General features: G+C 43.8%; 1 protein-coding gene across 4 annotated transcripts; it reads right to left on the bottom strand.

Annotated features, from left to right (window-relative positions):
- Positions 1 to 23,577: 23,577 nt before the first annotated feature.
- LOC308597821 (splicing factor C9orf78-like) lies at positions 23,578 to 59,617 on the bottom strand. 4 transcript variants are annotated; one of them, XR_014013147.1, is made up of 5 exons: positions 59,516 to 59,617; positions 40,330 to 40,424; positions 37,581 to 37,661; positions 31,196 to 31,396; positions 27,161 to 27,258 (listed from the first exon to the last, which is right to left on the bottom strand). XR_014013147.1 is itself a non-coding variant. In XM_081213969.1 (4 exons), exons 1-4 carry the CDS (start codon positions 31,213 to 31,215, stop codon positions 24,248 to 24,250), a joined length of 975 nt encoding a protein of 324 aa, XP_081070095.1. In that variant the 5' UTR covers positions 31,216 to 31,749; the 3' UTR covers positions 23,578 to 24,247. The 4 variants fall into 4 exon arrangements, 1 of the variants encoding a protein (XP_081070095.1); XR_014013148.1 differs by having other exon boundaries at positions 40,275 to 40,424; XM_081213969.1 differs by lacking the exons at positions 37,581 to 37,661; positions 40,330 to 40,424; positions 59,516 to 59,617 and adding exons at positions 23,578 to 24,831; positions 25,048 to 25,137 and having other exon boundaries at positions 26,978 to 27,258; positions 31,196 to 31,749.
- Positions 59,618 to 60,948: the final 1,331 nt, after the last annotated feature.

The following is a 60,948-nucleotide window of genomic DNA, read 5'->3' on the forward strand; positions in this document are numbered from 1 at the left end:
ACAAAGGCCTAGACAATGATAGGTGCAAAATAATTGCACAAGACAACATTCTAGGATTTAAAATTGGTCACAACTTTTATTGATTCCACTGAATGAATGAATGAAACTTTATTTGTGTCAGCTGTTGGCCATAGCAACAAAAAAAAAACCATTGTGATATACACAGAACAAAATAAAAAGTCGATTATCTAAAACACAGTTTAGGGTCCTGAATCAGCAGTCAAATAGTAGACCTTATTCTGATTGCCCCAATCAGATCTATACGCTGATTCATCTCCACCTGTTATTAAACCCATTATGGGGGTGTCATCTGCAAACTTAATAATTACAGTAGACGGGTCTACTACTACAAATCTACTACAAGTCTACTACAAATCTGTTTGCAGGAAAATTCCTCCCTGGCTCTGAATATGGCAACCATTAATGAACCACAGCAAGGTCCATTATATGGTGCAAGGAAGAAGAAAAAAACTTTGCATACAAATAATGGGTGGGTTGTTGTTTGGCTGACTGCAGCCCGAAGTTTGGGTGCAGCCGGTCTTTATAGCTGGTCTTTATAGCCACCTGACTGGCCAATTTGAATCTAGGCGATGGTGGGCTATCCCACTCTCCTATGCAGCTGGCTAGGGGGAATTCCCCAAATGCCAGCCACACTATGGGAAGACCTTTTGCTCTTTGGAGCAGAGGGCCTGCCACATCAGACTTCAATCACCTGGAGACTGGGTACCAATATAGACTTCTCTGTATTAAAACCAATTGTGCAGTCATTAAAAATATAAGCATCTATAATTAAAACACACAATAAAACAAGCACACTAAAAGGGCATTGCAGTTAAAGCAGGAGGTGCAGGTTGGGAGATCAAGGGGATGTGTACATAGTCAAAGCAGGTCCGGATTTACATATAAGCTAAACAAGCTATAGCTTAGGGCCCCACTCTCTTGGGGGCCCTCAAAAAAATTAAAGGAAAAAACCCACAGGATGTACATTTCCAAATTATAAGATAAAAAAAAACAAATGAAATAAAACCTAGATACAACAACAGTGTTTTGTGTTGTGTAGGCTCCTATTTTGTTATGTGCAAATGGCTTGAGATACCTATTAAGTCCATAAATTACCATATAGTATATATTCAACACAAAAAACAGTGACAATTTGTTGTTGACAAAGGACAGATGGACATATAAAGGGCCCCATTACCTTCAGTAGCTGAGGGCCTCATCAAACCTAAATCTGGCCCTGAGTCAAAGCTCGGTTTTCGAATGTCTCAGCTGCCGATCGTTTTGGAAGCCAAACACTGAAAACCCAGAAATGAATTTTCGAACAAGCCTCAGAAGTCAAATGGCTTTTGAGGTGTGGTTTTCTTTTCTTTTTTCCCATTGAACTTGCTGACAGCCCTTTGATCCTTGATTTTCTTCTTTTTTTTAATAATATTTATTGAGTTTCCAAAAATTAAAATTTAAACACTACAAACAGAAAAGCAAAAAAATACAAAAATACAATACAAAAACACTACAAAACTAACACATAAGACAAATAAAACAAAACAAAGACCATTTAAAACATATTAAACAATTTCAATGTCATATCTTTCGTTCGCTTATTTCCACGACTTCCTCACACCTCCCTTTTTGTATTCCACATCAATTACTGTATTTTTTGCACCATAACACTCACTTTTTTCCTCCTAGAAAGTAAGGGGAAATGTCTGTGCGTGTTATGGAGGGAATGCCTACGGGTGGCATGCCTACGGATTTTCCTCCTCTAAAAACTACGTGCGTGTTATGGTCGGGTGCGTGTTATAGAGCGAAAAATACGGTAATTATTTCAGCAATTCCTTTCCATCTTCCCCTGTTTTCTATCCTATAATTATCTTAACACATTCTAACCTTATTTTGTTCCCTTTAATACTATATTGATCTATTTATACTTAATTCCTTATAACATTTCTGCTAAAGCCATATAACTTCATTCCAACTGTGTTCTAACATTCATTAATTTTGCAATATTTCTATAAATAGTCTTTAAACTTCCAGTCTTCTTCCACCAGCTCTTCTCCCTGGTCTCGGATTCTGCCGATTCTCTCAGCCAGCAAAAAGCAGATGATTCACAATAAAACTTAGGGGTCTGGCAGGGCAAGTCCACCTCCTTCTTTAGCATCCGTTAATATCTTAAGTTTTACTCGGGGCTTCCTGCCCTGCCAAACAAATCTAGAGACGTCCCTCTGCCACCTCCTGGAACAATCCCTCCCATCCAAAGCTTGCAATGTTTGAAACAAAAAACAGCATCCCCAACATCACAGCAACCCTCATCCCCACCACAACTCGGCCCAACAATAACCACTTCCAATTTAACCCTGTTTCCAAATCCCCCTTCTCTTCAAGCCAACGTCCTTCACAATTGCCCTTAAGTAAATTCACATTTTCCTCGGGTAGGGCTCTGATCCTCAATTTCATCTGTTTCTCTTTAAGTTCAGTCATAACCAGTGTCAGCTTGAATTCATAAAGTTGTCCTTGAATGGATGGGACTCTCTCCAGTTGAATTACTTTAACTTCAGCAGCAAGGGTTTTCTCCTTAACTTCATCCGCAGTTTGCCGTATCAGGATAGATTCCTGTATCAATTTCTGGGTGGTTTCTATATTAGTATTCACCTTTTGTCCCAGGTTATTTAAACTTTCTGCCATTAAGTCAGTTTTAATATTTGCAGCATCCACTTTCATATTTATCACGTCCATTTTCTTGTGAAGTTGTTCCAGCGAGTCATTTATTTTCACTAATACGACCGCTAAGGCCTCTTCTGGCATCATTCCATCTTTCCCATCTGCCATAACACTCAATAGATTCAAGGTCAATCTCACAGTCTCACGGGTGTTATCTTACCGCTGGAAATTTCCCAGCCCAGATCTTATGTAGCCGCCAGTTTCAAGAACTTCCACTAGAGGGAAACAGTTTCTATTTGTATTGATACATAATATCCTCTTATAGGCACAGTTGAAACGACCCAAAACTAATTTCAAAGTTACTTTCACTGCTGGAGACAGTAGAAACAATGTATCTTCTCTTATGCTAGCTATCAATGAACGATCCAAACGCTGTCAATAAACATCCCACCAAACGTCGGACCTACTAGCAGCCCGTTCCCAGGGTCTGAGCGGCGGTATTTTGCCTCTCTTGGTCTCTTCCGCAGGCAAACTCAGTCCACAACTTCCTCCCCGCTCTTCTCCTGCCTCCAAGGGGGGGATTATATTCTTTACTTATGGAAATTTAGTCTTTACAAAAGGCTTTCCAAGACTCCAGCTTGCAGCCTCAATTGCTTCAGTCTATTTACAAAAGGGGAAGGCGGACTTCCTGTATTGAACCTTCCCTGTTTCGATGCCAAATTAGACGTTTTTAAAAATCCAATTTTCCCGATTAAGCTCTACTCACGGGTAGTTACTTTAGAGTCAAATTGTCCACAGGAAAAAGTCAGCGCTCTCCGACAACAGCTATGCGGCTTCGCTCCGTGGAAGAAGCAGATGATTCGAAGCACCGTGCCGCTCACCCCACGTCGTTCCGGATCCCCGAAATCGGGTTTCCCCGCGAGTGGGGGAGGCGCAAAAGGTGCCCACCGAATCCCATGCTCACAGGCTTCTCCCGCCTGTGATTTTTAACGGGTCTCCGCCTTCGCCGTGGCTGCCAGACCCAGATTTCCACGGGGCTGATTCCTCTCGATCAGAGGAATCCAGCCATTGCCGGAGGCGCCTCCCCGGAAGTCCCTTGAATTTGATCCTTGATTTTCAAAGGTTTCGTAAGTCAAACGGACTTCTGGAATGGATTACATTCGAAAACCGAGGTTCCACTGTATAAACAAGTGTCTCTACAATAGCTGGTGGAATCCCAGTACAGATGGGACCTCTCATTTTTCAGCAGAGAGTTCAATGCCAGTGCCACCAGCAGGAAAAAACCACCTCCATGTTACCACATGTTGATAACCATTAGGCTGTGGCATGACTCATTCATTGATCTTAATGCCCTTGCTTGGCAACGGAGCAAAACGATCTTTCAGGTAACCTGGTCCAGAGTTCCTAATTTCAGTAGGCTTTCTAGATTGCCAGTCTAGAAAGTATTTTCCCTTTAAAACCACCAAAACATGGAGCAGGAATTGAAGTAGTAAGAAGCCACTGTCATCATCGGCAGTGGGGATAAGGAGGCCCACATCCTTACTGAAGGGAAACTCAAAGCAACAGCCAAGATTGCCATCATGCCATGTCAGCATTAATGTTGTGCTCTGCATTTCCTGATCCATGCTTCACTGGTTCCATCAGTGTCTTTTGTACTAGAAGGAAAGGTGAAAGGATTCTCCAAATTGCCAATCTGGCAACCTTGATTTCAACTCTAGTACAACTGTTATAATGCACTCAGATGTTGGGAATTATTTATTACTTTTATCATCCACCTTTCCCTTAAGGAGCTCAGGGTAGGTTTGTGGTTTTCTTCCATCCCATTTTATCCTACCCAGTTAGCTTCGTAGCTTGAGCAGGGTATTGAACCTGTGTTTCCAAGGCCCTAGGCCAGGACTAGCTCAGGATATTTTGGCCCCTGAGATGGGCCACAAAATAGCAGGAGGCCCCACCAGAGAAGATGGGGTGAGTGAAGAGTTACATCAGGCATAACAGAGGGACTAAAGATCTAGATCAGGATCTGTTGCCCCTGTGGCTCCTGCCTCACGGGTGAGCCAGACTGCGCTAGACTAATACTCTACCCATTATACCACACTGGTGTAATCCAGAAACCCAAATACTGTTTCAAATGAGGTTGGGCTTGTACGGTTGTGTTGGCACAAATAAGGCCTGGTTCTTGGAAAGGGGCGGCATCTACTGGCAGTGATCATCCCACCCACATGACCAACTCTTTTCCACATGATTTCAAAGCCTTCTTGGACTCAACCTTTAGGCTTTCCTTCAAATGCCTTGAAAGACCAAATAGTCAGGGATGGTTGAAGCCAGAAACTTATGAAGACTGAGTGATGAGTCGACAATAATATTGTATGCTGCATATGCTGCTTACTGCTTTTTGCCCTTTTGGGTTTTCAAATTAAGAATATAATTAGTTTCACTATATTCTTGCTACAGCGATAGGGAAATCTGCAAAAAAAATCAATAAGTACATGCTTTATTGGAGACTGGGAGGGATTCTCTATTTGCATCAGCTGAAGCTGTTATAGTGCCTAAGATGCTATCACAACCTTCCTTCCTTTAATCGAGGAAGCTTCATGCTTTATCTGTTGATCCCATGCGAATAATCTTTCCAAGAGTTCAACAGGATAAGACCTGCAAGGTCTTTAGGGAGAGATATCAGAAACAAGGGAGTGGCTAATATTTAGGAGAAATTATTTATTGTATTTTATTCAGTTTAAATGAGAATTCCTCTAACAGAAAATTCCTTTGTACTTTCATTCACAAATACCTTTGAAAATGAACGGTGATATTTGGAAAATGAAGGGTGAGACAATGTCATGTTTATTCATGATGTTTGTACACTCTTAATTTTAAGGAGATCAGAACAGCAAATATGGGGTTCTTGAAAGGTATCCATCCAGACAGTGGACAACCTTAGACCTATTTCATTTCAGAGTAGAATTTAGGTAATTCTCTGGTCTCAGCAATGGCAGAACGATGAGAACAGTAAAGGGGAAGGAACCTCAGACTCAGTCCACAAGTAACACTGAGCCAACCCATGACTTAGCATGAACAAATAAATGTCCAGGTTCCCAGAATGAAGTTCAGAGCTACAGAATTTCTTCTCTAGTCCTGCTGCTGCCATACTACTCAGGACTAAGTCATCATTTGACTTAGCATTACATCCCAACTCAGGCGTATGGTTTGTCTTGGTCCAGATAACCAAGAGCTGTAACCAAGGTCTGTTCTTGGCTTACCACTTGAGTTTCTCTCAGGGAGACAAACCACAAGCCTGGATACAGGTGTAATTCTATGTCAAATTATGGCTTAGCTCCATGCACTACAGCAGTAGGATCTGTGGAAGGGTGCGGAGCCCATAGTATCTGCTCTAGGAGCCTGCACGTCTGCTTGGTTGCACCAAACCATGGTTTGACTTAGTGTTTCATATGACCCTGGTCTCTGTTTTCCATCAAGGGATGACTACCTGCCTCGTCCCACTCTAGGAGCCTTAGAACTGTGAAGTGGGTTTATCACAAATTGGTATAAAATTTTCAGGGGAAGGTTTGAAATATATTTTTGCCATCAGCCCTTGAGGGCTACTTCAGGGTGTAAAATGTTGATTTGTCTATTGAGAGACTTTATGCTCATTGTTTAAATGAATGGTTAATAATTTAATTATTAGTGTTATGTTGCAGTGATATTTTAACTATTGTATTATGTTTTATAAATATGTATTATTATTGTAGACTGTTTATTGCTTTGTACAGAAGTGTATTTGTGAAACAAGTGGTATAAATGACAACTGTGGCTTGACTGCATTAAGACAGTATATTTTTAATTACAATGCAAACACTACCACATTGCAACATTCAAAATAATTTGACAAATCTGGACTTCAACCTACATGAAATTTCTAGTTATCGTCACTGGATCTTAATAGCGTCTAACCACATTTTTTAAAGAACTTAAATGTGAAGTCACTAAAATTCTAATAAAAGCATGCAATGTCTCTGAAATTACCAGAGAATTGAAAAGCAACAAACATAATGCAGATATTTCCTCTCTTTTTTCATTTTTAACAGGATATGGAGAATCTAGGAAATAAAAGACTGATCCAAGAAAACCAATGGATACTTTATTAGAACAAAATAGAGTCAGTTTTCCTGCCCCGCCCCAACTTTTTGTAGTTAATTGAGTGTGTGTAGACAGGAGTGACCATGTGGAAATATTATTGGAATTCCAAAAATATCTTCAGTAAATCCCTATCCAAAGGATGCTGAATAAATGTAGCATGGGATAAGAGAACTAGTTCTTTTCCTGTGGACTAGTACAGGGGTCAGCAACCTAAGGCCCATGGGCCAGAAGCGGCCCGTGGAGGTTGTTTGACTGGCCCACGAGCCGCCCCCAAACTGAGCCGCCCGCTCGCGTGCTGTGCTAAAGCAGCGCAGTGCAGCACAGGGACTCAGTTCCACAGCACTGGAAATCACATCTGTGCAGACGCAGATGCCGAAAGTCACAGGTGCGCAAACGCAGAAGCTGTAAATCATGTAAATTATGCACGCGCAACATCCGGCCCACGGGGGGATCTCAGGGGGACCGATTCGGCCGAGACAAGATAAACCTTGCTAACCCCTGTACTAGTAACTGCTTAAGCAGCAGGAAGAAGAGGGGAGTAATATGAGAATTCTCACAAGGAAGGTAAGTAAAACTGGGCCATCCAAGGATTTACATGGTCGCTAGAAGGGGCAGTGGTGCTTTGTGCGTCAGCCCGGCTCCAAATGTCCCCATCTCTGTCAGACCCTCACAGACTGTGCTTGCAGTGTGGAAAAGAAACCTAGAAGTGTCCAGTTGAGTAACCATAAACACTAAGTCTGGGGGTGGAGCCAGCAGAGCCAGGGACGTAAGGGGCGGGGCTTGATGAGAGGCCGTCTACCACTGAATACCAGCTCCTAAGGAGGTGACAGGGGCCCACAGGGACTGGTGGGGCAGAAGCCAGAGAGGCCAACAGTGGGTGGAGCCGGGGCAACGACAGGCAGAGTCAAATAATTCTAGTTTTGCCCCCATCCTCCTCCCCACAAGGGGCAACACAGAAACTAAGGAGGAGGTTGCTGACAGACAATGCCACTCCCTGGACTGGATGTAAGTAAGAAGGCAGGCTGGTGTTAGACTGGCTGAGAGCAAAGTGAGGTTGTTGGGGCAGGTGCCCCATTCACCCCAGTAAGCTAGTCTGGGGTGCCTATCTGTGCCTATCTGCATTTTTCTTTAACATATGCCTGGAAGAGTGTATCCTCCTTTATGTGCTAGTCAGGATGCTATGGCTTACAGGACAGATTCTGTTTACAGTCTCTTTACATCTGGTGCTCACTGGAGATGCCTCTCTTCTCCTTGGCTTGAACTATTAGTGTTCCCCTATGTACTATCCAGACTGTCGATATGCATTGCATTGCATTGCATTGCATTGCATTGCATTGCATTGCATTGCATTGCATTGCATTGCATTGCATTGCATTGCAAAGGGACCCCTGACCGTTAAGTCCAGTCGCAGACAACCCTGGGGTTGCAGCGCTCATCTCGCTTTATTGGCCGAGGGAGCCGGCATACAGTTTCCAGGTCATGTGGCCAGCATAACTAAGCTACTTCTGGCGCAACGAAACCAGAGCAGCGCACAGAAACAACGTTTACCTTCCCGCCAGAGTGGTACCTATTTATCTACTTGCACTTTGACATGCTTTCGAACTGCTAGGTTGGCAGGAGCAGGGATCGAACAACAGAAACTCACCCCATCACGGGGATTCGATCTGCCGACCTTCCAATCGGCAAGCCCAAGGCTTAGTGATTTACACCACAGCGCCACCCACATCCCTTTGTATTGTATTGTACTGTATTTGGGAGTGGGCTTGTTTTATTTGTTTCATTATATTTTGTGGGGGGTAGATGTAACCCTACCCCAAAACATTACAACAGAGGGCAAGTTGTTGATGTTCAGGTGACAATGGAGGGATGACAATTTGAGATCTTTTATCCAAAGTTGTTGCCTGCCTGGAGCAAGATTGCACCTTACCTTGCTTGCCTTAATTTCTCGGGGAATTAGCAGAAACCACTGAGTCCCACCTTCAGCTCGAAGTACAACTGTTTCCTTATTTACAGTGCCAAAATGCTGTTTCAATGTAAAATGGCTTTGTGGCTTAATTACCAAATGCAATGTCTGCAGAACAGGAAAAATGGTTAGTTAGAATATGACTCCAGTCAAAATAGAGGTCTAGGTGCCCCTAGGAAATGCTCAAATGCAAATGTCAGCAGCTTGGGTCTGAGCATGGACAGAAAGATAGCAAGATTTAGGAAATGGGGAGATGGAAATACAAGGAATGAAACACTAATGATTGCCCATTCCAAAGAGGAGAATGAAAGCAGCAGGTTTGCTGGGGTCAGAAGCAGCCCACCCTGTTTTGCCGCCTGAGGCAAAGCAGGAAGATATCACCTGCCCCCAGCACTGAAGCCTCACTTACCAGGGCTCTGCAGTGGCAGCTTCCAGCAAGAGCTTACGAGATTACATGAGATCTTGCCAGAAGCTGCTACTGCAGCCATGCAACCCCAGCAGCGATGGTCGGATGGGGTGCTTGCAGGGTGCTGCCCTGCAGGATTCCACCACCCAATGTGACTCCTTCAGTCCCCTTCATGAGTGGGCTGGTCTTGGTTTGGTTGTGGTTGAGTAGTAGATTCCTCAAAGTGACAGAGCATAGGGTGTTAGTGTTAGGGGTGTGGCTTGTTTGTTTTTTAATATCTCACACTGCAAAGAAAGTTTTATTGGACTTTGTGTAAAGCATAAATGCATGAATGTAAGATTCTTCTGCATTGATGCTATCAAATTTCCAGCTGTGAGGATTTCCTGTCACGCTGTGTGTAGGCTTCTAAATGTCATAGAAGCTCCAGGTGGTGTCAGAGAGTGTCTTCCAAGTTCAACATCCTTGCAGACCCCCCCCCCCAAGTGTCCCTATTTTCCTGGGACAGCTCCAGATTTTCAGGACCCAAAAGGTCTAAAGTGGCTGAGAGGCCCTATGAGTGTCTACTGGGGAAATGTCTCTGCCCAGTTCCTCTTGAATGTCTTTCTTTAATATTCTCACTTATGGCTTATTGCGGGGGCGGGGGGGGGGGTAGCAATAGTAGTTCTTGACACAAAGGATGCAATTTGCTGTGTATGCATCTCTCTAAATAGCCCTTTCCTATACATTTCCTCAGTGGGGCCACATTCTAAGCCAATAGTTAAAATAAACATCATTTAGCTCAGTTGCTTATATTTACTATTCCAGGGGCCACATTGCTGTGCTTTAAATAAGGGTCTGTTTGTAGCAAGTTGCTATTAAGGGCAAGGTAGTGGACATTCAGGACAGCCTCTAACAGTTCACATATGATCAGTATATATAGATCTGTGTCTGATTTTCATGGTTAGCAAAGAAAGGATGTAAATTGATTTTATGAAGCCTTCCTTCCTACATCGAAAATGGATAAGTCTAACAGAAGTGCAAACTAGAAAAGGCTTGTAAGAGCAAATGCACCTCACATGCTCAAATTCTTCATGATTTCTGCAGTAAAGAGCCAAGAGACTGTCCCCTTAGCTTGTTGGAACAGCTCTGATGCCCTCATGTGGGAAGAAACATTTTAACACCTGCCAAGAGAACTGCAAAGTCTGTACATGAGATAAAAGGCAAACAAAACATGGAAGCATCATTTTTAGAGCCTTTTCGTTATTGTAGCAAGACAACCACCAAACCAGGACATCCAAACAATAAAATAAAGCCCTACCAAAATGATTTATTTATTCATTTCATTTTTAAACCATTTCTTCGCCTCAAGGGGTCCCAGGGCAGTTTACGGAACATTCAAATGGAATAGAATAGCCAGCAAAGTGGCTGTAAAATACACTTTGTAAATAATGTGTCAGTGGCTCTGGGGGAAGGATTTCAGTTTGCAACTATTGCAGGGAACCAAGGGCCACGTTTCTTCATGGTAGTCTTTCAAGGGCCATATACTAGGGGTGGATAGAAACAGGCAAAAGGGAGTAGAGCAGTTAATATATATGTTACCTTAGTACAACAGGGACGCAGGTGGTGCTGTGGTGTAAACCACAGAGCCTAGGGCTTGCCAATCAGAAGGTTGGCAGTCCAAATCCCCGTGACGGGGTGAGCTCCCGTTGCTCGGTCCCTGCTCCTGCCAACCTAGCAGTTCGAAAGCATGTCAAAGTGCAAGTAGATAAATAGGTACCGCTCCGGCGGGAAGGTAAACGGTGTTTCCGTGCGCTGCTCTGGTTCACCAGAAGCGGCTTAGTCATGCTGGCCACATGACCCAGAAGCTGTCTGCGGACAAACGCTGGCTCCCTTGGCCTATAGAGCGAGATGAGCACGCAACCCCAGAGTCGTCCGCAACTGGACCTAATGGTCAGGGATACCTTTACCTTTATCTTTACCTTAGTACAACAGGTTAGTTTCTACCCAGAGAAAGTGAGAGAGCACCCCTTTTCTGTCTTCCAGTCAGGGCAGAGAGTTATCAGAGTTCAAGGGCACATTCCAGCCAGACAGATACATCTAAGGAGGGTGTGAAATGGGGGCATCAAGCAACGTGGCCTGGGAAGAGTTTTGAAGGCCAGACAGGGAGATGTAGAGTGCTGCATTCACCTGCTGGCCTAAGGTTCACCACCAATGTTATAAAAGTAACTTGAGTTATGTGTGTTCACGGTCTTCAAAGGGTCTGTTCTGAGAATGAGGAGATGGCCTTCCATGGCTACTAGCTGTGAGAAATGGATGCTGGACCAAATGGGCCATTGGCCTGATGTAGCACATTATTCTTATGTTCTTATCTAATGACTCACACAGGATATCTCTCATGTTCTCTGTTTTACTTCCATTTTGATGTTGCAACTCACATGCTCTAAAACCTCGCTTAAGCTTTGTTTAGAAAGACTCTTCCTTCGCACCTCCAGCTTTTGAATTTGGCACTGTGCTGCTCATGTTGCCCTGTGTATCAGACACTTGCCTTCTTCACTCGGTGAGTTTTTGTTTGAAAAACAGCACAGAATATTATTACACCCCATTGCCAAAGTAAAGGAAGATGGAGAAGTGAGTTTGTAAGATTTATAAAGATGGTCTCAGGTGTTTTTTATATACAGAAAGAAACCTGTAAAATAGTAAGTGGCTGAAATTTGGGGGCATTGTTTACTACTGCACAGGTGACAGGTAATTAGAGAGCATACATTACAGGTGTATTTCTGTGAAAATTTCTTCATTGAAAAGTGTACCCCGAAATTGCTTTCAACCATGCTTTTCAATTGAATGACCACACATATGCAGAAGCCCATTCTACTTTCTGAGACAGAGAAGAACCTTTGCAAGAAATGCCACTCTATTTGTAATACTGCTGAACATTACCTTGTGGACAGATACATTTTAGGAACAGGGAATTATGGACTTCAGCAATCTCACTAGTGACAGGACAAAAAGAGCAGACTGTGAAGAAACCGCACAGCCTCCCACTATTTTGTTGACCTCTCCATTTTATTTGGGGAATAAAGGATTATATATTTCAGCAAAGAGTGTGGAAAATCAGACATGCACACAGTTATTAATGGGAGATATTAGCTACATGGCTGTGCACCACACTATAAATTAACTTCAGGGCTGACAAAATTTAGTGCTTTAGAGACTAGACCAAGGAGTCATTAGAATTGCCTTGTTCAGGCACCCCCAAAAAAGGAATGTCTGGTGAAATCACATCAATAAAACCTTCCTTCAGAAAGTATAGTTGAAGTGGAAAATAATTTTGCTCGTATTCCATTATGTTTAAGGGACTCATATATTTTTTAATTCTAATTTTCCTTTAAAAAAACCACTTTTTGAAAGTCTGTATCTTCTGACTAAGAAGAGCAGTATCAATCCCAAACAAGCATTTAGATCTGCCTTTTCATTTTCCTTACATTGCCCTTCTCTCTTTTCAGTACTGGAACTAAATCAGGCAGGCCATAAATACTGAAGACTGCATAAACTGCCACTAGTTACAAATAAACCAAGCTCTTTGTGTTCTTTTGTGGGGGTGGAGGATGGAGATAGACATTGTAATTTATTTAGAATTATGAGTGTTCTTTTGTCCTCACCGTAAGACGTGCTGCAACAGCAAGGAACTGAGGACAAAGGTGTATCGACCACTGTACATACAGGTGTGCTTATTTACTTATTTACAACTGTGGTTTTAAATTGATGTTCTCAATAGACTATCTATTGGGTGTAGATCCAAATGCAAGTTCCTGTCAGTGGAGGGTCCTGCTGGTGTACACCCCAAAGCTTATAAACTCTGATACATCAGTTCCATTTTTTGTAGGATATTGATTGTTCAGCTGGAACCTGTGTACACTGGGGTGTTGTCACACAAGCCCCTCAGCCAACAGTGTCTTAGCAGCACAGCAAGCTGCCACTGTACACCTGCATCAGCACAACTGGACACTGCCATCTGCCCCAGCTGCAACAAAGCATGTCTCTCCCATATTGGTCTCTACAGCCACAGCAGGCGCTGTAACACCCCAACAGTTTGACTTCAGCTCCGAAAGTGCAGCCTTCCATTGTCTCAGGAGACAGACAAATGCCAACCAATCAGAAAGATTAAATGACTACAGAGGGCTTTAATTCCAGCAATTTGTCATTCTGAATGCACACACAGAGACAAACACAGTTTTCATGGTGGAGTGAATTTCTCTATCCCTTTCTCATGGGCACAGTGAGATGAAATCATCCAGACTGAAATTTTTGATATTATAAGGTTTTGCCATGGACCCTTCAACAGGGTTTTGTAGCTAAAAAAAATAGATCTTAGAAGTTCTGAAGGTGTGGTGTTGTTCTGACATGTGGCAAGCAGTTCTGGGTTTGACGGAACATTATTTGTACAGCTTAGACTTAAAAATACAGAGCCATGAGTGAGCCATTATTTAACTGCACTTCTGTTTTTACCATTTAATTTTTTATTCAGTTTCTTCACATGGCAACATATAGGAAATTATTTAACCCTCCCTGAAACTTCTAACTTGGACTGTGCTATTTGTAGCCAATAAAATATATACCTTCATATAAATAACTTCTGTTCACAGGGTTTGCCATTATATTATTAGATTAAACTATAGTCTTCATACCGTGGCAACAATAATAAGAGTTTAGGCTCCATCTAAGGTCAAATTTGTATTTTCAAATTATCTAGGGCATTAATTATTTCCTACTGTAAAACCTTCCGTTGATCCATTGGGTTCCTTTTGTTGACGATGTTCCCTATTTTCTTTCCCAGTACTTCTATTCATAACCCATAATCTTTTACTAATAGCTCATATGGTTTTTGTTTGAATTAAAACATAATCACACTGCTGTTCAGTTAATTGCTCTGAGATCAGCAAAACTGTTGGGTCCGTGTGATATTCCCAGTAAGTAAAGATTCTGCTCCTAAGCTTGAAATACTTTCATACAACAATGTCAAGCCTTTGAAAACTACATGCACAGACACAAGCATCCAGACTGCGTTGCCCAAGATTATTTTCCCAGACATTTTGGTATTCTATCTACCTACCTACCATCTGAAGAGCTTCTTGGCTGGATGTGCTTGAAGCTCACAAACTCTCCTTAGCTATCCTGCACCAAAGGCTTATGCAATTCTTCATATATAGGGTTGGATCCTCTGAACAGCTGGTAGAAGGGATTTTTCTCCCTCTCACTGCAGCACCCAACATAGGCACACACCCCACCACAAAAAAAAGCTCTTCCTGAAGATTGACAGTGCCTCTAGGAGAAGAGAAGACAGATTCCAGACTTGCGGGATCTGCTTCGCATTTGCACCATTCATGAACTGCACCCAGGAGCAAAAGACATGCTTTTTGTTGTATCACAATTAAGTGTTTTAAATTTGTTGTTAGCCGCCCTAAGCCCGGTTTTCTGAACTGGGAAGGGCAGGGTATAAATAAAAAATTATTATTATTATTATTATTATTATTATTATTATTATTATTATTATTATTATTATTATTTAGAACTAAATAACATGTATCTGAGCAGCTGCTGACCACAGGGCTTTCCTGTATGTACTAGAACTGAGCTCACCGTCTTGCCATACTATTCCACCTATTCTAGCTCCCCAAGCTTTCTACATTTCAGCAATCAAATTGAGGGAGAAGGGGTTCATTTTGTTGTTGCTATTATAAAACAATTGGGAGTCAGAAATCCTTGCTGATCTACTGGCAGATCTATGTGTGATCTTCCAGTAGATCAGCAAGGATTTCTGACTCCCAATTGGAAGATCACCCATAGATCTGTCAGTAGATCCTGATCTATGTTCAGAGTTAAAGCTACATTTTCATTCAGTGTGCCTCCTCCATACTGTTGTCTTATTTCTGCGTGGGGTCCGTGTGTGTTTGTTTGTGTGTGTGTGGTGCCTGTTTTTGCTGTTGTAGTCAAGAGTTTAATATTTCAGGTTGTTGTGATCAAATGCATTTTAACTGAAAATTGTTCTGCCAAGGAATCCAAGGTGAGTTGTAGTTTTTAAAAATTCTAAACCAAATAAATTTAAGTTGTTTCTCTTCTTCTTTCTCACAAGGTACATGGTTTCCATTGGCCTTGTGGGCAGAGGGAACAGTCTGACTGGATGAAGCCCTGACTGCTTCCATCGCCCTCTCTTCCCCTCCCCTCACTCATAATGTAAACTTATAAATTCATTCATAATTTAACCCAAGTAGCCCCATGTTGAAGTTGAAACTTTTTGATTGAGACAGAGGCTGCTTACACCCAATACATTTAAAACACATATTCACTCCTACTCCAAATCCTGGAAATTGTGTTTACCGCTCAGAAAGCTACAACTCCCAGCAAGCTTAAACACCAATTCCAGGCGGGGGGCGGGCACAGAGAATGAGCTTTCAATGTATGCAATCTGTGCAGCCCTCCTTCTGTTCAACGCCCTTCTGGTTCCTTGGCCCTGCGGTGTGTTTGCTACCCTGCCCAATTTCTTTTCCGCCCATCTAATTGGATTGCTACAATGCATACTTGGAAAGGGAATAAAGTCAGCCTCTTAGTCTACTCACTTTTCCTCAAAAGGATCAATTCTAATTGCTTCTAAGGCGACCCTGGTATCCTTGCAGCAGCATCTCTGACCTGCAGACCACTCAAAACATCTCTCGTTCCCACTGAAAAGGCACTTTTCTTAGAGCATACACAGCTGATTCTAATGTCCTTCTGCAGCTTTCATTCCTCTTCCACCTCCCAAATTAAGCCTTTCCCATCACGATTTTAATGAAAAGAAGGTGTCTCTTTCTCCTACACACAGCTGTAAGTGTTGGTGGTGTGGTTTAATTTCCCCCAGACAACATATATTTAAATAATTTAATATTTATTGGGAATTCCTCCCCCTCCTCATTGTATTAGATCAGCTTTCAGACTTCCTTTCTTGTGCTCGGAATAGATATCACAATGTCAGCGCTAGGTCCAGTATCAACCAACCCTGATCCATCAGACATGAACCCTTGTTGGTGGAGCGACCACTGGAACCACAGTTGACTGGGATCTCATGACAGGACTTTTTCATTATTATTTTTTAAATGATATTTATTAAAAATTTTCAGACAATAAAGAGTCACAAAATTAAAAATAGGAAATAAGAAAAACGTAACAATAATAACAAAGAAATACAAAAATACAAAGACAAAATACATAAAGAGTAAAAAAGAAAACAAAGTTAACAAAAAAAATCAATATTTTCATGTCTTATATTTCATTTACTTATTTCCTGGCCTCCTCACCCCCCCCCCTTTTTGTATTCCAGTTCACATAGTTACATGACAGGACTTTTTCAGTGGCAGTTCCCCATTTATGGACTGCCCTCCTGGTGAGGTGTGTCTGTCTCCCTCTTTATTGACTTTCAGGAGGAATTTGGAAACATTTCTGTTGCACCAATCCTGGCAACCCTGAGAGAATGTTTTTAATTATTATTGGAATGTATTTTTCAAATTGTGTTATTATGGATGTGTTTGCCATCTTGGGCTCCTTCAGGAGTAAGGGTAGCATATCAATTGAATTAATAGAGTGGTTTTATTTAATGTGCATATTCTGCGTAAATTTGTGGAACCCCTGATTAAAGGTAAAATTATCAAGCACAGCAAAGAATAATCAAGGTGGCTTAAGCAAAAGATAAATCCTACCCAACTAGCTGTTTAGAGTTCTTAGAGGGTGTCAACAAGCATGTAGCTAGGGGTGGTTCAGTAGACACTGTGTTCTTGGACTTAGAGGAATTTTTGATAAGGTTTTTCACCAAGGACTCCTGAGTAAACTTACCAGCATTGTTCTCAGGGACACTGGGACAATAGCAACATTGCTTCAGTTATTGGCACAGTTGTTGTGACCATGATGTAACAGCCTTCGGGCATTGTATAGAACAGAAGTGGCCAACACACTTGAAGAAGGAGCAAATCTTGTATCTATTTAAAACAGAAAAGAAATAAGGAAACCCTCCACGATTCCCAAATAAGTGCCTAGCTTTGCCCCCCCTCCCTTTCCTCTTATTCCCCTTCCACTTTGTTTCATGTGTTTAGATCAGGCATAGGCAAACTTGGCCCTCCAGATGTTTTGGGACTACAACTCCCGTCATCCCAGACCACTGGTCCTGTTAGCTAGGGATGATGGGAGTTGTAGTCCAACAACATCTGGCGGGCCGAGTTTGCCTATTCCTGGTTTAGATCATAAGCTTGAGGTCAAGGGCTATCTTCTACTTATTGGTCAAATGTCAACTGTTTTGGGAGCCTTTTTCTTTGAAAAAGTGGGGTAAAAACTCTTTGAAATAAAAGAAAATACGTACTTTCATATGTGTGCACATTTGCTTTTCCGACCAGGACAAACAACAGCTTCAAAATAGTGCATGGGTAAAGAGATAAACTCCCTACACACACACACACACACACACACACACACACACACACACACATTCTGATTTGGATTCTCGCCCCACCCCACCCCACCCCGCAGCTGCTAAATGCACAAAACTTCAAAGTGATGGAGAAGCATTCACTCATCTTTGTTGTTGGGTCTAGCTTGGCCCTCGGGGTCTGGATCAGACCATCTAAGTCTCTACAGTATAGAGCTTGCAGTTTTGATATTAGGAAACTATGTAATCAGCAGAGAAATGCTGAGAAGGAGAAAAAGACTTTTTAGTCTCTGTATACAAGGTCATCTATGCTTGATTGCATAGTTAAGGCAGGCTAATTAAAATGGTTTCCTCTCATTATCGCAAGTGAGAGGCCCTCTTAAAACTAGTATCTTGACTATTGAGCAGCCTGGTAATCAATTCCAAAGCATGAGCTCATCAGGATGAATTATTTTTACATTCACAGAATATATTTTGCCTCACAGATCCTTTTGGCTGCACATATTTACATACTATATTACTATATTCAACCAGAGTCACTTAGAAAAGTTATCACTTTAGATTAAATTGTTTCCGCTGGCACTTTAGAAAACTAGTACTTTAGGGGAAGGCAACCCAGAAACGGAACAGCTCAGCAAGAATTTTTATAAAGCACATGACTGGACTAAAGTTAAAAGGTCCCTAACACTTTCCCCCCAACATCCCAAAGAGACTTCCAGAGACTCTTAGTGACCTGGAGAGATGATGGATATATTTGTTTCCTAATCTAGGAAGGTTTAACAGCACTTGCAATTTAGCGACCTGGGGAAAATGCTATTTCAGCCCTGGCAAACATATTATTTCAAAGCCTTTCCAGAAACTGGACTTAAATGTTCTTTTTAAAACAGAAGAATTGTAGTTCACCCAATACTCAATGAAGAATGTTTTTTTTTGGTAACAATATTTTGAAAACTTCATGATTCCTGGCAATCAACCATCAGGGCAGGGCCTATTATAATTAAGACAGTGATGAGTCCAGCACTAGGCCAGCATGCAGACCTTCAACGTTGTTGAACCTGCAATAATGCAAATTAGACTCTGGCAAACATTTTACCTCTAACTACGTTTATTCCTTGAATCGAGATCTATTGGTACTTTATCTTCTTGGAATGGGCCATATGGAATCTCACAGGGATCCATTTTGTCAGTTTCCTTTTCACTGAGCAGAAATGCACAGACAATTAAAGTACCTATACACTGATAATAATCTCTCTCCCCTCTCCTCTCTCTCTCTCTCACACACATTTCCTTTCATCCCAGATCTTCCAGTTTTATGGATCTTGGAACTGGAAATGTCAAGCAGATTAAAGATGAATTATGACAACTTTTAGATAATGGTAGCTGCGAGAAATGCTTAATCAGTGTGGTCTTTCCTCCCATGCAACTTATCAAAGTTGGGTTCATCTAGATCAGGCATTGGGGAGCCCAGGTCCTTCAGGTCTCTCGCTCTGAATTTTTAGCTCCCTTCAGGGCCACATCCTCTTTTCCCAAGCCACACTTGTCAATGGTCCTGCACCACACCCTCTTCAAATGGTTTTTTCCCTGGCTGATATGTGTTGTGGAACAGTGTGAAAGCCCCTTGCTTGCCTGCACAGAGAGGTATGTGTAGAAACCTCTGACTTTTGCATGGTTGGAATGTAGCTGACTGTATGAAGGTTAAAGGTCCATCTTTAACTCCACCTGCTTTAAGCCTCTGGCCCCACCCACTACTGGCATGTAGCCTCCCCCCCCAAAAAAAAAAAATTGCTCAGGAGGAAATATAGACCTTAAGCTGGAAAATGTTCCTGACTCCTGATCTAGGTCTGATCTGATTCTAGTCATCAGTGGCTAGAAGTTATTTTCAGCTACTATATTGGCTTAGAAAGTTTCATATCTTGATCCCAGAAGTGGTCTTTCATACACTCTCACAGACCCTCCAAGTGTCCTGGTTTGTGATTTGATCCTGGAATGTCCCACTTTTCTCTAGAATGTCCCTATTTTCATTGGAGAAATGTTGGAGGGTATGGAGTTATCTGACCCCTGAGCCATCTGAAGGCAATTCTGTATAGGGATTTTTTTTAAAAAAAAATGTTTAATGTATTATTATGTTTTTATATGGGACTTGCTGATAGTAAGGTCGGCGGTTCGAATCCGACCCGTCGTTCGGTCCCAGCTCCTGCCCACCTAGCAGTTCGAAAGCACTCTTAATTGCAAGTAGATAAATAGGTACCGCTTTATAGCGGGAAGGTAAACGGCGTTTCCGTGTGCTGCGATGGTGCTGGCTCGCCAGAGCAGCTTCATCACGCTGGCCACGTGACCCGGAAGTGTCTCCGGACAGCGCTGGCCCCCGGCCTCTTAAGTGAGATGAGCGCACAACCCTAGAGTCGGACACGACTGGCCCGTACGGGCAGGGGTACCTTTACCTTTATGTTTTTATATATGGTGGAAGCTGCCCAGAGTGGATGGGGCAACCCAGTAAGATGTGTGGGGTATAAGTAGTAAAATTATCATTATGGAAGGGGACATCCCTATTTTCATCGGAAAAATGTTAGAGGGTATGCTGTCACCTTGTGCCATGGCATTGTCTAGAGTGAGGAATTAAATATTTATTGTCAAAAGTACACTTACAAGTTAGGAAAAGGCATGTCCATCAATCCTATGTCTCTCAGCTACTCCTAGGTGTGCACCCGAACAGGCCCCTTAGCTTATGTATCTCCCCACCTGAGCTGTGCACAAGCAGGTGAAGATGCCTGCTCCTCCCCCTTCATTCCTTCCCTGGTCCTGGGAGATAGTGGTCCAGGAGAGGTGGGGGCAGGAGGAGGAGGCATGAAAGCCCTTGACTCTACAATCTGACCTTTCTACCATCTCCTGCACCTGTTCTTCACTCACCAATCCTGCAGCTTCTTCTGTCTCTAACTCTTGTCTCCTGGCTCCCCCAGATCACCAATCTCTTCTTCCAAGTCAGTCTCAGACCCTCCAAAGTGTCCTGATTTTCCAGGGACAGTTCTGGATTTACAGAAGCCATCCCAGTTTCTGAGTTGATCCTGGAATGTCCCACTTTTCCTTTGCACACCCCTATTTTCATCAAAGAAATGTTGGAGGGCATGGAGCTTTTTGGCCCCTGAGCTAAGGAAATAAGTAACTATGCAATCTTTAGAAGACATCTGAAGGCAGCCCTGTATAGGGACGTTTTTGACTGTTAAATGTTTTATTGTTTTTATATATGTTGGAAGCCATCCTGAGTGGCTGGGGCAGCCTAGTCAGATGGACAGGGTATAAATAATATAATTATTGTTGTTGTTGTTGTTGTTGTTGTTGTTGTTGTTGTTGTTGTTGTTGTTGTTGTTGAATAGGAGGTCCCTATTTTCACCAGAGAAATGTTGGAGGCTACGCAGTCTCCAACCCTCTTTCTCCTGGTGTTACTCATCAGTATCCAGTCACTGCTCCTCAGTGTCCATCTAGTCCCTGACACCTTGAGACTTACATAATGACTTCTATACCAGTATGTTTCCGAGCACAATTCAAAGTGTTGGTGCTGACCTTTAAAGCCCTAAACGGCCTTGGTCCAGTATATCTGAAGGAGCGTCTCCACCCCCATCGTTCTGTCCAGACACTGAGGTCCAGCTCCGAGGGCCTTCTGGCGGTTCCCTCACTGCGAGAAGCCAAGTTACAGGGAACCAGGCAGAGGGCCTTCTCGGTAGTGGCGCCTTCCCTGTGGAACACCCTCCCATCAGATGTCAAAGCGATAAACAACTACCTGACATTCAGAAGACATCTGAAGGCAGCCCTGTTCAGGGAAGTTTTTAATATGTGACATTTTAGTGTGTTTTTCATCTTTGTTGGAAGCCGCCCAGAGTGGCTGGGGAAACCCAGCCAGATGGGCAGGGTACAAATAAATTATTATTATTATTATTATTATTATTATTATTATTATTATTATTATTATTATTATTATTATACAGTTCTGATGTTGACATGTATTTGGGGTCTCCTGTTGATGGAATGGTTACTATGGAAAATGCTTGCTACCTAAGGAGGCACCAAGCCAGAAAGATTCATATGTATGAAACTGTTTCTTTGGATATTATTTCCTACATGTTATACCCAAACAAGAACAGAGAAGCAACCTTGATATTTTCCATACACCCTGGAATGCTGTTATGACACAGTTAATAGGTTGAGCAGTGAGCCTCAGCATTCTTAATTCACACGTCTGACCCATAACAGGCCATCCTCCCTGAACTCTGTGCTAGCATGCTTGCTACCAAGATGACGGATTGTGCATCGTGCTTCTTGCCTTGTGCAAAAGACACCACCCAGCATCCGCTCAGAGATGAACTGGCATTTGCTCTTCCCTGGCTCCACATCTGAAAGGTGCAGACAGGAGGCCTTGACATTGCCATCAGAACCTGAAGCAGGCCAGTTGGCAGAGTAAACCATGAAAAGTTGTTTTAGGTCATCCTTTTTGCATCACTCTGATGCCTCGGGGTGCAGTCCCCAATGTCCCTAATGTGTCTCCAACCCATATTGAACCTGCCAGTTATAATTCAGCCTAAGGCGAATGAAGCCAATTCTTGAGCCCAGCCAATGTGATAGTGTGGAAGAATCAAAAACAAAACAATCTCTTATTGTGACTAATTTAGGGTGTGAGCCAATCATTCCTGCTCGGCCCTGTCTGGCTAATCCCACCTCTGCAGAGATGGAAACAACAGTTGGAAGGCGGTACCGCCATCCCTCCCCTAATTGGTCAGGCTGCTGAAACAGTCTAGCCTCTCTCTCATATGCCATTCCTTCTAAGGGATGGAAGTAAAATTGCTCCCGCTGCATGAATTGACTGTAAATTGCAGACTTGGAATCTTTTTCTTCTCTCGCTCTCTCCTGCTCTTTCCCTCTCTCTTCTTTTGCTTCATTATCCTAGGTTTCCCCCTCCTTCTGCTCTGCAATGACTGCACCGCATGCGCCCAGGCGCGCGCGCGCACACACACACACACACACACTGACTTGGTCTCTCTGCTTTTAGCAATAATTTGCACATAATGGAACAGCCAGAGGGGGGTTTGATCAATGACCTCTGTCTCAGAGATGCTGTTCCAAGGGAAACACATCTGCCAACATAAAGTATTGGAGCAATCATAGCTCAGTGAGCGTCGTAATAAGCAACTGTTACACTAGAGCCATCAGTCACGTTCAGTTACAGACCTGAAAGGATACAGCACCTCAGGGAGCAATGTCCTTCTATAAATTTGGGCAGCAATGAAGAATGATTTGCAATCAAGTAATAAAAGGCCTAAAAAAGGTCCACCATGCATACTAACATCCAGTACAGCTGACAAAGGAAATAAAAAACCTTGGCATTGTTTGCTCGTTATGTAAACTACACAGCTGTCCAAGCAATTAAGATATGATTTTGGGAATTCTCTAGTAAAAATTTGCTAACAGAGCTTCCACTTGTGAAAGTGACATTCTTCTTTATCAGTAAAGTGCATTTCATTACGGTAATGCAATTTCATCTAGCTTAATAGTAGGAACTGCTTTAACCTTATGGCGAGAGTACATAAACATCATAAAATTAATGTCACCCCCATGCATTGTGGGAATAAATCTGCACCGTTTGACAGCAGTGATCAAGGGATGAAGAATCTGAACTGCACCTCCCACTTTGATATTTCAGAGATTGGGTCAAAATCAGCTATGTGAGCATGTTGGCTTCCTAGTGGACTCACAGTTCAGATGTTAAAGGCAACAACAGCACAATTCAATTTTCCAACGTCATAGCCAATGGAAATATCGCTCCATTTTAAGCTGCGCTGGAAGTTAAGCATCAGACCAAAGAAATCTCCAAGGACGAATGAAGAAAGTGATGCAAACCCTTCCTGGTAGATGCTATTTTTATCTTGTGGATCACACAGAATCGCTGGGCATTTTCAAAACTTTGTTAGCTGAACTGAAGAAAGCCCAAGTTGCTGCTTGCTCCATCATAGTAGTCTATGAATATTCACTAGGATTTAACTAAGTACATAAGAAATGCCTGGTGGATTGGGTCAATGGCCCATCGAGTCCAGCATCCTGTTCTCAGGGGCCACCCAGATGCCTTTGGGAAACCCACAAGCTGACTACAGCCCTCTCACTTCCTGCGGTTGCCAGCAACTGGTACTCAGAAATGTTACTGCCTCCAGCTGTGGAGATAGGACAACTGGAGGGGATTATTCAATTAGGCATTGACACTAGGTGGAACATTGGCAAACTGGCAGGACCAGGGCGAGGAAACTGTGGCACTCCAGAGGCTGCTGGGCTACAAATCCTATCCTCCTTTAGCACTGGCCATGCTGGCTGGGAATTATGGAAGTTGGAGGGCCACAGTTTACGCAGCCCTGTAGTACAATAACCTTACCCACTACAGCCACAATGGGGGCCTACAACCTCAATCATCTTGAATTAAATTATTTATAACGCCCACCTTTTATCAAGAGTTGGTTTCATTTCTTAAAACGTACACACTACTTGAGTGCAAAAACATCAAAGCTGTTTACAAAAAAAGTTCCCAGTTGCAGGGATGATTCTAAGTGAACCGTCACCTTCTCAAAGTCCCCTGTGCATTTGCCCTTAATGTCTGAAGAGGAATTTTTGCCTTCTGGAAAAGTCAGCCTCAGTACCGCCGGTTCATCTTCTTGAACTTCTCATAGTGATAGTCGTCGGTTGCCTTCTCATCTGGGGGGCGTTTGCAATTTGGTGGGAACCTCTCAGGTTCTGGTTTCTCAGTGTCTCGCACCCTGAGGGGATGGGCTTTGGGCTCTTCTTTGTTTCTCCGTACTGGTGCATTCAGCTCTTCGTGATAAAATCTGTTGTGCTGGACGTAGCTGATGGCCATGTTCATTGGGACAAAGGAGGTTCTCCTGTCTTTCTTTTTGTTCTCCTGCTCAGCCAGCAATCGCGCATTGGCCTCCTCGGTAGAAATGAAATTTTTGATCTTAGCTTCAATTCTGAGGTCCACCTCTGTGATGCCGCTCAGCATCTCCTCAGTCTTCTTAGCTGAAGAGACCCGAATGTTCTCAGGCAGCTCATACAGACAGTCCTCTGGGTTCTTCTGCTTCACTTTCTGTTCCTCGTTTTCCACAATTCCCTTCCTTCTCTTCAGCTCGGTTTCAATGTACTTCATCATATCAGCATCTTCATCCCTCCTCTTGGTCTCTGCAGCAAAAGAAGTCCCGAGGTTGAGGTCCTCTTCTTCATCTGGTGAACCAGGTTCGCGTCCCCGCTCCTCCACATGCAGCTGCTGGGTGACCTTGGGCCAGTCACACTTCTCTGAAGTCTCTCAGCCCCACTCACCTCACAGAGTGTTTGTTGTGGGGGAGGAAGGGAAAGGAGATTGTTAGCCGCTTTGAGACTCCTTCGGGTAGTGATAAAGCGGGATATCAAATCCAAACTCTTCTTCTTCTTCTTCTTCACTGATCCTGGCCTTGCCCCGTTCTTTCAGTTTCTTCATGTCCACCTTTCCACCGGTCTTTATTTTAAAGGGATCATCCACCAAAGTCGTTTCTTCTTGTAGTTTCTTTTTTTTAAAAAAAAAAAATTTATTAGGTTTTCTGCTTTTATAGAAACAAAACACACACAAAGAAAAAACACCAGACAAAAACATGTATAAAATCAGCAAATCCCCGTTTCATAACCTTGTTCCCTGACTTCCCCCCACCCCCCCTCGTGCATCCCAGTTCCCAAGATTATATCAGCAAGTTGGTATTTCTCCTCTTAACCATCTTATTCTTCTTATTGCCTCTTTTATAATAAAAAAATGATTTTCCTAAGTTGGACTTAAGTTCTCTTCCATCGATTTTTCATTTTATCTTAATTAATAGTCATATTAACCAAACCTAAAAGTCTTAAGAGTTTTTAAGAATCTCCTCTTCCCTCCCTCCCATCCCCGGTTTTTGTCCCTTCCCAATAGAGATCCAAAGTCAAGATTCTCAGCCTGGGTTCCTCACGTCCAAGGCTTTCAAGTCTCTTTCAGTCCCTCTCCGCCTGTCTTGTTGGTAGTCCTTTATGTCAGTCGTCGAGTCTGGAAAAAGTTCTTTCACCATCAAAGTATATTCTCTTCCCACAAGGAGATTTGAAAGTAACTGCTGAAAAATTTCCACAGAGCCTGTGTCTTCAGAATCAAAGTCCAAACGGAGGCCCCAATCATATTTCTTTATTTTAAGTTCCTGTATTCCATATTGTCCCGGGACCTCCTCCTTCTTCTTCTGTGTCTTTCACAGACTTGTGGTAGATATGTTCCCAGAGTCTCCTTGCTTGTGTTCCACAGATGTCAGCTTTTGGTTGTTGCTTCCCAAGGTTACTTCCTCTTTTTCTTGTTGTTTAGTCTCTTCCACCTCTGTAGATATTGTTTCCCATTCAGCTGTGGATTCTTTCTCATTCAGGTCCTCAATACAGAGAGCAGAGTTGCCTGTTCCCAAGGTCATAGTCACAAGTTGTTTATTCATGGCCAAGCTCTGCTCTTGTAAGATTCCCACCAATTGAAACATCCTTTCGATTTCCACTAGTAACTTTCCTTCCACAGCCATTGTATCCATTGTAGTTTCACAGAATTCCCCCTAGGGGGAATCTGGTTACTTATTAGTCTTTTCTCCAACAGTCCTTTAACTGATTATTATTACTTTGTTTCCAACAATTTTAGCTCAATTATAACTCGTCTTAGTCCAGAGGGATCTTAAATAGCGATTTTTCCACTTTAAACCGCCCGTTTGACAGCTTTGACAGCTGTCAAACTCCGCAGCTCTTACACAGGCACAAAGGCAGGACGTTCCCGAGCCCGGGAGGGGGGGTTGTTTAAAACAAAAAGAAGGTTTCCAAAACTCCACTCTCCAGCCCAAAATTTCCTTTAGCCAAATCTTGAAAGTTAGTGTCCTTTTTAACTCACCCCACCAAGGGTAGGCTCTCCAGCTTAGCTCTTATGTCGTTGCTTAGAACTTCTGCAAGGGGGGGGTGCAGACTTCCTTTTAGCACACACCCCGGTCGTCTCCAATTCAGGGTAAATTTTTTTTAAAATCCCAATCCGTCTTACTCACGGGTGATTCTTTCAGTCCAAATTTTCAAGGAAGGAAGTCAGCGCTCTCTGGTCATGGCTCGCGGCTTCGCTCCACCGAGGTAGCGATCGACTCTCAGTGCCACGCCACCCCTGTATCCTCTCCGCAGCCTTTAAAAAGGCTCTTCGTGGATCAGGGGGGGCGCTTAAGGCACCCGCCGAGTCTTCAGCCCGCAGGCTTCCGCGCCTGCGGTTTTTAAGGGTCCCCGCGTCGCCGGCGCAACAAAGACCCGTCCTCGGTAGAGCCGATTCCCTCCGCAGCTCGGAGGGAATCCGCCATTTCCAGATTGCGTCAACCCGGAAGTCGTTTTTCTTCTTGTAGTTTCTCCCCCATGAGCAGAGCAGCAGCACTCACTCCATTTGGCCTCCTCCTTAGACTCTGCACTTCTTTTGCTTCCTCTCGTTTTAGCCAGACCTCCTCGGTGACCTGCGCATCCTCATCATCATCATCCTCAGAGTCCACCTTCCTCCGACGTAAAGCCTTTACCGCAGGCATGTCCCCGACTGCGTTGGCAGCAGACCCTTTTTTCCCCATTGCTTGCGGGAGGAACAATAGAAGCAGAATCAAATTCCTTCCCCTGTTAGACAAAAGAGCAACGAAAGATTACCACCACTAGTCCACTAATAATATATTGTTTGCCATTCCCCAATTTTCTGGTGATTGCCCAAATGGGAAGATTTAGAAATTTAAGATTGAATCTGAAATTGGCCCAATTAACATTGTTAACCTATAGCAAACTATAGGTGATATTAAGCACATGACTGATACATGCATGCCTGCTTTTTCTTGATTAAATAGCAGCCACTGGCAGCTTCTCTCCCAGGGCAAATCCAGCCACAGAGGCCCTGAGGCACAATGGGACCATGGCAGGAGTTAAGGGTAAACACATCCTTTCTTCAATGCCCTAGTCTTGGTCCAGGTTGAGGTGGTGGCGGCTAGGAAAGGCTGTGCTTTAGTATAGAAAGAACAAGCATGCTAGGGCCAGTTGCTGGAATAACATCACAACCCTTTCCTGGCAGTTTTGTGCATGTTAGCAAGTATTGGGGTGGTTCAATGTGTGCCCAGACTGTGACACAATGAGACCAAAAATATGGGTTCAGCCAGGCAGTGCTGTGCCATGGTCAGTCAAAGTGCATGCATATCCATGCGAAGTGTCAACTCCTGTTGACTTCGTCCAGGTAAAACCAAATGGGATGTGAAATGAGATTCTTACTAAGGAACTGAGAGAGGAGCCCCTGTATTTTCAGTTTCTTCACCGCATGGTGGTCATGATGAGGGCTGTCCGAAAACATTTTGCTAACCGATATACAGAACCCCTTGTGTGTCCCCCAGAAGCCAGCTGGACTGGAAGGTAAGGTTTATTTCAATAGTGTCAATGGGCTTCCCCAACAGCACTGGGGGTCAGCAGGCTAGTCTAGTGGGTAGAGACGGCTGTGTGGCACACAGAGCTCTACCCTCCACCAGAGGGGAACAGCTAAGGGGCTCCGGATAAATGGAAGGGCAATGTCATCATCCCCCCCATACACAACAGCATCTATTTTATGATGTGGCTGCCTCACTCTGTCCAAGTGTCAGTGCTGCCGCCGGTGATTGCTAAATGCAACCAGTTCACATGCAAATATGGCTGCTGTGTGCTGAGATTAATGGTCATCTCAGAGTACGGTGATATCAGGGGGGAAATGGGGGGGGGTAGAGATGTTGCTGCCACACTATGAGATTGAAAGAAGCCATGGTGTCCTTCTGTGATGTCTGAATCTTCCCTGGTCATCTGGTTTTCACACAGCACAGCAGAATTAAAATTGTGGGGCCTTTATTTTGAAGCAAGCCCTTCTGCATTCTGTGACTTATGGCCTCTCGTGACCAAAGAAAGCTGTGCTTTTGAGTTCACCTCTAAGAGAAATTTCTGCCATTTGCTTTCAGTCATAGCACACTGTCAAAGCTATATTTCAGCATCAACCAGTTATACAAGGTATCAGTCTGCCTCTTCTCCAATAAATCTACACAAAACATTTTTCTGTCATTAGAAGAAGAAATGAAGGACCACTTAATGTTTCGGGCTGACAAGATAGTGCCAGGAATTTTCCCAAAGGGTTTGACAATGCTCTATTAAGTGTCATCTTAAAATTCACTGAGGAAATATTGTGCAATTTCCAATTCTCCACAGTAACATTTTCTTTATGCATTTTTCACAACTACTTTCCCAATGCATAAAAAAGATAAGTGTCCAAAATTACTCAATTTAAAGTCTTTACGCAGGTAGAAAACTGTCCTCAATAAATGTCCTATCCTGTTTATTGTTTTATTAAAAATGGAGGAAAGACGACTGTAAGAGTGGGTGGATACGAGAGAGAATTTCCCAAAATGGTTGGGCATTCCAGCTGGGAAGGCAGAGCCTTGGCAGTGGCTACCCCTTTACAGGGGTACCTCTGGTTACGAACTTAATTCATTCCGGAGGTCCGTTCTTAAGCTGAAACCGTTCTTATCCTGAGGCGTACCGTATTTTTCGCCCCATAGGACGCACTTTTTCCCCTCCAAAAATGAAGGGGAAATCAGGGTGCGTCCTATGGGGCGAATGTAGGCTTTCGCTGAAGCCTGGAGAGCGAGAGGGGTCGGTGCACACTGACCCCTCTCGCTCTCCAGGCTTCAGGAAGCTCTGCGCAACCCTCGGGAGACCGGCTCCGAGGGTTGCGCAGAGCTGCCTGCAGTCCCCGGCTCAGCACAGCTCTGCGCCGCCATCCGGAGCAGGGCGCTAAGTCCCGCCCTGCTCCCGATGGCGGCGCAGAGCTGCCTGCCGTCCCGGGATCAGCGCAGCTCTGCGCGGCCACCGGGAGCCGGGGGCAAAGTCCCGCCCTGCTCCCGATGGCGGCGCAGAGCTGCCTGCCGTCCCGGGATCAGCGCAGCTCTGCGCGGCCACCGGGAGCCGGGGGGCAAAGTCCCGCCCTGCTCCCGATGGCGGCGCAGAGCTGCCTGCCGTCCCGGGATCAGCGCAGCTCTGCGTGGCCACCGGGAGCGGGGAGCGAAGTCCCACCCTGCTCTGGATGGCGGCGCAGAGCTGCCTGCAGTCCCGGGATCAGCGCACTTCTCCCCATCGCCAGCCCCACAAGCTCGGGGGACAGCGGGGAGGCAGAGTGTGCCTTCCCACTGTTCCCCGACCTGGTTCTTCCAGCCCTGCACCTGGGGGGGAAATAATTTTTTTTTCTTTATTTCCCCCCAAAAAAACTAGGTGCGTCCTATGGGCCGGAGCGTCATATGGGGCGCAAAATACGGTACTTTCGCTAATGGGGCCTCTCACTGCACGCGCACCTCTGGCACGCGATTTCCATTCAAATCCTGGGGCAAAGTTCACAACCAGGAGCAGCTACTTCCGGGTTAGCGGAGCTCGTAACCTGAAGCATTCGTAACCAGAAGCGTTCGTAACCAGAGGTACCACTGTATAGTGTTTTGAGGGAGTGATACAAGTGTTCCCTTTTCTCCCCCTTTCCCCTTGAGTGGGGTTGGCAGGAGAGCATTCAGCTACAGGTGCCTGGGATACATCTCTCAGAGCATCAACATAGCATTCCAGATCACACCGGGTCTTATTTGCAGGAGGAAAAACTTGCTTTCCCCGAAACAAAACGTTGCTGAGTTCCCTGACAATCCCATTTCTTACAGCATCAGCACAGTCTCTAGGCCAGGGATCAGTAAACCTTTTCAGCAGGGGGCCGGTCTACTGTCCCTCAGACCTTGTTGGGGGCCGGACTATATTTTGGAGGGGGGGAAATCAACGAATTCCTATGCCCACAAATAATCCAGAGAGGCATTTTAAATAAAAGCACACATTCTACTCATGTAAAAACACGCTGATTCCTGGCCCGTCCGTGGGCCGGATCTAGCCCCCAGGCCTTAGGTTGCCTATCCATGCTTTAGGCAAATAGATCTGAACCCTAACCCTTGCAACGACTTACTCATCCCAACTATGCACCAGGTACTACACATTATGAGTAGATGAAACCAGTAGGTTTATTGTACCAGAAAACTTTTGTGCATTCCTGCTTGCATACTGCAAAGGGAGCTGGGCATGTTTAGCCTGGAGAAGAGGAGGTTAAGGGGTGATATGATAGCCATGTTCAAATATATAAAAGGATGTCACATAGAGGAGGGAGAAAGGTTGTTTTCTGCTGCTCCAGAGAAGCGGACACGGAGCAATGGAGCCAAACTACAAGAAAGAAGATTCCACCTAAACATTAGGAAGAACTTCCTGACAGTAAGAGCTGTTTGACAGTGGAATTTGCTGCCAAGGAGTGTGGTGGAGTCTCCTACTTTGGAGGTCTTTAAGCAGAGGCTTGTCAACCATATGTCAGGAGTGCTCTGATGGTGTTTCCTGCTTGGCAGGGGGTTGGACTCGATGGCCCTTGTGGTCTCTTCCAACTCTAGGATTCTATGATTCTATGATAATTACAATTGTTAATACATATTACTGTTTATATTTATGCTGTTTAAAGAAAGCTCAAAGTGACTTGCAAAACAAATCTTACTGCAAAGACATGATGATCATCCAGCACAAACATCAAGCACAAACACCATGGGCTAGATCCAAAGATGGTCTTTGATGATGGGACTGCAGTCCAGTAGAGGCTCCTGCTGGAGGAAAAGAGTGGATCCAACTTTTCCACCATCTTCCTGCAGCTTTCAACCCCACTTCCTGCACTCTTCTAGGTGGTTTACCAGCACAGGAGCTGCAACAGAAAGTAAAATCAGCAAGTGCCATTTCCTCCCACTTCCTCCAGTTGGGATGTCCTATGACAGGCATAGGCAAACTCGGCCCTCCAGATGGTTTGAGACTACAATTCCCATCATCCCTGACCACTGGTCCTCTTAGCTAGGGATGATGGGAATTGTAGTCCCAAAACATCTGGAGGGCCAAATTTGCCTATGCCTGTCTTATGAGCTAACTCCACTCATGGGAACTCTAGATCCAAGCCCATGAAAGGCATTAGTTTAAGGATTTGGGGCGGGGGCAGGTTCCACATAGGATTTGGGGTCATTTAACCTTAGACAATCAGGAGGCAGATGAGTGTGAAGAAATGCAGCAGAAGAAATGTAGCACCTGCCCAAATGGCCAATGTACATAAGCCAAGCCACAGGCCAACTTACCGTATTTTTCGCCCCATAGGACGCTCCGTCCCATAGGGCGCACCTAGTTTTTTTGGGGGGAAATAAAGGGGGAAAAATTCCCTTTATTTCCCCCCCAAAAGCAGGTCGGGGAAACAGAACCAGGTCGAGGAACAGCGGGATGGCGGCGCTGTGCCTCCTTGCTGTCCCCCGAGCTTGTGGGGCTGGCCGATGTCTGCCCCGCGCGAGGGGCGCTCTGCATTAGGGCGCCCCCCCCTGCGGGGCCGGCAGGCTGCTATCCGCAGCGTGGGGAGCCTTGCTGGGAAGTCCGGCAAGGCTCCCCACGCTGCGGATGTCTGCCTGGCGAGGGGGGCGCTCTGCTTCAGGGCACCCCGCCCGCCGGGCGGCAGGCTGCTATCCGCAGCCTAGACATCCCTCCCGGACCTCCCGTAGGGCTGCCTAGGCTGCGGATGTGTTCCTGAAGCCTGGAGAGCGAGAGGGGTCGGTGCGCACCGACCCCTCTCGCTCTCCAAGCTTCAGCAAAAGCCTGCATTCGCCCCATCGGTCGCACCCAGATTTCCCCTTCATTTTTGGAGGGGAAAAAGTGCGTCCTATAGGGCGAAAAATACGGTATTTCCAACTGTCTATAATATAACTAAAGCACGGTATCCCCCTTCTTTATAATAGTGATGCTCAGAAACAGTGTACTATCACCCGAGCACCAGTTTTTTGGGCTACCTATGCCAAATCACATCTTTACATTCTGCATTAAACCAGAATAATACGATCATTTCCAGGACCATTCAATGACTTTTTCTTCTTCTTCCTAGGATGGAAAAGCAAATGGTCACCACACCCCATTTCAGCCTTGGAATGCAAAGTTATTTTGGTACCTGGGGCATAAAAGAAGTACAATAATAATAATAATAATAATAATAATAATAATAATAATAATAATAATAATAATAAATTGCTGCACTTTCCTGACACACAAAGTCAGCTGCCTGAGGTGTCCAACTCACACTGCCTACTGGAAGGACTGATCCTACCAGAACAGTTCATATACAAAATTATGAATAGGTATTGGAATCTCCAATTCACCCAACAGCGGCAAGAGTCTTGATAGCACAAGGATGGAAGAATGAGGAAATCCCAACAAAAGAACAGTGGCAAGAAAAACTGATGAGTTATGCAGAGTTGGCTAAATTGACATATAAATTGCGAGACAAGGACAACTGTGACTTTAAGGAAGAATGGGAGCTTTTTACAAATTATCTAAAAAGACAACAAAATGAACTGGACTCCTTGGCAGGTTTTGAATAAACATACACAAATTTATTGGTTGGTAACATGTTAGATAGATAATGTAAGGATATGCACAATTTTATAACATGCAGAGAATAATATGTGCTGAGAAATCAGAGGGAAGAGGTGAGGGAAGTCCGGGGGGGGGGGAGGATGGAAGAGGGGAATTAATGCAAGTGATTATATGGTTTGATAATTTGTTATGTTGAAACTGCTAATAAAAATATTTTAAATATAAATAAATCTCCAACTCACCTATTTGAACGTATGTGGTTTTTAAATCCACACTTTTATCATTCTACTTGGAAGTACCAGAAGGTTAATAGATAGCCTGGTTAAAACAAAAGCAAAAGCAAAGGCCATGTGCTTTGTTTTAAAAAAGGCTTTGTGGTTGAGTTTCCTCAGACTTCCTCAACTAGTTTCTTTCTGGAAACACTTGTGATGAAAAACCTTAATTGTTTTCCTTGCCATACCTCAGAAGGTCACACACCGGCAAGAAGCAGGGGAATGCCCCGGATTTCTATCAACTCCAGCGTTTGAGTGCTGAGGAGAACCCCAGGTTGTTGCTTTCAACTCTCTAATGGAGCCACAGAAGGGAGGAGGCAGGGGGGGGAAACAATTAATACATCAGAACTCTCTGCCAGGCTTTTATGGCATTACAGGCTTTTTCCGCTATAAAGGAACATATTGAATCTTTAGAGCACAGCCCATTCTTCACTGTTTCAGTTGTCTCCTTTTGTTTACATGTCCCTGCCATCCTTCTTTGTGAATTGAATGCTAAACTATCTCTAGGGAGATGTTAGATTGCTTACAGAATGCCTCAGCAGATGGTGGTTCCTGTTGCAACAGAAGGCTGTGATTACACCTGAACTCTGCAAGAACTCGAAACTTAAACAGAAAAACAAGATAAATGAGGAATCCTTAAAGTTCTCTTTCCTCTCCACGGCATCTGCAGCAGGGGAGAAAAATAATCCACAGGGTTTATAATAATAATTTTGAAAAGGGACAAGATCCCATCCTTCAGAGTTTGTTCATTGCATTACAGGGCTCTCATTATAGAATTGCATTAGTGGCGCATTTCACCATTGGACCTTCTGTTATCAGCAATGTTGGGTAGCTCTTCATCAAGACAGTGAAAGGGACTCCCTCGGGAGGTTGTGGGCTCTCCTTCCTTGGAGATTTTTAAGTAGAGGTTGGATGGCCATCTGTCAGGGATGCTTTAGCTGAGATTCCTGCATTCTAGGGGATTGGTCTAGATTACCCTCAGGATCCCTTCCAATTGTACGATTCTACAATTCTATTATTTATTCAAGATCCATGAGTATTTACTGCACAGAATGATTCTACCACCTCCAAATAAACGTTTTCTGGCTCTGTATGTTCTGGTTTTGTCAAGCACACTTCATCTGACACTACAGACACAAAAACATTCCTAGGGCCTTAAATCTCCCCAAATAGACATTAGAAATCTCACTGGAGTAGTAAAAACACACACAAAAACCTGTTAGTGTAATTTTTTTTGGTTAAGATTGAATGGAGGTTAAAGTGCAACAACATTCTTTATTGTTTATGAATTTCATCATTCATAAACAATAATAGGAAAGACAAATTAAACTTCCTGTCCCCCAAATACTTCTCTGTGTTCCTTTAAAGCATCTCTTGGGAACTGTATCCTGTAACAACAAAATTCCTGGACACTTTCGCCATTTGGGGAGGCATAAATCAAAGGCACAGACGTGCCCTCCCTATTCATACGTCAGCTGGCAGCGGATGTTTTATTGTACAGCCCAAGAGGACTGAAAATAGGTAGATACAATATGGATTTAACATTTCTTGCACTTTGCAGTAACTAGATCTATAAATTAAGAGGGGGGAAAGTGCAAGACAAAGCACTATAGCTGAACACACTCCATTACTCAACTTTGGTAGAAGCACTGAGCTCAGGTTGTTCTCAGCCTATCAAAAAGGAGCCTGTATTTGAAAAGAGAATTGTCCAGGATGACATCATGTGGCTGCTCCAGAAACAAGAGGAAACATCTTTTCCCCTCTAGCTCTTAACACAATTACATAGCAAAGAGTTATGGGCAAAGCATTACATCCGCTGGAACGTTTGTTGCTTCCCATGGCAAAAGTACATGAAAAACAAGACTAATAAATGACACAGGGATAGAACTTCCTGAACTTCTTTAAAACAGATTATTATTATTATTTTCTTTGTCCATGTAGCCCCTTAAACCCATGTTGCTGTAGTTAAAAGTGCGGGATGCAAAACTGCAGTCAAGTACAACATTCCTACTGTGGACATGTTAGGGGATGTTTTGTTCCACTCAGGAGGAGACTTCCTGTTTCCTCCTAAGCTAGGACAGACTTCCACTACATGTGACTTGAAGAGGGGGTGGTCTCTTGTACTAGCATGGAGGAGCACATGGACTCCATGTTCTGATTAGTGTGTCTTCTCCATTTTGTATGTTGCTGTGTGTTTGGAGAAGTGACTGCTTAGTCACAGTCACTTGGGACTAACTTCTTTATGGAACAGTACTAGTTGTTGTGGAATAGTACTAGTTGGGGACATGGGTGGCGCTGTGGGTTAAACCACAGAGCCTAGGACTTGCCAATCAGAAGGTTGACAGTTCGAATCCCTGCAACGGGGTGCGCTCCTGTTGCTCAGTCCTTGCTCCTGCAAACCTAGCAGTTCAAAAGCACGTCAAAGTGCAAGTAGATAAATAGGTACCGCTCTGGCGGGAAGGTAGACGGTGTTTCCATGCACTGCTCTGGTTCACCAGAAGCAGTTTAGTCATGATGGCCACATAACCCGGAAGCTGTTTGCCGGCTCCCTCAGCCAGTAAAGCGAGATGAACGCCACAACCCCAGAGTCGGCCACGACTGGACCTAATGGTCAGGGGTCCCTCTACCTTTACTATTTGTTATGTAACCTAAGCCTGCCTTCAGGTATACTGTATGTCTATGAACCTGAATGAATCTGTCAGTAAACTAGTAAGGTAAAGGTAAAGTGTCCGACTCTAGGGTTGCGTGCTCATCTCGCTTCAGAGGCCGGGAGCCGGCGCCGTCTGAAGATACTTCCGCGTCACGTGGCAAGCCAGCACCAGCGCCGCACACGGAAATGCCATTTACCTTCCCGCTAGAAAGCGGTACCTATGTATCTACTTGCACTTTGACGTGCTTTCGAACTGCTAGGTTGGCAGGAGCAGGGACTGAGCAACAGGAGCTCACCCCATTGCAGGGATTCGAACTGTCAACCTTCTGATTGGCAAGTCCTAGGCTCTGTGGTTTAACCCAGTGTTTCCCAACCTTTTTTGGGCAAAGGCACACTTGTTTGATGAAAAAAATCTCGAGGCACACCACCATTACAGCCCCGTGACGTCAGCGCGCAGCATCACGCCGGGAGGGACGCACGAAAGTGTAAGTTTCAATTTTTTTTCCTCCCCCTTGCCGGGGAACCTCCAAGCTTTGGGGGTGGGGGGGGGAGGAGGCAGCAAAGCGAGGCAGGAAGGAGAGCGCAGCTTGGCTGGGTGAGCTTTGGCAGGGGCAGGGAATGAGAGCCGCGAGGCGGGCGCTGCGGACGGAGGCGCTGCCCGCCGAGCTCGCAGGCAGCCAGGCAGGCAGACGGCGAGAGCCCCGTGCTGGGCGGCCTCTCCTCGCTGCCGCCGCCCCGCCTCTCGCCGCCCGACTCGCCCGCCTCCCTCCAGGCAACATCTCGCGCCACACTAGTATGCCGCGGAACAGTGGTTGGGAAACACTGGTTTAACCCACAGCGCCACCCACGTCCCAAACTACTTTTATATTAATGTTAATACTTTTATATTAATGTTAATAAGATTCTTGTGTTTTTAAGAGGGATTAGAAATGATTTTACCAGGAAGGAATCTTTAATAGTAAGACTCAGATGAGTCAGCAACAAGCTGCTCGCTGCGTAATTTAAAAAGGGGGATATTTGGAACTGCTAGAATATCGAACTTGCTAGCACAAGTTAGGAAGGATATCATTAAATAATACAGTGGTACCTCAGGTTACCTACGCTTCAGGTTACATACACTTCAGTTTACAAACTCCAATAACCTAGAAATATTACCTCGGGTTAAGAACTTTGCTTCAGGATAAGAACAGAAATCGTGCTCCAACGGCAGCAGAAGGCCCCATTAGCTAAAGTGGTGCTTCAGGTTAAGAACAGTTTCAGGTTAAGAACGGACCTCCGGAACGAATTAAGTACTTAACCTGAGGTACCACTGTATATCCTCTCCTGCCTCCCTAATCATCCCCACAAAAAGAGGGTTTTAAAGTGGCAAATTCATGAAGGATAAGACTATCTCTAGCTACTAAACATTGCTGTCAGAGTCAAAATAAAAAAATTCCTTCCAGTAGCACCTTAAAGACCAACTAAGTTAGTTCTTGGTATGAGCTTTCGTGTGCATGCACACTTCTTCAGATACACTCTGAAGAAGTGTGCATGACTATGGCAGACCAACACGGCTACCTATCTACAACATTGCTGTCAGAGGCAGTGCTGGAAACCCTGGAGGGAAGAGGGCTGTTGCTGTTGAGAAGGATGCTGGACTTGATGGGCTACTGGCCTGATCTAAGAAACTTTTCTTATATTCTTAGAGTATCTGTGCTAATTTTTGTTTAAATATTGAGCCAAATCTTATGACTTTATGCACAGAATCTTAGCATGAACACACATTTTTTTGTAGTACTTGAAGTACTGTGCAAACAAGCATATTTCAAATATTACTTACATCAAAGCTGTACATATTTTGTTCTTATTTGCTTTAGATAATAACACATTTTAGGATTTTGAAAGGAAGAAAAAGCACAAGCAACACCAGACCCCCTTTCAAGATATAAGGTATTATTCCGGGAATCCTTGTCTTAAGTTCTTTCGTCTGATACCTGCAAACAGCAACTGCATACAACAACTATACTTTGCAAAGGCATATGTGGAACATTACAAAGAACAAGTTCATTTTCTGCAAGTACTGCTTCTTAAGGTTGTCGCGTCTGTCACTTGTATTCATAAAGACATACGTGGAACACAAAAAAAAGCTTCTATTTGGACATTACGTATATAAGAACTGATCTATGCAGCAGAGAGGATTGTTGGCTGCCCACTCTCCACCTTAGAGCAGATTTATGCCACAAGGTGCCATAGGAAGGCACTGGACATAGTAAAAGATCCATCGCATCCTGGTCACTGTCTCTTTGAGCTCCTGCCGTCGGGACGGAGATACAGGACGATGAAGACAAGAACGAGCCGTCTTAAGAACAGCTTCTTCTCCAGAGCGATCTCGGCCCTGAATGGGAAGCCCGGACTTTGAAAGTCATCTAATCTCCCTTGATGTATTATACTGTATTGTTTAATTAGTGTTTTTATGGAGCAGTCAAGTAATTTCGTTGTCCCCGAAGGGGGCAATGATAATAAAGATATTATTATTATTATTATTATTATTATTATTATTATTATTATTATTATTATTATCTATTTGTATTTCCTGTTCAAAAGGTTGGTCTTTAATTGCTTCTACTTAATTTGATAATGTGAAAAGAGGTATGTTTATAGGATGTATAAAGAATTCATATAGTTAAACACAGCCAGTTACACTGTGGGTGTTATTGTTAGTTGGATTTACGTAACTAAAGGTTTGATAGGGTTGTGCATGAGTTCTTCTGGCATATATTATGGCAAGAATACTTTTGCATGCTGTTGAGGGCCCATAGTTTGTGTGTAACTTTCTCATTTGCTAATATGCAATGAGCGTTACTTTTCCGTTTCTGGAGCTATCTGAAAAGAAGAACATGTAAGAAAGCATGAAGAGCTCGCTGGATTAGGCCAATAGCCCATCTAATTCAGCATCCTATTCTCACAGCAACCAACCAGATGCCAGTAGAAAACCTGTAAGCAGGACCTAAGCACAAGCTTGATGCCATTAGGAGCATTCTTCCATGAGCATGCATGGCTTGTGGGTAAGACACATCCAACATGCTCTGCTGGTGGCTTACAAATGGGCCAAGGCATGGAAAAACCAAGCAAGCATGCTGTTTTGCTTCTGAGGATGCAATGACCAGCCCTTGTTCTCTTAAGATGTTTGCCTGCATCTCAATTTGTATATTTATAAGTAGCCAAAGAAATTTCATTTGTCTCCAGCGCACTCTACCTCCCTCCCTACCCACAGGAAAATAGACTGTGCACTGTACTTACAGCTCAGGCAAAGGGCAGGTTCTGCCCACAAAGCCATTTATCCACTCTGTTGCAGATTGATCAGTCTGCAAACACCTACACCTACAACTCTGCTATAGAATAACTGCTTGTATCAGGATGATAAGGAGTATAATTTTAAAATTTATGTCTCATTCTATTCATAGGAGGGATACGGGCGACGCTGTGGGTTAAAGCACAGAGCCTAGGCCTTGCTGATCATAAGGTTGGTGGTTTGAATCCCCACCATGGGGTGAGCTCCCGTTGCTCGGTCCCAGCCTAGCAGTCCCAGCCTAGCAGTTCGAAAGCACGTCAAAGTGCAAGTAGATAAATAGGTACCACTCCAGCGGGAAGGTAAACGGCGTTTCTGTGCACTGCTCTGGTTCACCAGAAGTGGCTTAGTCATGCTGGCCACATAACCCAGAAGCTGTACGCGGCTCCCTCAGCCAATAAAGTGAGATGAGTGCTGCAACCCCAGAGTTGTCCGCGACTGGACCTAATGGTCAGGGGTCCCTTTACCTTTTATTCTGTTCATACAGCAACCAGAGTAGATTAACCACAAAAGAGAACTACCATCATGGTGCTAAGTCTATTGTCACATCAGCACAAGGATATACGCTTGTACCACAGAACATTGTCCCCTCATGCACTCCCTAAATCTGTTCCAGGGGCTCCCCTGACCCTTTGGAGCAGATTTGAGGAGGGGGCAGAGAAAGGGAGGTTCCATTACATACATGGAGATTCTTGTGCAAATGGGAGAAGATAGTTGAAGTCTGACCTAATTTTTTGTATTGCAAAAAAATGCAAACAATTAAGAGCATCAGTCACTTAAAAGTCAAATAAAAAACAGCAGCAGAGTGAAACTTTAAAAGCCGGGCCAGCCCTACTATTAGAAAGAATGAGGCAGTCGCCTCAGGTGGGAGATCCTGAGGGTGAGCAACAGCTATGAGCTGTTTGAGAACAGAGCTGTGTGCTTTACTGCCTACCCTGCTGCCCAGAAGATGCTGTTCTGTCAGCAGTGCTGAAATAAGGTTTAGCTACCAGTCGAGTTGGCTCTGAAACACGGAGTCGAGAGGGTGTCATCTTGGCCTTCGTCAATGGAAGCAAAACTTCTTGGGCTGGCCCTGATGAAGAGCCTGAGGAAATAAAAGCATTCTCCATTTATTTCTAACAGATAGTAAAGAGCAAGGCTGATGAATCTCCACAGGGAGAGTATACCAGAACTTCAGTGCCTTCAGCAAAAACGCTTGGCAAATATTTTACTGCAGATTTCAGGATTGGAAAGGAACAAAGTAGCTTTCAAGTGTTCAGATTCAAAATGACCTCAATGGATCAAGAAAGGAACTATATCTTGTTTTTAACTCCACATTTTAGGATATGTGAAAGAAGATTTTATTTTTTAAAAAAATACAGGAATCTATCTTAGGATATGATGTTGCATTTGTAGAAGCAATGTAACCTGATCTTGTTATAATAAATATATCTTACATTTAGTGCCATCGGTACACTGTGGCACTACACAATAGTGCCTCACCCAGTCACACAGCATGTCCACCTTTAAAGGACTAGTTGCAGAAAACAGAAAATGCTGGATTTCAGGACATTGGTAGAACAGCTGGACATGGCACAAATTACCCAGAAGAACCATGGGACATTCCTCCTGGAAGTCTGCATTTTCAAGCAGGAAGAGAAAGATTGTAAAACAGTTGTCATGTGTGGCAACACATAACAACTCATATTAAATCTGAGAACAGACAGAAAAGCAGAGCTGCAAAAGTAAAAATGCAGACATGAAGCTGTGTGTAAATAAAGATATTGCTTAGTACCATCACATCCATTTTTCTGCTTCACCCCATAGACTAGGGGTCAGCAACCTTCAGCCTTAGAGCCATACGCAGCCCTTGGCCTAATTAGATGCAGCTGGCAAGGAGAGGGGAAAGAGGGATGGCACAGAAGGGAGAGGGAGGGGAGTGCCAGAAAGAGAAAAAAGGGTGACAGCCAGGAGAGAGAAGGGGGTGGTCCCTTTTGGTCTGAGCACCACCCATTTTGGGAGTCTAACACCCCCCCCCCACTTTTGACTCCAGCCCTGCCTACTTTTGATTCCAATCCCAGTATTCAGCCTCCAAGGTACTGCAGCATTCAACTTTTTCCTTTTTTTTAAGGCTGCCCACCCCTGATATAAGCAATGCAGGTTTCAAATTCAGAATTGCCTGGCCTCATAAAAACTGTAGCAATATATTTCAGTGGGGATGGATTTCAATCTAGCCCAAGTAAATTTATTTTTGTGTATTCAAGAGAGGGTTGCATTCAAGCAGCAATTTGGTTTTCTCCCACTAAGTTAAAAAAATAATAATGGAAACTGTTAATTACGGAAATAGAAGAGATTTGAGAAGAAGACAGAAAAAAGCTCTCCGCCATGGAGCCTGCTAATAGCTCCTTTAGTGACACCTAGTGCAGTCAGTGGAGATGAGGCACTATTAAACGCTGTAGCTGAGACACACTGCCTTGTTAATGTTACTTTGATTTCCAATAAAATGAGCTAACTCAATAGTGCTGAAAGGCAACCATTTCTTTTAGGCTCCAATTTGCATGCATATTCTAATTCACATTTGAATCTTTGAAAGAAAAAAAGGCAGCTAAGCTTATGGACCATACTGTCTGCTCAGTTCGTCACTTAACTGTTAGAACCACTGGGTCATTAATATCAATAATGAGAGAGAACTGCAATTAGGATCCAAATGAAATATGCCATGCCTCAGTTGATTTATTAGAATGTTTGTCAGTACAAAATGCCGTGGCACAGTAGACAAGGCTGCTGTGATTGGACTGCTGCCTTCTCTCTAAATAGGAATCAAGAAAAATATTCACAGGGGTGATCATTCCATTACTGAGTGGGAATTCAGAATATAAAGCTGAACTTTCTTTTTTTAAAAAAGCAGCAGTGCCTTGCTAACTCATATTAATGTTGGGAGGCGTATTACCAATTATTGAGTGTTGTCAATTAGCGAGTAATTATTTTCTTGCTGCTGATCTGACCCTTTCACTCTTTCCATTGAACACCTCCCATTGGCTCCTCTTTGCACGGTTAATCAAATCTAAACTACTTGCCATTATTTTCAAGGGCTGGTGGTACTCAATCTCTGACTTACATTTCAGATGGTTTCCCTAATCCCATTTCCTGAAGCAGACTCTCTGCCAGGGAGGACGGACTCACCCATCCATTTAGTTAGAAATTATAGCTAGTGGGTGGGGGAGTCAAAATGGCTGGCAGGAACAAATTTTATACCCAAGGTAATTGGAACAAACTACTGAGGGAAGTGGTGTGTTCTTCCCTGCATGCAGCTTTCATATCAAGGTCCACCCCCACCCCCAGCAGATATGACACATCAGGCAGCCAAATCACTTTAAAGTCACATCCATTTCAGAAAGGAAGAGATAAACACATGCTTATCCAATCCAGTCTACTGTATGGAAGTGGAATATCTGATGCAAGATCTATTTATTTATTCATCTGTATTACATTTTGCGTGGACAGGCGGAGACACACACACACACCCCGAACCCCAGGCAACCCCCGGACAGAATAATGACACCCAACAATGTTTCCGAGCACAATTCAAAGTGTTGGTGCTGACATTTAAAGCCCTAAACGGCCTCGGTCCAGTATATCTGAAGGAGCGTCTCCACCCCCATCGTCCAGCCCGGACACTGAGGTCCAGCACCGAGGGCCTTCGGGCGGTTCCCTCACGGCGAGAAGCCAAGTTACAGGGAACCAGGCAGAGGGCCTTTTCAGTAGTGGCACCCGCCCTGTGGAACGCCCTCCCACCAGATGTCAAAGAGAACAACAACTACCAGACTTTTAGGCGACATCTGAAGGCAGCCCTGTTTAGGGAAGCTTTTAATGTTTAATAGATTATTGCATTTTAATGTTTTGTTGGAAGCCACCCAGAGTGGCTGGGGAAATCCAGCCAGATGGGTGGGGTATAAATAATAAATTATTATTATTATTATTATTACTACTACTACTACTACTATTATTGGATTAAAATTGGCCACAACTTTATTAAACGTTCAGATGTAGGAAGACCTTGGCTTAGGCATTGGGCGTTTATCCCTCCCAGTCCCCAGCTGGGGATCTGGGGAACATCAGGGTTATCCAAAGTGTGTGGGGATTGGGCTGACTCTAGAGAACGTCTGTTCAAGCAGAGAGCCCGTCCCCCACCCCCATTTCGCCGCGCCGTAGGGGAGAGCACTGACAACCCACTGGCATATGGCCAATGCCTCCCCTCAAAATACCTCTTTAACAGGGAACCCTGGGATCGCTGCTGCGGGGGGGGGGGCGGGGGTCACCGCCTCACACACACCCCATTGAAGGAAGATAGACTAAAGGATTCCGCCCAAGGCCTAAAATCTGCCAAAGTTGTGATGTTTTGCTAACAGGAAGGCAAAACCTGCCAATGCAGGGAAATTCCTTCCTGGCCTCTCAACAGCATCCATCAAAGACCGCAGCAGCCCCCACATAGCTGTAAAGAAGAAGGTTAAACTGCAAAAGAAGGCATGAACTGAGGGAGGGCAGGGTGGGGAAAGTTCTGGAGCCGGCTGAGGACTAACAGGTAAGTTACACTCCCTATTGTAAGTGTGGGTCGGTCCTAACTCTACCTGGCCAACACCCTTGGCAACGCCCCCCCCCCAAGCTGAGACTGGCTAATTGTCAAGGCTAGGCGGGAACCTCCAGGTACCTCCAGGTACCCAGCTTGGGGGGAGGGAGCCAGCTACCTTGCCAGATCTTAGTCTAACAACCTACTGGCTGTGAGTGCTGAAGGCCACTCCCTGCAAGACCCTTTCCATCTGGCCTGGCTCACCCTGCCCTAATTCAGTGACTGCTTTTAAATGTTTTTAAATGGTTTTAATTTGTGGTGTTTTAGATTTTGGTTTATGGTTTGGCTGGGGATTAGTTTATTTTTTTATATAACTGAATTGCTTTTTGTTTTGCTTTTAATTAGTTTATATTGCTTTATAGTTTGCATTTGGTTTTTAAGGCGAGAGGGTCAGGGCTGCCTGGGAGTGGGCCCGAGCCAACAGAATGGCTGGGGCAGGTTCCATGGGGGAATGCACTGGAACACCCAATCTCAGTGATCACAGGTAGGAAGAGGAGTTATGCTATGACCAGACCATGTCATTACCAAGGAGGCAGGTTTAATCGTTGTTTGAAGACTATCCCTGCCTCCGGGTCTGGTGTGGACCAGATGGATACTGGAATCAACAAGGGAGACCCACATGTCCTGAAGGTGCTGCTGTGCAATGCCAGGTCAATGATTCATAAGACCACTGCCATTCACGACTTGATCATTGATGGAGGACTTGACCTGGCACGTGTGACAGAGACTTGGTTGGATGGAGCAGATGGGCCTGTCCTTGCCGCTGCTTGTCCACCAGGTTTCTCGTATGCACAGCAACCCAGGTCATGTGGGCGGGGAGGGGGTGTTGCAGTGATTTTTAGAAAGTCACTAGCTTACACCGGGTGTCCTACTGGGAAGATCCAGTTTTCTGAGTGCATGTTCTGGAAGTTGGGCAATAGGGGCAGTACAGGATTTCTTTTGGTGTACCGACCTCCCCACTGCACCAAGGATTCCCTGCCCGAGCTGCTTCAGGTCATGGCAGATGTTCTCCTGGAGACACCTAGTTTGGTTGTCCTAGGGGATTTTAACATCCATGCCGACACGACCTTACAAGGTGCCGCTTGGGAGTTTGTGGAAAGCATAACCTCCATGGGGCTGTCCCTGAATAAGTTTGGCCCAACTCATAGTTGTGGACATGCCTTAGACTTGGTGTTCACCTCCACTGACGTGGGTGATCTGAAACTAAGTAAAAGCGAAACAAAAGAAGTGCCATGGTCAGATCACTTCCTGGTGCAACTGGACTTCTCCGCAACCCTTCCCCTCTGCACAGAGGTGGGACTGATTCGGATGGTCCGCCCCTGCCACTTAATGGATCCAAATGGTTTCCAGAGAGTGGTAGGGGATATTTTATCCCATGTTGATGGCCTTTCAGCTGATTCACTCGTGACCCACTGGAATGTGAAGTTAGCCAGGGCTATCGACTAACCATCACCCAATCAACTGCTATGTCATATTCGAAACTGCTTTCTCAATTCTCTTCCAGAGGGGTTTGCCCAACTTGGAGGTGGTGTTTGCAAAATACAAGTCCAATTATCCCTTGGGAACTAGTTATACAGTTCCCATGGACCCTGGCCATGGATCTCTCAAGTTTTTGACAAGGCTGGGCAAAGAGGGGCTTACTCTGCCTATTTGCTGGTGATGAAGAAAGAGGTAATCACATATGGTTTTGGTAACAAGCTATCTTTCTCTGATCTCTGGGTTCTGCACCTTTCTCTAAGGTAGATACAAGTCTGGGAACAAAGGTTTATGGAGGGATGCCTGGTCTACCTGGACTCCGATCACACCTACAAAGAGTCGGGCATTGCAGTGGCAGCAGAGTAGCAACTGTTAACTCATTTAAGGTCAGAGCTTTATTGGCCAATTGCCATAGTTAATTAACCTCAATCTCCATGATGAATCTTCCTAGCTAAACCTAGCTAATTCTTCTCTTTTTTAAAAAATGGGGTTATTTTATAATTAAAAAAGTAAATTTCTCAATACAGAAAATAACATCACCAGGGATTCCCCTTTATATATTTGTTTTCTATTCAAGGGTAAGACTAGGCATATCAATGAAGGTGAAAGTTCACAGAAAGTTGTGTGTAGATTGTCCATTCTTTGTGTTGCAGTGTTAGGGTATTATTAACCTTTGTTCATCTCCAGAGAGATGTTGCGTGTGCAGTCAGAGGACAGGGACAGCTGTCATTGGAGACAGGTTCACCTGCTCAATAATTTCTGCTTGCCATGCAGTTGTAAAAGGCTCAAAGTGATATTGGGATGCTTTAGAGAAGGTTTTTGCTTTAAAGGTGGTCTTGAGGATAATTTTAGTGGAGAAGAGGGAAAACTTGGTGAAGAGGTAAAATACAGAGAACTTCAAAACTGACTAAGAGGGGAGAAATAAAAAGTGTAATTTCATTACTTTTGACTTTAATTTGTTGTTATTCCTTTTAATCTGCATAACAATCTAAATCCGAACAAGAGTTATACATAAATGGAGATTTTACATTACAAACTTTGAATTTGATCATAAGGGGGGGGGGGTTAAAATAGATGTTCTTTAAATGTGTTGGCAGTTTCATATCTGTTTATTTATTGTTGTCAAGTGTAAATTACCAAATGCCTTAAACTCCCACTTATTAAATATTGTCAGAGTTCCAATAATGCTTGTCAAATACTAAATCCATTCAGTGTCAGCTATAAAATGCCATACTGCATGTCAGCTATCAATTTCTGTCAGTTAGAGCTGCAAACTTAAATCATTTTAAGCAGTAGATTAATTATCTAAAACTTTAGCCTCTAATCCTACACACATTTATCAGGGAATCACTGTTGAATTAAAGGGGATTTGCTTCTGAGTAGACATGGATGGAATTTCACTCTTACTTGATTAATCAGGTGGGCCCGATGAAGGCCAATTTTAATTGAAAGGGCCAACAGCTTGACGTGTGCTTGTTGTTTTTTTTGGCATTATTTTGACTGTGGTATTAATTTGACTGTGGTATGTTATTGTAACAGAGAATGGAAGACAAAATATTTAAAATGATGGTGCCTTCTGACAATGCAAAACTGTGCAAAGAAATATATGGTTTACTGGGCAATATAAAATGCCAAGTGTAAATTAAATAAATTAATTAATAGTAGCTTTGTGTATTAAATAGCAAATTATCTCACTCTGGTGAATATACTGGGGTTATGGTAATAGGAATTTTTATTTAAGAGATTAATCAGGGGAAATATTCTATGCATAACTGATAATTCTACAAATATTCAAGACTGGATTCCAACATAAAAAATCATTGGATTTCAAATACTGATGCCAAATAGAAGGTTAACTAATCAGACACATGAGTAAATCTTATCTTTCATGCCTTCTTAGGTACCCACAATAGTCCATCATGTGCAAATCCCCATGTATCATTTTTTTCATAAGACAGCCAACAAATAATAATAAAAAAGAAACAATACCATCAGCTACTTTTGCAATACATTCCAAACAGGGAACAATTTTCAAACATTTCATCTAGACCCAATCTTTTGTATCGTAATCTATCAGTTAATTTGGCTGATTTAACAGGCAAGACTGTTAAGGAATTATTGGGGTTGAAACCAAATCAGGGATATCGGTCCATAACATATATGTCATTCCTCTACTGCAAGGTATGCAATGTGAAGAAAGAGTTGTCAGCTATGTTCTACATGAATGTCATGGTTTGCCTCTGGCTTCTTGCCATTTACCCTTAGTGATTTTCTACTCGGAAAGGTCAAAATATCCCAGGTGCTATTCTAAGGCCACTGGGTAATTCATACGGAGAGGGTGTTTGCGTGGCAAGTTCCCTCCCCCAAAGAAATGAAGACACAGGACACGTTAGTTAAGGTTAATGGGCGAAAATGGCCACAACTTTATTGATTACAGAATTGAAGGTATTGGCCTTAGGCATTGGTTCCTATGACTACCCGGCATGGGAACCGGGAAGGGTTGAACACTAACCGTGGGGGTGCCCTGCTGGAGTACGCCAGCTAGGACCCCCACGGGTGTCACCGCTCGTGGGCGTGCCGGCGGCCCTCACCTTACTAGGTCTCGGACAAGGCAAACGCCCCCGGAGTCCTCTACCGGACTACCCTTTTCTCGGGGGAAGGTGATGGCGTGTCCTTCCCCCCCATCCATTTGCATCACAATAGACCCCTGCCAATGCCTAACCGCCAAAACCGTGAAAGTTGTGACGATTTGCTACGAGGTAGGCGAAAAAACCAAAAGGCTGCAAAGTCGCCAACTTGGAAAAATTCCTACCAGGCCCCTTGCGGCGACCAACCGAAGTCCATAGCAAGGTCAAGACTGCCTAACCTAAGGGTGGGTGGGCTGGGAAAAACTTCTCTGCTGCTGAGGGGAAAGAGGGAGATCCCGGGGCGTGCCTGGCCTTAAATAGCCCAGGCCACGCCTCCCCAACCCGCCTATTTGCGGGCAGGGGGAAGGCGGAGAGGCACGCCCCCGGGGATTCCCTGGCTCTCGCGGGGCTAAACTCCACCCCGCGCTTGTGGGAGGGGCCAGCCCGCAACACCCTCTCCTCCCTAGACTCGGAAATGGCTTTCTATGCTTCGTCTTGTATATTCAGTGTTTATATTTAAAATCAACATTGCATAATGGCCTCCATCACTCGCTGTGTTAGAAGAACTATCAACGGTGGCCAGACAGATATGAGCATTGTCTTCATGTAACTACCAGGAATGTTCTGCTGCTTATCAAGTTATATTCATTTTTAAAAGTGGTAACCTAGGCTTTGTTTTAAAATCATTTTGGTTACCATACGTAATGTGAGTTATCTTAGCATCAGGAATATTGCAATGTCCTTAAAAAACTCAAAGCAGAGGCACATGGCAGAATTTTCCACAGAACTTCCATACACTATTATTGTTACTATTATTTGTTGTAATAATACATGATAAAATTTCAATATAAATTGAAAAAAATTAAAGGACATGAATTGGCTGAAAGTGCTCATCCTGCAATGACATATAAAGGACAAATCCTACACCACTTCTGTGTGCTATTTTGGGGGTTCTCCTGTCCCCTCAGAGTAGATTTGGGGGGCACAGGAGAGGAGAGCGGAGAAATCCCCATTGCACTAGCAGGACTCATTGTGCTGGCTTCCACTAGAGCAACTCTTAAAATGAATAATGCCCATTATTTGGCTATATTTTATCACTTCGTTATCTAAAAATGGTATATTATGTTTTATAAGAACAATAGCAACTAATACCTAGTAAAGCACTGACTTAATATGAAAACAATTTATCACAAAGCTTAGCTCTATCAGCCATACTACAGTTGTGGGTAATCTTTAATAGGTAGGTATTAACAGATATTAATTCTAAATTAATTAGGTACTAATGGATACTAATGAAGGGGTTTACATGCAATCTCAAGCCCCTTCCAGGAAAAGCAACATTGAAATTCATGGATATCAAAAGCCTATTCCCTAGTCATATTTTCCTCTTTGGTAGAAAAATGTTATGAATGGAAAACTTCTTATATGTATTTGTTATCAAAATAAATTATTGTGTTATTGCTATTGCTATCTTATTTATATGCTGCCTTTTTCCCTGACAGGAACTCAAGGCAGCTTACAGATAAAATAAAAAGGACTAAAAAGGAGAACAACAATGCCATTAATGATTACTTTGACATTTGAGGGCTTGTAAGTTTCAATAATGTATTACTTATTTCCATTTAAAGCCATTTTATATAAAATCTGCAGGCAACATTGTTGAGCAAAGGTGGTTGTTTTTGGTTGGTTGGTTTGCTTGTGTTTTTTTAAAAAGCTGAACAATGTTTGAAATCATTAACTGGGCAAGAGTGAGGTCTGATATGAGTAAGAAATGTCTTCAACCTGGCTTTGGAATCAAGATTGGTAGGAAGGAAAATAAGGGAGAATTAGTGTACGGCCAAACCTCACCCTGAATGTGGATGCTTTCTGAATATTTCAAGTATGTGATTCTCTTGAAGACTAACTCTTGAAGATGTTGGGGGGGGGGATATTTTCCTTTGTTCTTCCTAGTCAATAGCAGCTACACACCATCTGTTAATGTGGGCCGCATGATGTTAACCAAGCAGAGAATTCTATTCTGGGGCTAAATCGAAAAATTGTAGCCATAGAAGGCCTTTTTGATCAGAGTTAGCAAAACATTGTGCCTTCTCCATTCCCCCACTGTCCCTCCCTTCCCTTCTTTCTCAGAGACTCTGCCAAGCATGTCAGATCATTCATGTTAAATTATTCTTGATGGCATTGAGATGTGCAGTACTGTCATCCAAAGACTGGCTTGTGCAGCTGTCACATCCGTTTTCTTCCCGAATCTTGTGCAAGAACCCAGCCATGTTCCAAGCTAGGCTTATCTGCTAATTTATCACGAAAACCCAAACAGACAGGCCTGACAAAGCAAAACAAAAAGAGTCAGAATCAAGGGTTGGAGAGGGAAGGATATTAACCCAAGCTTCCCATCGACAAATGTCTCAGTGCTGTCTAGTGACCTATTGGTGAACCTGTCCACTGAAATAATTTGCCCAGCTTTAGGTTCTTCCTGTGAACAGCCCCAGCCCCATTGGTATAATCTCCATTATTGCATGCATATTAGTGCCATGACCCCCTGGCCTCAGGCGGCCTGTAATGATGTGGCTCAGGAAGAAGCTGCTTTGGGAACTCTCAGACCCTCCAAGCTCATTGAAACCAGTCGGACAGGGAATAGCCTACACAGCTCCTGAAACAGAAGGCCTCTCTTTGACCCTGAGTGAAATGAGCTGGACCTCGCTAACCAAGAGTCTGCATGCTCTCTTCATCTCAGTGCACAAACGCGCTTGGGTCCGTCCTTCCCCTCTTAGGCTCTGCTTGATTTGGCATGCAGGAGCCACATGGTAACATCAAAGTTCACGGCTCCAAGTCAAGAGCTTGCCTCTTTAAGATCCTGTCAGCTGAAGTACTGGCTGGGCAGGCCTATATCAAGATTTATGGAAAGGCTGCAGAACTCCAACTCCCTTCACCCTGGACCATTAACTATGCTGGCTAGAGCTGATGGGAATTGGAGTCCAACAACATACGGAGGCCAATTTGTTTTCTGTTCCATAGTCTGGCCACCCTCTGATACAATGCCTATGTGTTGCCAGCGCAGCACCTATGGGCACACAGGCACTGGGAGGGGCCCTCCCTGGTGCCTACAGGGTCTCAATCCCTGGATGATGAAATCAGGCTTAAAAAAATAGAATGGCCACTATAATTGAGGACTGGGGGGGGGGGGCAAGTGAGTGTGGTTGCATGTGTGCATAATTGCAGTGTGCATGGTGCCCACAACAGTTTATCCAGTTTCCAAATGATCAATCCTTCTGAAGAGATGTCCCAGGTGCTGAAGAGCATTTCTCTGGTTTCACTGCTAGACTGTCATGGGCTAATTACTACCTCGCTCAGCATTGCACAGGTCCAGATACCGCCTAAAACATGGGTGGCTGACCTTTTTTTGGCCTGAGGGTTGCCAATGCCCTTAGCCAATATGCCAGGTGTGTGTATGGCAAAAAGTAGGTGTGGTCACCCCATACTTTCTCTCACACGCTCTTGTACAGGCACAGGGCGCGCACACATATGCAGTTGCACTGCCTCCTCAGCTGATTGGTGCAGATCACCTGAGGAAGAGGGTTATTGCCCTATCTGCTCATTAAATGATCAGTCTCATGACTAAGGAAGGAGCAATTTGCATGCTTGTTACAGCATTAGACTCCACTCCTCCCAGTGTTGTGTCTTTCCTTTTCCCCCACCACTGGGGAACCTTTGGAGAGCCAGAAAAATGCTTGCAGTGAAGCAGATCAGGCCCCTGAACTAGGTTCGTGTGTGTGTGTGTGTGTGTGTGTGTGTGTGTGTGTGTGTGTTAGAACAAGGCAATTCTGCTTTGCCACACTTTTGGTACTTTTTAATTTATGTATACAAGGAAATATGTTGACAATTGGCATTTGTTTCCGGCTGTTTTCCACTCTCTACATCATACTAAAAACAACCAAAAGTGAACCAGTCATTGATGCCTGCTCAGAAGTAATCCCATTGTTCTCAAAATGTGCATAGAACTGCAGCCTAACCCTTGTAATAAAGAGATAGTATTTATTTCAAATTAATTAATCCCCTGCAATGTAGGACTTACTTGGATATCACCCATCTCTTTGTCTTTCTGGAAGAAATACATAAATACAAGCATACAAATGGAAAGATATCCACACACACAAACATTAAAAGCTTTATAGCTATTTGTGTAAATCCTTTCCTGAATCAGTACTAACTCTTTTCCCTCCGACTTGCCACTCAGTCCAATCCGCACACAGATGGAACGGAATCATTTCCAGGTTTTCCCTCGCTTACTTCCCCTCCGCCCATCCTTTGACCGGCAGGCAAATGAAGCCATTCAAATATTTGCCTATCTTGTCATCTGTTCTCATCAGACCTTGCAATTCCTGTCATGCCCCACATGTCATTTTAAAGCATAACGTCATTAATACCTAGAGTGCACTAATGGATGCTTCACACATGAACGCATTAATGAAATGTGTTATTGTTTTCCCTCACAGGACATTAACAATCTCACGCACGTCGAGCCCCCAAAGCCCCGCAGTGCTGCTGAAAACCACTAGCTATCAAATGAACCCTCAGTTACACCTCAGTAAGTTTAAGTTCAAGTTTATCACTGAAGCGTCACTCATGTGAAGAGAGGATACAAGCCTCTGAGGGCTTTTGGGTCCAGCTTCAATTACCATAAAGAGAAACAGGAGGCAATAGCCAGGGGTGGGAGGGAGAGAAGCAACATAGCAGAAACAAAATCCTGTCAAGATAAAATAGGAAAGATCTGGGTGTCACTGTAGTGATTTGTTTCTTTGTTTCTCCCTTTTGTCTATGGGCTGGCGGTTTGAATAATGAAGAGAGGATTGGTTTTCTCTTGTAGTATACAAACATGGGTGGTCTCGTTTTCTGCTAGCATAGCTGACATATTAAGCAAGATTAAAGATTCTCCGGCAAGGCAGCATTTGAATTGGGTTTTTTAAACCTAAAGAAATGTATATGCACAGGCAGAATTGTAAAATGAACCCCCTGGCCAAAAGCAATATAAAATTGCAGTCCTCTCAGGACAGGTACGGCTTTGATAAATTGGCAGCACTTTGTATTTGGTTTTCAGGATGCTGGTGGCTGTGCTGAAAGGGAAATAGGATCCCAGTTGTTGTTTTTTTATTTTTTAAAAAAGCTTTCTTTAATGACTTGAACTGAAGTTACCTATACTGTATTGCAAAACAAAGACGCATCAAGGCTATTGCTAATTTGTGGATGGGTTTCAATTGCATAGTGGCAAATTCAGGTTGTGTGATGAAGGTGAATTTAGAACTCATGCACAATAAAAATGCTTTTAAAAAAAACAACAAGTTTTTGGTGGTAAAGAAAGTTATGTGGAGCTGCACTGGGAAGTATATAATGGCAGTTGCTTGATGCAACATTGTATTCTCTCCCCACAAAGAAATATTCAAGAAACAGTGGACACTGCATAACACACACCCACACCCCTGAAATGTTGTGCAGACAAATCCAGATGAATTTTGAGTAAACGGGTAATCCTTCAGGAGTCGCCGTTTTGTCCTACGCTTTTTATTCCTGACCTTTAAAGCCCTAAATGGCCTCGGCCCAGTAGACCTGAAGGAGCGTCTCCACTCCCATCGTTCACTGAGGTCCAGCTCCAATGGTCTTCTGGCAGTTCCCTCACTGCAAGAAGTGAGATTACAGGGAACCAGGCAGAGGGCTTCTCGGTGGAGGCGCCCGCCCTGTGGAATGCCCTCCCACCAGGTGTCAAGGAAATAAACAACTACCTGACTTTTAGGGAAGTTTTTAATGTTTGGAGTATTACTCTGCTTAATATTCTGTTGGGAGCCACCCAACTGTGGGGAAAACCCAGCCAGATGGGCGGGCTATAAATTAATTACTTAATAATAATAACAATAATCAGTGTCCACATGGCAGGGCAGAGTGGATGTGTGTTTGAAGCATGGTAGAGGCTGGCAGCCACTCCAAGCTTGCTTTACTGCAGAGTCAAATAACATCCCAGAAGGGCTATGCTTGGGGTTTATTTCTATATTCACCAAAGCTATCTTTATATCACCATTTTGTAGTAATATGACAACCCCTCATTTGTGCAATAAATGTGCAGTATCACTTTTGTTGTAGATGAAACAAAATTTAAAAGTTCCTTCCAGTAGCACCTTAGAGACCAACTAAGTTTGTTATTGGTATGAGCTTTCGTGTGCATGCACACTTCTTGTAGAGATATCGGTTTCCCCTACACCTGCAGAGCTACTGCCAGGTCCTGTTGGAAGAAGTGGTCCCTGGGCAGCCCTGGACCTCTGCTTTCTCACTGGAATTGATTCACCTGTACCAGCACCACCAGTGGCCTCGTGCACTCACACATTCGTAAATATGTGTCATGAAAGGCTACGCATTCCCCTGTAAGAATCCCCCCACAACAGCCCACACTTTTTCCATTCCCTGAAACATGGCAGTCCCCTCTGGAGTAAGGATGACCTTTCTTCCATCGCTTTGGAACTGGGTGTTGGCACTGGAACTACTTGAAGTGGATGCAAAGGAAATTGCCTGTTTTTGTTACGGAAATGGCCACCATGGTGCCTGAAATAGAGATCACAGCTCCAGATACAGAAAGTGTTAGGATCATGGCACAGTGGGAAAAAGTTAATCTACTCCTCCCTACCCCACACCCCAGGGTTTCCAGGTTGCTATGTATATAACAACAAAGAAGAAGAAAAAGAAAATGGCATGTGCATCAATTGTATTCACACATGTCTATTTTGGCCCCGAGTTCCTGCTAAGTTTTTTGTCACATGGAAAGGTCTGATGTTGAGACAGACTTTCTGTTTGCTGCAGAGCCACATAAGAGCATAAAAAGTAACCAAAGTCCCTTTGAGTCCAGCATCCTCACAGTCACCAATGAGACCAATAAGGGACGTCCACCACACACAGGGCATGAAGGCAATGTCCTCCTCAGAACTGGCATCCAGAGGTGCTGACGCTTGAGGTAGTATGTGTCCATCACGGCTACTAGCCTTTGGTAGGTTTATTAATGTATTCAGATACATTAATGTATCTGAACCCATTTTAAAGTCATCCAAATTCATGACCATCAATACATCTCATAAATTGGTGCCAACACATAAATCCTTCCTTCCTCTTACAGCCTCAGTTGTTCTAGAACAGGCATAGGCAAACTCGGCCCTCCAGATGTTTTGGGACTACAACTCCCATCATCCCTGACCACTGGTCCTGTTAGCTAGGGACAATGGGAGTTGTAGTCCCAAAACATCTGGAGCACTGAGTTTGCCTATGCCTGTTCTAGAAACTGATCCTTCTCAAGAACTTGCAAATTGGCAGTGGAAGACAATTCTTTCTGGTTCAGCTAGCCAACTCTTTTCTGCAACATCATGAACTTTGCCTTTCCTTGCTATTAGCTAATCAATACAGACCATAAACCTGTGACTACCTTCTGCTATTACATGAGTTCCTCAACATAATTTCTTCATGTTTCCAGCCAAGAGTTTTTCATCACTTAGCCCTTTCTATCTCTTCTGAATTAATGGCAGTGTCAGCAGCATGGAGCTACATTTGCAAAAAAAATCACCTTAAACTGGCATGTCTTCTCCGTCTCTATTTCTTCCTAAGGACATGTTCATATAGACTTTTTAAGGGATTGTGTGGGCTTTGTCAGCACTCTGAATTTTCACATTATGAGAGTAAAGGAAGCTGCTATCATGCCACACACAAACACACCCCGTTCTATCAGGATCTGGCATGTTTGGGCAGCCGCAGTTGAAAGTGGAGGAAGGAGACGAAGCTGGGAGGGCTGGGAAAGCCATCTGCTTGTCTCCTTGGAGACCCACTGCCAGTCAGGGTGAACAACACCAGGTTTTGTGGACAAATTAACTGAGTTTGGGTCAGGCAGTTTCATTCATACGGTGAAATATGATGCATGAGGGACAATTTATGAGGTGCCGCTCATCCCAAACATAACCTATATAACATGCATACACACCCACAGCTCTGTGGCCTATTGCATTGGGCTATGCCTTTTCTAATGTCTTCTACAAATGCTTCTTCTGTTCCACTGCCAAACAGGAATTGAAAAGCTCTTTTTTGTGTCTGTTACATTTTATATTTAATACCTGAAAATGACTACCAGCCCAAATTTAGGAACAGTTCTGAGATGTACACAACTGCTTCCAGCATTCCTGCTTGATTAGCAACTTCATGCCACAAAATACAGCTCTTGGGTTCCACCCCCCTCCCTCCCAATCTTCAAATTTATGAGCAACTTCACACTTTTACAATTCTCTTTTCCCTTTGGATGGGGAATGCCGTTCTCTTCTGCAGCAGTGGCCTGAAGCTATTCCATTCACAATGTCTTTAGCCAGAGCAGCAGCTTCTAGCCAACGTTTTCATTGGAACAATGCCCAGTTGTGCCTCATTTATTCAGGAAACTATCTTTTGCTAGAGAGCATTTAGAGATTATTACCCATGAACCCTGCAGTGCAATATATATTGCTCAAAACGTACCACGTTTCGGCTGATTATGGCTTTACATCACTGACACTGGAGCTGTGAAGCCAGAATTCTTTTTACTAGCCAAGAGAGATTCAAGAGGGCAGGCACTTTTTGGTTTCCAAAGGTATAACAACATCTAGTCATGCTCTTAAGGCTTTCATTTGCAAATGTTTTAACTACGTTCAACAGATACAAAGCTGGCAGGACAAAGCAGGTGAATTGGGGACTTTGAACCATTTGCTTCTCCAGAGCACTGCTTCTTGCTCTGGAACTATTTAAGTTGTGCATCTGGGGGGGGGGGGGACACCCACAACATCCCACACATGCACATGCACATAGGACCTCTCCTCACACATGCAAATCAGTTCACACAATACCCTAAGTGTACTTGTAGCAGAAAACAGCACTTGCATTCCACTTCAAATTCTATAGGCCCCATCTATAGCAAAGGCTTAAACTGGCTTGATAGGCATTGCATCTTCTGAAAGAACACAGGGGCCAACAATGTCTAAGGGAACCAGGCAGAGGGCCTTCTCGGTAGTGGCGCCCACCCTGTGGAAACACCCTCCCATCAGATGTCAAAGAGATAAACCTAACATTTAGAAGACATCTGAAGGCAGCCCTTTTCAGGGAAGTTTTTAATGTATTTTGATTTTAATCTTTGTTGGAAGCCACCCAGAGTGGCTGGGGAAACCCAGCCAGATGGGCGGGGTACAAATAATAAATTATTATTATTATTATTATTATTATTATTATTATTATTATTATTATTATTATTGGAAATAAATACTCAGCACTCTCAACAAATGACAGTTCTCAATATTAACTTCCAAGAGAGTGGTCTTATGCTGTTACATAATGGTTACGTATGGTTTTATAAGGCCACAGAATAATCATTTCATGTCATTTTATCTCCAGCCCAAGCTACACATTACACAGGAGATCCATGACTGGATCTCCCAGTGATTTAATTTTTACTTGAAAGATGGAAGTATACATCGCAGTGGGATGAAGAGTCTTCATGTGCCCAAGGAATAATTTATTTATACCCCACCCATCTGGCTTGGTTTCCCCAGCCACCCTGGGCGGCTTCCAACAAAATATTAAAATACCATAGTCCTTCAGATATTAAAAGCTTCCCTAAACAGGGCTGCCTTCAGATGTCCTCTAACAGTCTGGTAGTTGTTTTTTCCTTTGACATCTGGTGGGAGGGCGTTCCACAGGGCGGGCGCCACTACCGAGAAGGCCCTCTGCCTACTGTAATCTTGTGCAGAAAGAGAAAATCTGAAGTAAAACCTGGGCTGGAGCCACATCAGACTGGTAAGTTGGAACCATTAGAAAAACCAGTGGCATTCCAAACATTTCAGGGGGCTTCAAAAATGAGGCCTTAGAGAAAAGGGCATTTAACCCCTTTCCCCCTGTGCCACTTCCCTGATCTAAACTGCATCCTCAGATAGGAGGAAATACAGCTGAAGTGAAAGGGCTAAACACACCACGAGATTCACCCCCAGGTCTTCAACGTAACATATATTTAGGTTTTTGGAATTCAAAATAACCCATTACCTGTTTCTGTGGTAGCTCCTCACATATTGAACCCACTCCCTCCTAAAGTGCATTTGGCCTCATCTCATTACAATTTTCTGGGAGGCTTTTCATTAAACAAATATATGAGTTGCTGCTACAATTAGTAATTGCTCTTTAGTGATTTGTTATGAGTTGTTGTGCTGTTGTTTTTAAGGATTGTACCTTTTTATGGATTTTTATGCAGGCTTTTGGCTGCCCTTTGCAGTGTTCAGTGAGCTCTTTAGGTCCAGTAATGCTGGCCGAGCCCCACATCTTGCCGACAGGGAAAGGCTATCACTCTATGATAATAATAATAATAATAATAATAATAATAATAATAATAATAATAATAATTATACCCCGCCCTCCCCAGCCAAGACCGGGCTCAGGGCGGCTAACACTAGGTATAAAAACAATTGATTAAAATACAACTTAAAAACAAGATGAAAATACAACATTAAAATGCAGCCTCATTTCAGTAGAAACTCGAATCAAAAACTTTTTGGAGGATGAAAACGTCAAGTCTTCACCAAGGCTAACTATCCAGACTGGTCCTACGTGGGCCAGAAAAAAGCCAGGGAAGTCCCCAAATAGGAGTTCCATCACAGAAGGAGAGAGGAAAAAGGAAAGAGGGGGAGGGGATCAAGTTGATTCCAAGCCAAAGGCCAGGCGGAACAACTCTGTCTTACAGGTCCTGCGGAAAGAAATCAGATCCTGCAGGGCCCTGGTCTCATGAGGCAGAGCGTTCCACCAGGCCGGGGCCAGTGTTGAAAAGGCCCTGGCTCTGGTTGAGGCTAATCTAACTTCCTTAGGGCCCGGGACCACTAGGGTGTTGCTATTTACGGACCTTGAGGCTCTCTGTGGGGCAGACCGGGAGAGGCGGTCCCGTAGGTACGTAGGCCATATAGGGTTTTAAAGGTCAAAACCAGCACCTTAAATCTGACCCTGTACTCCACCAGGACCCAGTGCAGCTGGAAAAGCACTGGGTGAATATGCTCCCATGGCAGAGACCCCGTGAGGAGCCTCGCTGCAGCATTCTGCACCCGCTGCACCATCCCTGACTTGAACTGACCAACTGGCCACTAGCGTGAGGATGCAATACAAGAAAACCTCCATTTTATGTCCACCATGCTAAAGAGACAGATGTTGTGCAAATGTTTTTAAGCCATCGCTAGTGATTAAGGCTGTGTACACAACTGGGCCATTAAAGCACATTTGAAGCACTTTCTTTCCCACAAATAATTTTGAGCACTGTAGTTTACACTCCACAGAGTTACAATTTCCAGCAACCCTTAATAAACTTCAGAATATATTTTCTTATAGCTATGCTCCTGGGACAGGTTCAAGGTTCTTGTGTTAATTCAAAAAGCCCCAGACGACTTGGGCCTAATGTACCTGATTCCTTATGCTGCACCTCAATTGCTGTGATCTTTTGATTGGCCCCTAAGGCTCAGTCTGCCCCCACCAGGGGCCAAGCCATTAGTGCAACAGGTCCTGCCCTGTGGAACTCCTTGCCAATTGAAGTCTGGCAGGAGTCATCCCTGCTTTCTATTAGATGTCTTTTTAAACATGCACTTTTCAGACAGACTTGGGAATGTGATTTTTTTTAAAAAAAACACCTGTCTTTACCAATGCTTTTGTTGAGGTGATATATCACCTTCTTTTATTTTTGATGAATATGCAGTTTCTAAATATTTAAATAAATAACTCTATCTAGTTCCCCCTATTGCAGGCAGATAGTTGCTGATTGTCCAGCCATCAGGCCTACTCATGTCTAGCCCCAATATCTGGCCTTCCCATCCTGAATTGGGTTAATTCTATTCTTATTCAGTGATCTCAATTAAAAAAAACAACTCCATTTATGATGCAAGCAGTAAACTTTATGATAACGGTTTATTAATACTTGACTGCATACTCCCCCAATTACAAATTTTGGAGTTGTTTTTAACAGCGCTAAAGCTAGCATTATCTGTATAATGCATTTGTTTATTTACCATGAATATTTATACACAGTAAACTCTCAATAAATCGGCAGTGTTAACGCCAGCACCAACTGTAAATCGCTACATAGAAATTTACGGTTAATTTGCTAGAATCTGATGCACAGGCAAATGCAGTAAATTAAATGTTATATTCTAAACGAGGTTTATGACTTGCACTCTTCTAATAGATGTATTCTTAGAATGGAGATTCTTGTGGGGAGGCAGACGAAGAACACAAAGTCCATAAATAAATGCAAGGGATGAAAAAGGGGGAGGGGGGAGAAACAGAGAGGAAATCAAGAGGGTTAAAATTAAACGAAGGCCAGTGGGGCTAATGGCAGGAACACAGTGCTAAGTTTGGAGGAGGAGATTGCAGTAATTAGTTAATTACTCTGAAGTGCTTTGAACATGAAAAGTGCCGTATAAATGCTAAGTGTCATTAATAATCAGTTTTATGATTTCCCTGCAGTGTCAACAATATTTTCAAACTCATTCACAATTCAAGATCTCTTCCCCTTTCTCGACTTCTGCGAAAGGAGGGTGTCTAATTGCCGTATCGAGTACATTTCTCAGATTCTGCGGTCTGTCATTATTTCAGTCACTGTTTCCCTAACTGGCCTCCAGAAAGGGCAACAAAAACACTGCAATGCTTCAGTCTGCACTTGCCCTCAGAACTGCCATTCTGACCCGGCTGGCCCAGGTCTATGTCTCCAACAGTGACTGGCAAGATGGCCCTGCTGGAGCACTTGCAAGCAAAGCAAGAGGGTGATTACCATCTCAGCTGGTTGCCCCAGCGCCTGACAAATAAATAGAAGCAGGCCAACTGACTACTGTATTAGGGCTGTG

The sequence above is a fragment of the Podarcis bocagei genome (genome assembly GCF_964188305.1).
Source record: "Podarcis bocagei genome assembly, chromosome: 11".
Taxonomy (NCBI): Eukaryota; Metazoa; Chordata; class Lepidosauria; order Squamata; family Lacertidae; genus Podarcis; species Podarcis bocagei.

Excerpts from the sequence above, each read along its gene's own strand:
- LOC308597821 (XM_081213969.1), bottom strand. The coding sequence starts at position 31,215 with ATGATCATCATGTCTTTGCA. Across the intron at positions 25,138-26,977 it reads AGAAGAAAAACGACTTCCGG|AAACGACTTTGGTGGATGAT; the intron begins GTTGACGCAATC and ends AACTACAAGAAG. Across the intron at positions 24,832-25,047 it reads ACGGGGCAAGGCCAGGATCA|ATGAAGAAGAGGACCTCAAC; the intron begins GTGAAGAAGAAG and ends CTGGTTCACCAG.